At 42.6% G+C, this 72,089-nt stretch overlaps 3 protein-coding genes across 9 annotated transcripts in view; all 3 read right to left on the bottom strand.

Moving 5' to 3' along the window:
• The window catches only part of LOC111978424 (storkhead-box protein 1-like), a 52,079-nt gene extending 40,779 nt beyond the window's left edge, over positions 1 to 11,300 (bottom strand). The window contains exon 1 of the mRNA XM_024008489.1: positions 10,780 to 11,300. Within this exon, the coding sequence (XP_023864257.1) occupies positions 10,780 to 11,155 (376 nt within the window). The 5' untranslated portion in view covers positions 11,156 to 11,300. The remainder of the gene's footprint in view (positions 1 to 10,779) is intronic.
• Positions 11,301 to 32,904: 21,604 nt separating this feature from the next.
• LOC111978725 (cell division cycle and apoptosis regulator protein 1) lies at positions 32,905 to 64,020 on the bottom strand. Of its 7 annotated transcripts, none has more exons than XM_070448570.1 (29): positions 63,953 to 64,020; positions 62,133 to 62,296; positions 59,543 to 59,721; positions 57,479 to 57,628; positions 54,815 to 54,844; positions 54,638 to 54,667; positions 54,452 to 54,481; positions 54,262 to 54,294; positions 53,943 to 53,969; positions 53,391 to 53,599; positions 52,997 to 53,123; positions 51,252 to 51,374; positions 49,922 to 50,114; positions 49,462 to 49,753; positions 47,473 to 47,698; positions 47,202 to 47,315; positions 46,901 to 47,067; positions 45,925 to 46,135; positions 44,540 to 44,623; positions 42,748 to 42,936; positions 42,325 to 42,516; positions 39,234 to 39,470; positions 37,557 to 37,701; positions 37,147 to 37,353; positions 37,069 to 37,100; positions 36,434 to 36,554; positions 35,980 to 36,180; positions 35,408 to 35,613; positions 32,905 to 34,472 (listed from the first exon to the last, which is right to left on the bottom strand). In XM_070448570.1, exons 2-29 carry the CDS (start codon positions 62,242 to 62,244, stop codon positions 34,410 to 34,412), a joined length of 3,930 nt encoding a protein of 1,309 aa, XP_070304671.1. In that variant the 5' UTR covers positions 62,245 to 62,296; positions 63,953 to 64,020; the 3' UTR covers positions 32,905 to 34,409. The 7 variants fall into 7 exon arrangements, with proteins under 7 accessions (XP_070304671.1, XP_070304672.1, XP_070304669.1 ...); XM_070448571.1 differs by lacking the exon at positions 37,069 to 37,100 and adding an exon at positions 37,017 to 37,048; XM_070448568.1 differs by lacking the exon at positions 37,069 to 37,100 and adding an exon at positions 36,833 to 36,864.
• A 5,269-nt stretch (positions 64,021 to 69,289) lies between these two features.
• LOC111977945 (NFU1 iron-sulfur cluster scaffold homolog, mitochondrial-like) overlaps positions 69,290 to 72,089 on the bottom strand; it is a 7,207-nt gene continuing 4,407 nt past the window's right edge. Inside the window, exons 6-7 of the mRNA XM_070448567.1 lie at positions 69,902 to 70,076; positions 69,290 to 69,716 (exon numbers count right to left, since the gene is read on the bottom strand). Of these exons, the coding sequence (XP_070304668.1) occupies positions 69,612 to 69,716; positions 69,902 to 70,076 (280 nt within the window). The 3' untranslated portion in view covers positions 69,290 to 69,611. The remainder of the gene's footprint in view (positions 69,717 to 69,901; positions 70,077 to 72,089) is intronic.

Genomic DNA, 72,089 nt, shown 5'->3' with positions numbered 1-72,089 from the left:
TTTGTCACAGCTTTGAGCCATGATTCCAATAAACATTCGGCTTGCTAAAAAAACATTGTCGTTTCTTCCGCAGACTTTTGACTGACCAATCAGTGTCATCTTTCACTTGAACATTCTGTTATGTTTGTCAAAGCCTTTTACAAAATCTCGACACCTTAAATAGGCTTCTCTTCTCTTTATACTTCGGAAAGGCTATAATAATTTTGGGTGTTTTTGACATCCCACATAATGCTGGACATTGATCTCTGGGATATGTATAGTGTAAAAAATACTTTGTTATAGTATAGTGTAAATGACACTCTGTGTGATTTTGACCATTCATGGTATATCAGATAGGACAGAAGAAAATATCCCTGTCATACCATGGACGAAAATCCGCCAACTTTACCATGTCAAACTTTTTGCCGCCTTTCCTGTATATCTGAACTTGCATATATTGCCAGTAACAACGCTGTACTTTTTATGTTTGGCCAATGGGCATGAATGGTGAATATGTTTTAAAAGTCTCATGCCATATGCCTCAGTATAAAACTACCCCTTTCTCCACCAGCTTTGCATGCATTAATAGAGAACATTCTGTCTTGTTGGTTCCGACTTTAAACTTGGTCCTTAGTCATCTACACATAAGCTTTAAAGGAAGATGCTTTAAATGTATGTAGTTCTATTCCTTGTGCTGTTCATAAGTCTATTGTCACGGAATTACTATGGCACTAGCGCCCGGGAACGCAACTAAGAGGTCTTCACGGATCACCTGTACCCGAATATCTGGACCCGAGCAGGTCAGATGCAGAATTCTAATTAATGGTCATGGTGTCTGGTCGGATGCTGATCTGTATGATTGTCACGGTTCTCTGTATGTGTAATTTTAATGCTTGTCCGGCAAAGAAGCATAACAGAATTCGAACTGAGCTAACAGGGGTCAGAAACCTGCGGGAACAGTAAGGTGAGAGAGAGAAAGAGAAATTGGTCTCATTATTGTATGTTGCAATCTTGCTCTTTGACTTTCAACATGCTTTGTTGTCGTCCAGATCAATAAGTAATCTAAAAGGAAATTGGGCAAGTAAACAATTTCTATGAGAGAAAATAATCTTAACCTTTTATTTTAACAATAGGGCACAAGGTCATCTAAGAACATATTCTTATTTACAATGACGGCCAAACCCGGACGACGCTGGGCCAAATGTGGCCGCCCTATGGGACTCCCAATCACTGCCGGATGTAATTCAGCCTGAATTCGAACCAGGGACTGTAGTATCACCTCTTGCACTAGATGTGCACTGGGAACAGTTGTTACAGTCATAGAGCCTTCATGTGTGGCAAAAGTTAGGAAATATCTAATCAATGGAAGATGAAATTAAAATGATGGAATTAAAAAGTAAAGAGATGATAGCTCTTGGTCGTTGTAGCCTAACAGGTAGGTTGCTACTTTTATATTCTGAGTTGTTGTTTGTAGCTGTAGGCCTAGCTAGCTAGCTAACTAGCTTCTCCCGGTTTGATCGCGTCAAACACGTAGCTACTACGTATTCATATTGTTGATAAAACCTAGCTATGGCAGCTATTAGTCCTACTATGGCGCGAGTCGGGTTGGTTACTTGCTGTCTCTCCCTCCCTGTTCCCCATGTCACTGCTCACACTCACAGTGGCCTACACACACAGCACAGCCCCTGCTAAAGTGTCACCTCTCTCATACTCTTCTCTCCACTCATGCTTTATCAGCTCCGGTTAATAAAAGTAGCTTAAAATTTACTTTTCTGCTGCTTCCCTCACTTGGAACGGACCAGTCTGAATCCGATCAGGTATATATGGAACGTGTCTAGTTGTCCTTGGATCCGTTCTGAACCGGTCTCTATATAGTTTGTATACATTTATGCATATTGGGTCATTAGGGACCCGCAAAGGCCTCTAATGCACACTGCCATTTCATATTTTTTTCTTGACTTGACAGGTAAATATTAAAGGCCCTTATTTAGCTAGAAAATGATGGGTTAATATGCATGCAACTACAAATTGCTAGTAGGCTATCTGTCTTCAGCCAAAATAACTGGTGGGCGTTTTATAGGAGAGAAGGGGACCTGAGCCCTAGGACCATGCCTCAGGACTACTTGGCATGATGACTCCTTGCTGTCTCCAGTCCACCTGGCCGTGCTGCTGCTCCAGTTTCAACTGTTCTGCTGGGGCGCTATGGAACCTGACCTGTTCACCAGACGTGCTACCTTCCCAGACTGCTGACCTCGCTGAGATACTTCTTAATGATCGGTATGAAAAGCCCAACTGACATTTTACCTCCTGAGGTGCTGACCTGTTGCACCTCGACAACCACTGTGATTATTATTATTTGACCATGCTGGTCATTTATGAACATTTTAACATTTGGCCATGTTCTGTTATAATCTCCACCCGGCACAGCCAGAAGAGGACTGGCCACCCCTCATAGCCTGGTTCCCTCTAGGTTTCTTCCTAGGTTTTGGCCTTTCAGGGAGTTTTTCCGTGCTTCTACACCTACATTACTTGCTGTTTGGGGTTTTAGGCTGGTTTCTGTTACAGCACTTTGAGATATCAGTCTGATGTTAAGAAGGGCTATATAAATAAATTTGATTGATGTTTGAAACGTGCAGATATTGTGATCACATTGGCTGGTAGTGATACATTACTGCAACATTGGGCTTACTATTTAGCCAACACTGATGGGTTTGATATGAATTCGCTTCTTTAGCTACAACATAGCCTCTCTTTTCCAGATGAGCCCATAGCAGTTGTGCATGCCGCTCTTGCTATTCCTCTTCTCCCGAGTTTGCAAAACCATATAGAGATTAACACACTTTATCCGACACAATGACTACCACCGCATAACACGGTGTTGACCAGACGCCTTCTCACTCCACGGTAAGCACGGAACTTGGCTCAGGTAACCTACCCGGCTTTGCCACACTCCTCGTGTGCCCCCCCAAAAATTTTTGGGTGTTACTCACGGGCTTTTTGGCTTCCGTTGCCAGACGCGTTCCCTCATAACAGCGCCTCTCAGCCTCGCTGCTCCAACTCCGCCTTGACGGCGATATTCCCCTGGGCACCCTGGCCCAGGGTCCGTCTACCGTCAGGATTCCTCCCAAGTCCAGGAGTTCTCTGTTGCTCTATTGAGCACTTCCCTTGCCGCTGGTTTAGCGTGGTTGGTGATTTCTGTAAAGGGCTGTCTCTCTCCTCACTCGGAGCGAGGAAGAGGAAGAGAAGGGATCAATCAGCAACCAACAATGACAGCAGTTCGGGAAATAAGCCATCTTTTTATTTAACACGCGGGCACACGAAACCAAAAACACTTTCAAATAAACAAAACAAAGAAACACGTTCGACGAAACTGACATTAAACTTACAGAACTAAATCGTACAAACTCAACGACAGAACAGACGACCATCACAAACTAAAACGAACACCAAACAGTCCGCGTATGGTACATACAATATCGACGACACAGGACGACCAATCACACCAAAAACAAACATTGAGAACAAACCCTACCTAAATATGACTCTTAATTAGTAGGGAGAACGCAAAACACCTGCCTCTAATTAAGAGCCATACCAGGCAACCACAACCAACATAGAAACGGATAACATAGACTGCCACCCAAAACACAGCCCTGACCTAAACACATACAAAAACAACATAAAACAGTCAGGACCGTATACCACATATCCAGGTAAGATACGCTTAATACATGTGACTGTACATATGTGAAAATTATTGCATGGACGTTGTAATTATATGCCTCATATAAATGTGATCTGGCATCCCAGTAAGAGGATGGGGGCCTATGTCCAAAGCATTGGCTGCACAGATGTTACAGTACACATTTGGCAGCCTTCATGTTCCTGTTCAATACTAATAGAAAAGCTTATTTTATTCAAAGATTCTTCTGGCTTTAATGACGCCAAGAAGATCTACAACTATCACCATTCAATAGCCAGAAGAATTTCAGAGAACTGCTTTGGGATCCTTGCTGCAAGATGGAGGATCCTGAGACGAGCCCTTGAGGTTGCCCCAGCTGGTCAAGTGCCTTTCCAGGATGCTGCGATCACGTGTGGCAGCCTACAGTAAATGTTGGAGTGTGGTTTGGAAAACGTGCACACATACACTAAGTGTACAAAACATTAGGAACACCTTCAGAACAGTCTCTATTCGTCGGGGCATGGACTWCAAGGTGTTGAAAGCGTTCCACAGGGATGCTGTCCCATGTTTATTCTAATGCTTCCCACAGTTATGTCAAGTTGGCTGKATGTCCTTTGGGTGGTGGACCATTCTTGATACACATGGGAAACTGTTGAGCATGAAAACCACAGCAGTGTTGCAGTTCTTGACACAAACCGGTGCGCCTGGCACCTACTACCATACCCCATTCAAAGGCACTTGAATATTTTGTCTTCCCAATTTACCCTCTGAAGGGCACACATACACAATACATGTCTCAATTGTCTCAAGTCTYAAAAMTCATTTTTTTACCTGTCTCCTCCCCTTTATCGACACTGTTTGAAAAGTTGTGTCTGGACTACGAGGGACCTCCGCCGACGACTTAATCTGCACCTATCGCATCATCGTCCATAACAAACAGGGTAGGCAGGGGTATTGAGGGTGTCCAACATTTATTTTCTGTTAAATAAATAAAAAGAATTAGCAAAGATTTTTTAAGCAAAGATCTTTACCGAAAACATGTGTTGCGATTGGAGCTCTGGATTTTCTACACTGCATTTTTTAAACAAAAATAGCAGAGATGTGCTTTAGAAATAGCAACTTGGATTAAATATGACGATGTTTGCCTTTCCGTGCTTTGTATAGCCTACTACTGAATATGGTGCAAATGTATGCTCAGATATGTCAACTTCATGTGAAGAAGCACAATGATTTTCAACACCTGAACAGGTAAAATAATTTGTCTGCTGGACATTTCATGAGTCGAATTTAGCCCATTTTCTATCAGACATACGAGGATGAATATTACATATCATGTAAGGATATCTATTGAAATTATGAAAAAATAAATGAATACGGATGCATAAATGATTAGGTGATGACTACAGATATGATACATTTCTGAAACTATATGGAAAATATATGGATCTGCCTAATTATAAAAGCTTAGATATGTCAGCATGTTGACACATACCCTTTCCAGAGTTAGAATATTAGACAAATATGTAAGTGGGTGCACACGCATCAGATGTGTGTCTTGAAAATATCTCACCCCAGATATCTCCCTGGACTCATATGGTTTTGCAACTCCGGGAGAAGAGGAATAGCAGAGCGGCATGCACAACTGCRTATGGGCTCATCTGGAAAAGAGAGGCTATGTGTAGCTAAAGAAGCGAAWTCATATCAACCCATCATGTGTTGGCTAAATAGTAAGCCCAATGTTGCAGTAATGTATCATCACCAGCCAATGTGATCACAATATYGCACGCTTTCAAATCAAATCWAATTTATTTATATAGCCCTTCTTACATCAGCTGATATCTCAAAGTGCTGTACAGAAACCCAGCCTAAAACCCCAAACAGCAAGTAATGTAGGTGTAGAAGCACGGAAAAACTCCCTAGAAAGGCCAAAACCTAGGAAGAAACCTAGAGAGGAACCAGGCTATGAGGGGTGGCCAGTCCTCTTCTGGCTGTGCCGGGTGGAGATTATAACAGAACATGGCCAASATGTTAAAATGTTCATAAATGACCAGCATGGTCAAATAATAATAATCACAGTGGTTGTCGAGGGTGCAACAGGTCAGCACCTCAGGAGTAAATGTCAGTTGGCTTTTCATAGCCGATCATTAAGAGTATCTCTACAGCTCCTGCTGTCTCTAGAGAGTTGAAAACAGCAGGTCTGGGACAGGTAGCACGTCTGGTGAACAGGTCAGGGTTCCATAGCCCCAGGCAGAACAGTTGAAACTGGAGCAGCAGCACGGCCAGGTGGACTGGAGACAGCAAGGAGTCATCATGCCAAGTAGTCCTGAGGCATGGTCCTAGGGCTCAGGTCCCCCTTCTCTCCTATCAAACGCCCACCAGTTATTTTGGCTGAAGACAGATAGCCTACTAGCAATTTGTAGTTGCATGCATATTAACCCATCATTTTCTTAGCTAAATAAGGGCCTTTAAATATTTACCTGTCAAGTCAAGAAAAAAATATGAAATGGCAGTGTGCATTAGAGGCCTTTGCGGGTCCCATATGGACCCAATATGCATAAATGTATACAAACTATATAGAGACCGGTTCAGAACGGATCCAAGGACAACTAGACACGTTCCATATATACCTGATCGGATTCAGACTGGTCCGTTCCAAGTGAGGGAAGCAGCAGAAAAGTAAATTTTTAAGCTACTTTATTAACCGGAGCTGATAAAGCATGAGTGGAGAAGAGGTAGAGAGAGGTGACACTTTAGCAGGGGCTGTGCTGTGTGTGTAGGCCACTGTGAGTGTGAGCAAGTGACATGGGGAACAGGGAGGGAGAGACAGCAAGTAACCAACCCGACTCGCGCCATAGTAGACTAATAGCTGCCATAGCTAGGTTATTTATCATCCAATATGAATACGTAGTAGCTACGTGTCTTGACCGCATCAAACCGGGAGAAGCTAGTTAAGCTAGCTAGCTAGGCCTACAGCTACAAACAACAACTCAGAATATAAAGTAGCAACCTACCTGTTAGGCTACAACGACCAAGAGCTATCATTCTTCTTTAACTTTTAATTCCATCATTTTAATTTCATCTTCCATTGATTAGATATTTCCTAACTTTTGCCACACATGAAGGCTCTATGACTGTAACAACTGTTCCCAAGTGGCACATCTCAGTGCAAGAGGTGATACTACAGTCCCTGGTTCGAATTCAGGCTGAATTACATCCGGCAGTGATTGGGAGTCCCATAGGGCGGCRCACATTTGGCCCAGCGTCGTCCGGGTTTGGCCGTCATTGTAAATAAGAATATGTTCTTAAGTGACTTGCCTAGTTAAATAAAGGTTAAATTATTTTAAAAATTCAATTCCTCTTTGATTACTTATGATTGGACGACAACAACACYGTGAAAAGCAAAGAGCAGCAACATAAATGACAATTTCTCTTTCTCTCTCCATCTCTACTGTTAGCAGTCACGTTCGGATCTGTATGGGTCTTTCCGGACAAGTCAGTTAAAATTACACATACAGAGAACCGTGACAATCATATCAGATCAGATCCGACCCAGACCCATGACATTAATTAGAATTCTGCATCTGGACCTGCTCGGGTCCCAGATATTCGGGTACAGGTGGATCCGTGAAGACCTCTAGTGTGCGTTCCCCCGGGCTAAGTGCCATAGAATTTCTGTGACAATAGACTAGAACAGCACAAGGACAGAACTACATACATTTTAAGCATTTCCTTTAAGCTTTGTGAGTGATAAGGACAAGTTTAAWGTCGGACAACAACAGAATGTTCATTTATTTAATGCGTGCCAAAGCTGGTGAGATGAAAGGGGTAGTTTTATACTGAGGCATTGGCAGGACTTTTAAACATATTACCACATTCATGCCTCAGTTGGCCAAAATAAAAGTACAGGCGTTGTTACTGGCAATACCATTCAGATATACAGGAAAAGGCGGCAAAAAGTTTGACATGGTAAAGTTGGCGGATTTTCGTCATGGTATGACAGGGATATTTCTCTGTATTTCTGTCCTATAACCTGATCATACCATAATTGGGTCCAAAATCCACACAGAGGTGTCATTTACACTTACTATAACAAGTATTTTCTTACACTATACATCCCATGAGATCATGTCATGCATATGTGGATGTTCAAAACACCCTGAAAATTATTATAGCTTTCCGAAAGTAATAAGAGAGAGAGAAGCCTATTTAAGGTTGTACAGAGATTTGTAAACAGGCTTTGACAAACATACAGAATGTTTCAACGTGAAAGATGACACTGATTGGTCAGTCAAAAGTCTGCGGAAGACTACCAGACAATGTTTTTTTAGCAAGCCGATGTTTATTGGACATCATGGCTCAAGCTTTGTGACAAATACAATAGATAGTTTACCAATCACATGAATGAAACGTCTTTTCAACGCCATAGCCGCGTGAAGTAGGGGTGCTGAGGGTGCTGCAACACCCCCTAAAAAATAAGAATAAAAAATATATATAAACACTTTTCTTCTTTTTTTTATCAATATTTTTCCACAAAAGTAGTGCACTGGGCCTTTACTAGTATTAGCGGACCAATATAGACATTTGTAGTGGAGGCAAAAAAAAATGACATAGGTGCAAAATCATTGGCAAAGCCACAAAATATCCACATCAAATTAAACGTTTTTTCTTGATCAAATAACATGGAAAACAACCACTTTTTGTGAAGTATTAATTTCCTATCATTACAAACCACTTAATTACTATATTGTACATAGGCTGGTCATCTAGGTTTGTACCTGTAGACTTTCCATTACCATGTAGAAAAACAATGCGCAATACAGTAATTGAGACATCAAGTGGTTTGTGATGAAGTGGCTCATTTGGTAGAGCACGGCCGGCCCGCTCATTAGGCGTCCGCCTATGGTGGCAGATTGACGAGGGCGGTATTTTCTGAGCTAAACTGACCAAGACGCGCCTCCAACAACAACACATAAAACCTCACATAATTCTGTCCCAAAACAATGACAATTTCTCAACCAGTGGCATAAGGGCTTTTTAGGTGAGCGTAGATCCGCCCTGTGATAAGCAGTGCCCACTTTGTAAAAGGAAGTGCAAAATATTGTCCATTCTCAGCATGCCTCTTCAGGGTGCTGATGGAGAGACGCACCGCTGTGGCGCTCCACCAACGTTCCGTCAAAAAGATAATCCAACAAAAATCATGTAGCAGATATAGGATATGGTAGAAAGAGTATGTGGCCTTTTCTGTAGCCTACAGGCTGGAGATAAAATGTATGACAATGTTATGAGATGGACACATCAAATAGCCTAACCTAAATGGTGCCCAATCAACAACAAAAAATGCGCTGTCATGTTCCCACTGTGGAAACACATTGCAAATAGACTCACGATAACTCCTGATAAAGTTGGGTATCAACATCCGAAAAATAAGTATTTTCAACTTTCATTCAGAACCAAAATTGAACCTAACTTCAACGTCTGGAAAATATGTTTTTTACACGTCTTTTCAACGTCATTTTGCTTACTGGGGATATTTTTGTTTTGCGAGGCAGCATTCTTTGGTCTCGTTTAAGGAGGCAGAACAGCAAGGACCAGCCCTGGTTGTGGGTTCAATTCTCACAGGGGACCAATACGAAAAAGGAATGAATAGACCATTTCAGTTTTCACATAGAAATAAGTTCCATTTGCAAAGTATTTTAAGAAACTGGAAAGCATATATCATGCAAGTATTTTTATATTCCACAATTATTATCAGATTAACTCTTTTGTACAGATAATTATCAGAGTCAAGTTACAAATGCTGATAAACACTCAAATACATTTAGTTTTTTTTAAAGTCACAACAGTGGTGCACTGGGCCTTTATTAGTCCTGTATTAGAAACCAATATATATATCTGCAAGGCGGACACATTTTTTATGCATCCCCCAGTCGGAAAAAAAATCGCAGCATCCCCACCCCCAAACTTCATGCAGCAATGAGGGTACCCATTCAATAGGCGCTAACTACCTTCAGCGCCTATTGATGAATGCATCTACTTCCTGGGAAATTGTATTAAGACCCCTGACGCTTGYTGTAAACATGAACACGCAACGCTTGCTGTACAGTTTTTTAAACATACGAACATATCTTTCATATCAGGCAGAAATAATTTTCACACAAACAATTACGAGTTCGTCTACCATTATGAAAGCAGAATAATTAACTTGCGCCAAACACCTGTGTGTAAGCTAACTCGGGAAGTGTAGTTTGGTCAAATGGAGGCACCCATAGCTGTATGGAACTGTGCAAAACTGCTACAGTAAGTGTATTTTGCGTGATGTATTGTTGTCTCTACCTTCTTGCCCTTTGTTCTGTTGTTTGTGCCATGTTGTGCTGCTGCCATGTTGTGTTGCTACCATGCTGTGTTATGTCTTAGGTCTCTCTTTATGTAGTATTGTAGTGTCTCTCTTGTCGTGATGTGTGTTGTCCTATATTTTTATTTTTAATCCCAGACCCGTCCCCGCAGGAGGCTTTTTGCCTTTTGGTAGGCCATCATTGTAAATAAGAATTTGTTCTTCACTGACCTGTCTAGTTAAATAAAGCTTAAATAAAAAACATGTTTCTTTATTTTAAGGATTCTTTCTCGTTGATGAAAGTGCCACATACTGTATGCTTCGAAAGCCGTATCGCAAGCGATGATTATTGACGTTTCGAAACATTAAAACACAGCTTCGGGATTGTAGTTCACATGAGCCAATCGTGGGAGAAACTACTCGCTGAAAYTGTAGGGAGAGGGCAGAATGCCGCCTGTTGATCACTTGCCCATTGACAGTTTCTCGGGCTTTTATTTTCATTAGCCTATATCCAACACATTTTCTCTCTCGAGGCTAAGTGCTGTGTCAACAATGTATTTCCCAAAGAGTCCCTATATAAATTATGGAGAGTGGGGACTCAAGTCAATACTTATCAATGGGGTTAGATCATTTTCTTATGGAAGAAAATCATCATTTATTGTGCGCCATGATGGCAATGGCCATTCATATATATTTTGTTGCACAGGCAACATGTTCTCATATGTCATATAAAAATAATCAAACAAAGTATAAATAGTAATGGTAGAATAATAATTCCGGCACATACCCACTGCTTTGATGACAAACCCTTTGGGTGACCTCAGCGCTCTGCGCATCCAAGCTTCCCTCAACACCTCTAGGTTGTTGGCATTCCCATGGACGAACAGGACCAAATTCTCCATCCATCCGTGGAAATAAACTTCAGCTACCGCTTTCACAAGTCTTTTGTTCCAAAAACTGCGCAGATTTTGCGCTTTGAAATCCGTAAAAATCTCCTGACCACTCGCACTGTTCACGTTGTATTTCCCTCCACCGGTGATTCTCGAGCTCTCCTCTTCCTTGCAGAAGACCAGCGCGAGCGAGGCGGTCGACAGTTGGACGATCCGCTGTTGTTGTGACATTTTTGTTATCGCCGATTCGCTCGATTCTAGGAGAAATATCATGCTACAGACATCATCACACAACGAAGCACGTATTTCCCACCCAAAAAATCCTTGGAACGCTAGAATTTGTAAAACATTCCGACAGTGTCAGTCGGAGCTGTGCCAAGTGATCGGAGCGGAGCGCAGACTGTGGTAGTTTCTCCTGCTTCCAAGGTAACCAGTGGTGAATCTGGCAGAGGAGGCGGAGGGATCAGCTAGTTGTGACAGGGCCAATAAAAGTAGTCTCAGGTTGGCTATTGAAATGCAATTCAACTGGAACTTGACAGACAGGTGCGAATCTCGACTTTTACCTATATACGGTCTATGGCTTTTACGCATTGGCATAATAATAATGCGCATATTATGTCGGCTAAGGCTGTCCTTATACAAGAGAGCACTCTAAACCCAAATACACTTGCCATGTTGCCTATAATACACCTCTTACAATGTAATTATTTAACACATGTTAAATAATAGCACATTAATGTCTAATAAGGGCTGGTATCAAAATTATATTCTGGATGACATTGAAATTGGGCCTACCAAGGGGGTTTTCTGAAGTCAATAATATTCAACAGTTCTTAGTCATTTAATTGTGTAGGTCCCATAATAATATCATGAATGCAAGACTTTATGCAAGAAAAGATATGTACAAATGCCCCTGCTCACAGAACACACAACACAGATCTGGTTTGTTCAGAATACATCAGTAGCGCAGGGTAAGGTTTGGCATCAGACCAGCTCCAATGCTTCCTTGTAAAACACTTGGTTCCTGTTCAAGTTTTTCTTATAAATGGTTGCTACATCAGAAAGAACATGGGATAACTCAGAGCCAGGCTTGAAAGCAACTTTTGTTGAGGGCTAGGTCCTTTACATAAGAATAAACTCACTAGACTGTGCTGCTCTGGGTTACTTGCTTCCAACAGACAAATAATTTGATTCCGATAAGAAAATTTTTGCAAAATGGTGCCATAGTTCTTTAGTTTTTCTACATGGAACATACATGCAATGCCACAGGTTACAAGAAAAACTCACTCAGTGGCTCTAATAAAAGTTTGGTAACCACTGCCCTATATAGATACTGTAGCTACAATGAGAACCATTCCCTCCCAAATGCTTTTACTACAGACACCCCCATTMGGCCAGGCTTTTTCTCCAACTTTAAGCAGGCCCAGTCAGAGCCACAGATAGACAGATATTATATCCGTCTGTCTATAGTTTCAGGGGCACTCAGAGCCCTGTAGAAGTAAAAGGGCCACCCTGACTCGCTGTGGTATTAAGCTCAGTGCTGGAACAGGATATTGTGTTTCCTCTGTACATGAAAAGGATACATCACCCAAGCTACACATGATGAATTATGTGCTGTGTTTTACCCAAGGAGGAGGAAGGGGATGTGAGGGGAGGGGAGAGGAGTGCAGTTACAAGGCAAAGGCATATGGGGGTGGCAGAGATATATTTTGTGGTGGCCTATACCAGAAAACAAATGCCTACTTTTGCTAACACTTTATTTTACTGTCTGTTGTTCACCTAGTATCCGGCATTCGACAACTTCTTTACTACCTGAAAATATAGACACTCCATATCATTCCTTCCKCAGCCTTGGGGGCAGTGTGGTCGCTTGGTTCCTTGATCTGATCTACGCTATATAGGCTACTCATCAAAGTAGCGTATTTTGCATTAATAACCAAATATAATCTCAGCGACTGTTCAAACAGTAAACCAAACAACAAGAATCCACCCAAACATATTTTGTTTACAAGTAATACCTAGAGATTCCAGGCTATAGTGGAATGGTAGAACCTGCTATAGCCAACTAGCTAGACATGTGTTTTTTTTCTCCATAACCAAAACATGAWGACATTCTATTTTTTAGCTGATATGGGAATGAAGCATATMAAACTGGGATAATGTTTTAGGTTACACCGGCAAGTATACAAATACTTGCCAGGGCATATTTTTTTATTATAAATCTGATGATTTCAAATGGACATGTTGGAAGCTAAAAAGGTCAGCTAGCTTGCTATGTTTTTAGCCAGGCTAAAGCCAGCTATCCAGGCTCATTGCTATCTCCTACGAGCAAGGGAAGGAGACTCTTCCTTCTGTTCACAAAATGAAAAGGGAAAAAAAGTTGCTGTCGCCCTCTTGTGAGTGGGACCAGCAATGGTATCATGTTCCAAAAAGGGGTCCACTAATCCCACTCCACCACCCAATTTCACGCATACTGCTCATTGGGGTGAAGCTTGTAGTAACCTTGCAGTTTCTTATCAACAGATAGTTTGTTGATAGTATGAGCATCTGTAGAGCATCTACAGATGGACTATCCAAATAAAGTGTGACTGATATTTATTGTCCCTGAAGGACAATTCTTGTCCAGCATAGAAAAATCATATTGTTGTTGAATTCCCTGATGAAGACACAGTGCCTCTGGAAAGTATTCATACCYCTTGACTTATTCCACATGTTTGTTGTGTTACAGCCTGAATTCAAAATTGATTTAAAAAACTTCCCTCACCCATCTAATGACAAAGTGAAAATATGTTTTTAGGAATGTTTGCAAATTTATTGAAAATTAAATACAGAAATATCTAATTTACAGTATTCACACCCCTGAGTCAATACATGTTAGAACAACCTTTGGCAGTGATTACAGCTGTGAGTCTTTCTGGGTAAGTCTCTAAGAGCTTTGCACACCTGGATTGTACAATATTTGCACATTCTTTTTCAAATTAAATTCTTCAAGCTCTGTCAAGTTGGTTGTTGATCATAACTAGACAGCCATTTTCAAGTCTAGCCATAGTTCTTCAAGCGGATTTAAGTCAAAACTGTAACTAGGCCACTCAGGAACATTCAATGTCATTTTGGTAAGCAACTCCAGTGTATATTTGGCTTTGTGTTTTAGGCTATTGTCCTGCTGAAATGTGAATTTGTCTCCCAGTGTCTGTTGGAAAGCAGACAGACAACCAGGTTTTCCTCTAAGATTTTGCCTGTGCTTAGCTCTATTCCGTTTATTTTTATCATAAAATAAAATATGCTTGAAAATATGAAGAGTGGTTCTCAGCGACGTGTTGTTGGATTTTCCCTAAACGTAGCACTTTGTATTCAGTACATAAAGTTAATTTCTTTGCCACATCTTTTGCAGTTTTACTTTAGTGCCTTATTGCAAACAGAATGCCCTTTTTTGCGAGGCATGGAAAACCTCCCTGGTCTTTGTGGTTGAATCTGTTTGAAATTCACTTCACTGCTCGAGTGAGGGACCTTACAATTATCTGTATGTGTGGGGTACAGAGATGAGGTAGTCATGTTAAACACTATTATTGCACACAGTGTGAGTCCACGCAACTTACTATGACACTTGTTAAGCACAWTTTTACTCCTGAACTTATTTAGGCKTGCCATAACAAAGGGATTGAATACTTATTGACTCAAGACATTTCAGCTTTTCATTTTAAATATATTTGTAAACATTTCAAAAACATAATTAAACTTTGACATTATGGGGTATTGTTTGTTGGCCAGTGACACAATCTCAATTTAATCAATTTTAAATTCAGGCTGTAACAACATGTGGAAAAAGTCAAGGGGTGTGAATACTTTGAAGGCACTGTAGTTGGCAGACTGTGGGTAACTTCGTGGGAAGGCAACAATGGTAGTTGGGAGCCCCTCCAGACTAGTATTTAGAATATGAGGGGCCTTTGCCCCTAGATGTTTAGTCTACTGGTGTAACTGATTACCACAACGCATACTTCAGCAAGTTACTATAATTATATGAAATTCTGCACTCCTCTCCCATGATTTAATTTTGTCTGCATGCTCGTTTGTGTGTGTGTGTGTGTGTGTGTGCGCACGTGCGTGCGTGCACACGTGTAGCTTTGAAACAATTTCACCTGAGGCAGTATCAGATGTCTCTCTAGGTTTGTGTATGTCAGATATCCCAGATTTTATTATACTTTATGTTTCCAATCAGATATGTCAATGAAGTRAATGTTTAAACAAGACGACTGGATTTCCCACTGCATGCCAATACATCGGTTACTACTACAGCAGCTCTGGCTTTGGGACAGATTCGGACTAAACCCCAGAAATACCTACCCGAATTCCCTATTCCTCCCTGGCCAAGAATAGCATGATTCATTCTAAAACCACTGTAGGACTCAACACATATGGAACACCCTCCCACAAAACCATAGCCATACTGAGACACTCAAGTGTGAGCCAAGCCAAAATGGTACCCAGTGCATTCATTTTGGCCAGAGCCTACTACACACTACTTTAGTCCAGAGTAAAGTAGTGCACTACATCGGAAATAKGGAGTCTACTGTCAGCCTATTGTTGATTGGAATCCTTTATTCCAAATCTCTCCAAGCTGTTTGGGTTGTCTCAGGAATCAGGATGTTACCATAGTGACCCAGCCCTTGTCAGGGGCAGTGACCTGGATGGAAGGGAGCTGTCAGAATTGGAGTCTTGGAGTTGGAATCAGCCATAGAAGAGAAGGGGTCAGGCCAAATGAGGTCAGGGTGATCATTAGAATGTCTGGTGTGAGCAATTCATTCTCCTGCCTGCCAATACTGCTGTCAAAGACCACGATATATATCTGGATATGTCTGTCTGAGGGGCTTGAGTTTTTCCTGGTCAGCTCCCATGGTCAGGAAAGACTCCTGGCCCTATACTCTGTCTTTCCATTCCTAACCAGTCAGAACAGAGATTCCTAATGTCTTTAATACATCTATGTACACCGAAGAAGAAAAAACCCGCAACAATTTCTAAGATTTTACTGAGTTACAGTTCATATAAGGAAATCAGTCAATTTAAATAAATCTATAGATTAAGGCCTAATGAATTTCACACGACTGGGAATACAGATATGCATCTGACGGTCACAGATACCTTAAAAAAAAAGGAAGTGGCTCAGAAAACCAGTCAGTATCAGGTGTGACCACCATTTGCCTCATGCAGCGCGACACATATCCTTCACATAGTTTGATTCAGGCTGTTGATTGTTGCCTGTGGAATGTTGTCCCACTTCCCTTCAATAGCGGTGCATAGTTGCTGGATATTGGCAGGAACTGGAACACGTTATCATACACGTCGATMCAGAGCATCCCACACATGCTCAGTGGGTGACATGTCTGGTGAGGATGCAGGCCAAGGATGAACTGAGACATTTTCAGCTTCCAGTAATTGTGTACAGATCCTTGCGACATGCGGCCGTGCATTATCATGCTGAAACATGGCATGACAATGATCCTCAGGATCTCGTTACGGTACCGCTGTGCATTCAAAGTAATAAAATACAATTGTGTTCGCTATCCATAGCTTATGACTGCCCATACCATAACCCCACTGTCACCATGTTGCACTCTGGTCACAACTTTGACATCACAACCACTTGCCATGTGCCCGATACAGTTGAAACCGGGATTCATCCGTGAAGGGCCCACTTCTCCAGTGCCAGTGGCTATCGAAGGTTAGCATTTGCCCACTGAAGTCGGTTATAAACGTCAAACAGCAGTCAGATTAAGACCCTGGTGAGGACGACGAGCACGCAGATGAGCTTCCCTGAGACGGTTTCTGACATTTTGAGCAGAAAGTCTTTGGTTATGCAAACTGGTTGGCACAAACGCCTCACAAGTCCTCAACTGGCAGCTTCATTAAATAGTACCCGCAAAACACCAGTCTCAACGTCAACAGTGAAGAGACRACTCCGTGATGCTGACCTTCTAGGCAGAGTTCCTCTATCCAGTGTCTGTGTTCTTTTGCCCATCTTAATCTTTTCTTTTTATTGGCCAGTCTGAGATATGGCTTTTTCTTTGCAACTCTGCCTAGAAGGCCAGTATCCCAGAGTCGCCTCTTCACTGTTGATGTTTGTTTCTCAAACTAGACACTCTAATGTACTTGTCCTCTTGCTCAGTTGTGCACCGGGGTCTCCCACTCCTCTTTTTGTTCTGGTTAGAGCCAGTTTGTGCTGTTCTTTGAAGGGAGTAGTACCCAGCGTTGTACGAGATCTTCAGTTTCTTGGCAATTTCTCACATGGAATTGCCTTCATTTCTCAGAACAAGAATAGACTGACGAGTTTCAGAAGAAAGTTCTTTGTTTCTGGCCATTTTGAGCCTGTAATCAAACCCACAAATGCTGATGCTCCAGATACTCAACTAGTTTAAAGAAGGCCAGTTTTATTGCTTCTTTAATCAGAACAACAGTTTTCAGCTGTGCTAACATAATTGGAAAAGGGTTTTCTAATGATCAATTAGCCTTTTAATATGATAAACTTGGATTAGCTAACATAACGTGCCATTGGAACACAGAAGTGATGGTTGCTGAAAATGGGCCTTTGTACGCCTATGTAGATATTCCATAAAAAATCTGCCGTTTCCAGCTACAATAGTTGTTTACAACATTAACAATGTCTACACTGTATTTCTGATCAATTTTATGTTATTTTAATGGACAAAAAATGAGCTTTTCTTTCAAAAACAAGGACATTTCTAAGTGACCGCAAACCTTTGAACGTTAGTGTACATGTGGAGACTGACTGCCTGTGGATAAAATGACCTGTAATTCATCGTCTTTACAGCGTGGAAGCAATACTGGGAGGCTGGTGGGGGATCAATAATGTTGACAGTTTATTGTTTAACGTAAGAAAGAACGTCACCATCATGTAGGGTAGAAATCAAACATGATTGAATGGATTAATACGTACAGTTGAAGTCGGAAGTTTACATACACCTTAGCCAAATACATTTAAACTCAGTTTTTCACAATTCCTGACATTTAATCCTGGTAAAAATGCTCTGTCTTGGGTCAGTTAGGATCACCACTTTATTYTAAGAATGTGAAATGTCAGAATAATAGTAGAGTGATTTTATTTCAGCTTTTTATTTCTTTCATCACATTGCCAGTGGTTCAGAAGTTTACATACACTCACTTAGTATTTGGTAGCATTGCCTTTAAATTGTTTAACTTGGGTCATACGTTTCGGGTAGCCTTCCACAAGCTTTCCACAATATTGGGAATTTTGGCCCATTCCTCCTGACAGAGCTGATGTAACTGAGTCAGGTTTGTAGGCCTCCTTGCTCGCACACGCATTTTCAGTTCTGCCCATAAATTTTCTATAGGATTGAGGTCGGGGCTTTGTGATGGCCACTCCAATACCTTGACTTTGTCCATACTCCAAAGTTTTTGCCACAACTTTGGATGTATGCTTGGGGTCATTGTCCATTTGGAAGATCCATTTGCGACCAAGCTTTAACTTCCTGACTGATGTCTTGAGATGTTGCTTCAATATATCCACATAATTTTCCTACCTCATTATGCCATCTATTTGTGAAGTGCACCAGTCCGTCCTGCAGCAAAGCACCCACACAACATGATGCTGCCACCCCGTGCTTCATGGTTGGATGGTGTTCTTTGGCTTACGAGCATCCCCCTTTTTCCTCCAACTATAACGACGGTCATTATGGCCTAACAGTATATTTTTTGTTTCATCAGACCAGAGGAACATATCTCCAAAAAGTACGATCTTTATCCCCATGTGAGGTTGCAAACCATAGTTGGCTTTTTTATGGTGGTTTTGGAGCAGTGGCTTTTCCTTTCTGAGCGGTCTTTCAGGTTATGTCGATATAGGACTCGTTTTACTGTGGATATACAGTCGTGGCCAAAAGTTTTGGAGATTACACAAATATTATTTCCACAAAGTTTTCTGCTTCTTTGTCTTTAGATATTTTTGTCAGATGTTACTATGGAATACTGAAGTATAATTACAAGCATTTCATAAGTGTCAAAGGCTTTTATTGACAATTACATGAAGTTGATGCAAAGAGTCAATATTTGCAGTGTTGACCCTTCTTTTTCAAGACCTCTGCATTCCGCCCTGGCATGCTTTCAATTAACTTCTGGGCCACATCCTGACTGATGGCAGCCCATTATTGCATAATCAATGCTTGGAGTTTGTCAGAATTTGTGGGTTTTTGTTTGTCCACCCGCCTCTTGAGGATTGACCACAAATTCTCAATGGGATTAAGGTCTGGGGAGTTTCCTGGCCATGGACCCAAAATATTGTGTTTTTGTTCCCCGAGCCACTTAGTTCACCTTTGCCTTATGGCAAGGTGCTCATTCATGCTGGAAAAGGCATTGTTCGTCACCAACTGTTCCTGGATGGATGGGAGAAGTTGCTCTCGGAGGATGTGTTGTACCATTCTTTATTCATGGCTGTGTTCTTAGGCAAAATTGTGAGTGAGCCCACTCCCTTGGCTGAGAAAGCAACCCCACACATGAATGGTCTTAGGATGCTTTACTGTTGGCATGACACAGGACTGATGGTAGCGCTCGCCTTGTCTTCTCCGAACAAGCTTATTTCCGGATGCCCCAAAACAATCGGAAAGGGATTCATCAGAGAAATGATTTACCCAGTCCTCAGCAGTCCAATCCCTGTACCTTTTGCAGAATATCAGTCTGTCCCTGATGTTTTCCTGAGAGAAGTGGCTTCTTTGCTGCCCTTCTTGACTCCAGGCGATCCTCCAAAAGTCTTCGCCTCACTGTGCGTGCAGATGCACTCACACCTGACTGCTGCCATTCCTGAGCAAGCTCTGTACTGGTGGTGCCCCGATCCTGCAGCTGAATCAACTTTAGGAGACGGTCCTGGCGCTTGCTGGACTTTCTTGGGCGCCCTGAAGCCTTCTTCACAACAATTGAACCGCTCTCCTTGAGTTCTTGATGGACTTCAGGAAACAGCAGAGGGAGCACCCCCCTATCCACATCGACGGGACAGTAGTGGAGAGGGTAGTAAGTTTTAAGTTCCTCGGCGTACACATCAGGACAAACTGAATCTGTCCACCCACACAGACAGCGTGGTGAAGAAGGCGCAGCAGCGCCTCTTCACCTCAGGAGGCTGAAGAAATTCGACTTGTCACCAAAAGCACTCACAAACTTCTACAGACACACAATCGAGAGCATCCTGTTGGGCTGTATCACCGCCTGGTACGGCAACTGCTCCGCCCACAACCGTAAGGCTCTCCAGAGGGTGTGAGGTCTGCACAACGCATCACTGGGGGAAAACTACCTGCCCTCCAGGACACCTACACCACCCGATGTCACAGGAAGGCCATAAAGATCATCAAGGACAACAACCACCGAGCCACTGCCTGTTCACCCCGCTATCATCCAGAAGGCGAGGTCAGTACAGGTGCATCAAGCAGGGACCGAGTGACTGAAAAACAGCTTCTATCCCAAGGCCATAAGACTGTTAAACAGCCACCACTAACATTGAGTGGCTGCTGCGAACATACTGACTCAACTCCAGCCCACTTTAATAATAGAAATTGATGGAAATTGATCAAAAATGTATCACTAGCAACTTTAAACAATGCCACTTAATATTAATTAATTGTATATGTATATACTGTACTCTATATCATCTACTGCATCTTGCCATCTTTATGTAATACATGTATCACTAGCCACTTTAAACTATGCACTTTTATGTTTGCATACCCTACATTACTCATCTCATATGTATATACTGTACTCGATACCATCTACTGCATCTTGCCTATGCCGTTCTGTACCATCACTCATTCATATTATCTTTATGTACATACTCTTTATCCCTTTACACTTGTGTGTATAAGGTAGTTGTTGTGGAATTGTTAGGTTAGATTACTCGTTGGTTATTACTGCATTGTCGGAACTAGAAGCACAAGCATTTCGCTACACTCGCATTAACATCTGCTAACCATGTGTATGTGACAAATAAACATTTATTTTATTTGATCCGATCCGATAAATGGTTGATTTAGGTGCAATCTTACTGGCAGCAATATCCTTGCCTGTGAAGCCCTTTTTGTGCAAAGCAATGACGACGGCACGTGTTTTCTTGCAGATAACCATGGTTGACAGAGGAAGAACAATGATTCCAAGCACCACCCTCCTTTTGTAGCTTCCAGTCTGTTATTCGAACTCAATCAGCATGACAGAGTGATCTCCAGCCTTGTCCTCGTCAACACTCACACCTGTGTTACCGAGAGAATCATTGACATGATGTCAGCTGGTCATTTTGTGGCAGGGCTGAAATGCAGGGGAAATGTTATTTGGGGATTCAGTTCATTCACATGGCAAAGAGGGACTTTGCAATTAATTGCAGTTCATCTGATCACTCTTCATAACATTCTGGAGTATTTGCAAATTGCCATCATACAAACTGAGGCAGCAGACTTTGTGAAAATTCATATTTGTGTCATTCTCAAAACTTTTGGCCACTACTGTAGATACATTTTGTACCTGTTTCCTCCAGCATCTTCACAAGGTCCTTTGCTGTTGTTCTGGGATTGATTTGCACTTTTCGCACCAAAGTACGTTAATCTCTAGGAGACAGAACGCGTCTCCTTCCTGAGCGGTGTGACGGCTGCGTGGTCCCATGGTGTTTATACATCCGTACTATTGTTTGTAGAGATGAACGTGGTACCTTCAGGCATTTGGAAATTGCTCCCAAGGATGAACCAGACAAAACATTTTCCTGAGGTCTTGGCTGATTTCTTTTGATTTTCCCATGATGTCAAGCAAAGAGGCACTGAGTTTGAAGGTAGGCCTTGATATACATCCACAGGTACACCTCCAATTGACTCAAATTATGTCAATTAGCCTATCAGAAGCTTCTAAAGCCATGACATAATGTTCTGGAATTTTCCAAGCTGTTTAAAGGCACAGTCAACTTAGTGTATGCAAACTTCTGACCCACTGCAATTGTTATACAGTGAATTATAAGTGAAATAATCTGTCTGTAAACAATTGTTGGAAGAATTACTTGTGTCATGCACAAAGTAGATGCCCTAACCACCTTGCCAAAACTATAGTTTGTTAACAAGAAATTTGTGGAGTGGTTGAAAAACGAGTTTTAATGACTCCAACCTAAGTGTATGTAAACTTCCGACTTCAACTGTACATTTATACATTGAATTGCCCCTCAAATAGTATAGAAAAGTATTTCACGTTCACTTCATACCAAGGTTGTTTCATTAGGCCTTCACATTTTCACCAGGCTTCTTCAATTAGAATATTGTTTTCCATATTTCATAGTGTTTCGGTTTTTGTATGATGTATCAGCCTGAGAGGAGAGATGATATGTCTCCCAACGCCAAGTTGCCAACTCAGGCACTCTTTAATTCCTATTTTATTATGACAGGCTACTCCCCCAGCCCACTCCCTCTGCTATTAACATCAAAGCCGCCTGGACCTGGTTCCTGTTCAAGCCTAATAGTGTGTTTTGATGTTTATAAGACAGAAACAAGCGAATGCCCGGGTGCTTTAGTGGATAAATCAACATGCATGCAGGCACAGGCACACACACACACACACACACACACACACACAGTGTGCAGACAGCCACCGACTAAGGTACTGAGAGCCGTCTCGGTCGTATAACTTGATTGCTGAAGTCAGATCCTAAATTGGGTCGTCTTGTTTTAATAACTTGTGGATGGGAGGAGAAGGTTTCCAAAACAGCACTTAACTCTCAGAGCATTATGTGAAAGTGCTCCCTGCTTTTAGATTGTCCAGGGTGGTTTTTACACATCAAAGAAAATACATGGGGATATATGGCCCATTGAGCAAATCAATCTCATTGAAAAATCAGCCTAAACTCAATAAGAAGTCGTGCATTTCTATTTTCATAGATCCATGATGTGTGTTGAGGGATGTGTGTGTGCTGTGCGTACAGTACCAGTCAAAAGTTCAGACACACCTACTCATTCCAGGGTTTTTCTTTATTTTTATTTTTTTCATGACTACCTCATGAAGCTGGTTGAGAGAATTCCATGAGTGTGCAAAGCTGTGATCAAGGCAAAGGGTGGCTACTTTGAAGAATCTCAAATATAAAATATATTTTGATTTGTTTAACTCCTTTATTGGTTAGTACATGATTCCGTATGTGTTATTTCATAGTTTTGATATCTTCACTATTATTCTACAATGTAGAAAATAGTAAAAAATCAAGAAAAACCCTTGAATGAGTATGTGTGTCCAAACTTTTGACTGGTACTGTACGTGGGAAAGGAACGTTCAGAAAGGTCCATACTGAGCAGGAAGCAGTAGCCAGGCATTCTCTCAGAGAACTGTTGAGTTGACAACTGGCAATCTGCTCAGTCTTTCACACAAAGAAAAAATTAACCGGGCATGCAAGATGTGGAATCACAGTGCATATGGTAACATTCGCATGTGGTTCTTCTGCCAATGTATACTTATAGGAAATGTTTTACAAATATACATCCCTCCCATCCTTCTCAGTATGACTGAAACATGAAGACATTGGAGTGATTGGCTAACTACACAAACATGAGATGTGATTCAGCCCTGTGTAGATCTGTTCTTCATCACCTGTCACCAAGTTAACATAGGGCCTAATGCAGAAGCTTAACTACATTACAGCCCAGGTCTAAATGACCAGAGCTTTGAACTGAACAACCAAAGCCTGAAAACTGCTGTGGCGGAGCGACATCAAACATCCACCACATATGCGGTTCATTAGGGGACAAATACACACACATCCGGACACACTCATGCACACACACTGGCATAGAAGAGAACCCTCCCACTGTTCCTAGTGACCCCTGTACCAAGGTGACTTGAAGCATGCAGGAAATACCTCAATGTGACTTCCTGGACTGGGGGGGGGGGGGGTTCATTTGTGAATGACTCATTGTAACAACTGGTACGAACGGAAATGTGAAGGGCTGTGTATTTTTCTGCTTTTGTTCTCATAAATGTTGCTTGTTGGATGTGTTGGCCCGTTTGCATGCACCACTACGACAAAGCCAACTATGTAATTTCACAATGGAGATGTTTGTTTTTTCAAATTGCAGGCTGGTACCGGTAACCGCTGGCTCCAACTGGATAACTGTATGATTATCCTATTGAGTGACACGCTTTCCTTCAGGGCAGCTTACTGGAGCTTACTGCAATTAAGCTAAAATGGGCTTTTAACCCATTTGTAAACGCCAAGCGCAGATGAATGCTAAGATTTATGTGCATATTGTCTGTGAAATCTGAAACATGCTATTAAATGTGATATTAGTGTGTGGAGTTCGACTTTTTGAAAATCCTTTCAATTTCTTTGCAAGGAGATTATAACATGCAGAGTTGTGGATGAGAGATGTTGCTACCTGACTGCCTATATTTATGTTTTGGAAAGGGTCAATAACTTTACAGTTTTACTTTAGTCAATTATATTGTAAATTACAATGTTTTATAGCAATGGGTTAAGTAGATGGGTGCATGCACACACAAAATAAAGCCACTCCTGTATATACAGTTTGTTAGTTGGGTAAAGTGCCTTGCAAAAGTACTCATCCCCCTTGGTGTTTTTCTTATTTTGTTGCATTACAACCTGTAATTTAAATTGATTTTTATTTGGATTTCATGCAATGGACATATACAAAAGAGTCCAAATTGGTGAAGTGAAATGAAAAAAATTATAAAAAATACAAATTGAAAAAGTGGTGCATGCTTATGTATTTACCCCCTTTGCTATGAAGCCCCTAAATAAGATCTGGTGCAACCAATTACCTTCAGAAGTCACATAATTTGTTAGATTGCACACAGGTGGACTTTATTTAAGTGTCACRTGATCTCAGTATATACAGTTGAAGTCGGAAGTTTATATACACCTTACACATTTAAACTCAGTTTTTCACAATTCCTGACATTTAATCCTAGTAAAATGTCCCTGTCTTGGGTCAGTTAGGATCACCACTTTACTTTATGAATGTGAAATGTCAGAATAATAGTACAGAGAATGATTTATTCAGCTTTTATTTCTTTCATCACATTACCAGTGGGTCAGAAGTTTACATACACTCAATTAGTATTTGGTAGCATTGCCTTTAAATAGTTTAACTTGGGTCAAACGTTTCAGGTAGCCTTCCACAAGGAATTTTGGCCCATTCCTCCTGACAGAGCTGGTGTAACTGAGTCAGGTTTGTAGGCCTCCTTGCTCGCACACGCATTTTCAGTTCTGCCCACAAATTTTCTATAGGATTGAGGTCGGGGCTTTGTGATGGCCACTCCAATACTTTGACTTTGTTGTCCTTAAGCTATTTGCCAAACTTGATGTATGCTTGGGTCATTGTCCATTTGGAAGATCCATTTGTGACCAAGCTTTAACTTCCTGACTGATGTCTTGAGATGTTGCTTCAATATATCCACATAATTTTCCTACCTCATGATGCCATCTATTTTGTGAAGTGCACCAGTCCCTCCTGCAGCAAAGCACCCACACAACATGATGCTGCCACCCCCGTGCTTCACGGTTGGGATGGTGTTCTCGGCTTACGAGCTTCCCCCTTTTTCCTCCAAACATAACGATGGTCATTATGGCCAAACAGTATTATTTTTGTTTCATCAGACCAGAGGACATTTCTCCAAAAAGTACGATCTTTGTTCCCATGTGCAGTTGCAAACCGTAGTCTGGCTTTTTATGTGGTTTTGCAGCAGTGGCTTCTTTCTGAGCGGTCTTTCTGGTTATGTCGATATAGGACTCATTTTACTGTGGATATAGATACTTTTGTATTCACTGCTGCTCGATCATCCTATTTTTCCAACTTAATTGAGGAAAATAAGAACAATCCGAAATGTATTTTTGATACTGTCGCAAAGCTAACTAAAAAGCAGCATTCCCCAAGTGACAATGGCTTTCACTTCAGCAGTCATAAATTCATGAACTTCTTTGAGGAAAAGATCATGATCATTAGAAAGCAAATTACGGACTCCTCTTTAAATCTGCGTATTCCTCCAAAGCTCAGCTGTCCTGACCTAGGACTCTCCAGGACCTAGGATCAAGAGAGACACTTAAGTGTTTTAGTACTATATTCTTTTGGAGAGATTGGAAACCCAAATTGGTCTACACGGACAAGTTCTGGCCTGGTTTAGATCTTATCTGTCGGAAAGATATCAGTTTGTCTCTGTGAATGGTTTGTCCTCTGACAAATCAACTGTACATTTCGGGTTCCTCAAGGTTCCGTTTTGGGACCACTATTGTTTTCACTATATATTTTACCTCTTGGGGATGTCATTCGAAAACATAATGTTAACTTTCACTGCTATGCAGATGACACACAGCTGTACATTTCAATGAAACATGGTGAAGCCCCAAAATTGCCCTCGCAGAAGCCTGTGTTTCAGACATAAGGAAGTGGATGGCTGCAAACTTTCTACTTTTAAACTCGGACAAAACAGAGATGCTTGTTCTAGGTCCCAAAACAAAGAGATCTTCTGTTGAATCTGACAATTAATCTTGATGGTTGTACAGTTGTCTCAAATAAAACTGTGAAGGACCTCGGCGTTACTCTGGACCCTGATCTCTCTTTTGACGAACATATCAAGACTGTTTCAAGGACAGCTTTTTTCCATCTACGTAACATTGCAAAAATCAGAAACTTTCTGTCCAAAAATTATGCAGAAAAATGAATCCATGCTTTTGTTACTTCTAGCTTAGACTACTGCAATGCTCTACTTTCCGGCTACCCGGATAAAGCACTAAATAAACTAAAGTTAGTGCTAAATACGGCTGCTAGAATCCTGACTAGAACCCCAAAAATGTACATATTACTCCAGTGCTAGCCTCCCTACACTGGCTTCCTGTTAAGGCAAGATTTTTTTATATTTTTTTTTCAAGGTTTTACTGCTAACCTACAATGCATTACATGGGCTTGCTCCTACCTATCTTTCCTATTTGGTCCTGCCGTACATACCTACACGTACGCTACGGTCACAAGACGCAGGCCTCCTAATGTCCCTAGAATTTCTAAGCAAACAGCTGGAGGCAGGGCTTTCTCCTATAGAGCTCAATTTTATGGAATGGTCTGCCTACCCTTTGAGAGACGCAGACTCGGTCTCAACCTTTAAGTCTTTACTGAAGACTCATCTCTTCAGTGGTCATATGATTGAGTGTAGTCTGGCCCAGGAGTGTGAGAGTGAACGGAAAGGCTCTGGAGCAACGAACCGCCCTTGCTGTCTCTGCCTGGCCGGTTATCCTCTCTCCACTGGGATTCTCTGCCTCTAACCCTATTACAGGGGCAGAGTCACTGGCTTACTGGTGCTCTTTCATGCCGTCCCTAGGAGGGGTGCGTCACTTGAGTGGGTTGAGTCACTGACGTGATCTTCCTGTCTGGGTTGGCGCCCTCCCTTGGGTTTGCCGTGGCGGAGATCTTGTGGGCTATACTCGGCCTTGTCTCAGGATGGTAAGTTGGTTGTTGAAGTTATCCCTCTAGTGGTGTGGGGGCTGTGCTTTGGCAAAGTGGGTGGGTTATATCCTTCCTGTTTGGCCTTGTCCGGGGGTATCATCGGATGGGCCACAGTGTCTTCCTGACCCCTCCTGTCTCAGCCTTCAGTATTTATGCTGCAGTAGTTTATGTGTCGGGGGGTAGGTTCAGTTTGTCATATCTGGAGTACTTCTCCTGTCTTATCCGGTGTCCTGTGTGAATTTAAGTATGCTCTCTCTAATTCTCTCTTTCGGAGGACCTGAGCCTAGGACCATGCCTCAGACTACCTGGCATGATGACTCCTTTGCTGTCCCAGTCCACCTGGCCGTCTGCTGCTGCTCCAGTTTCAACTGTTCTGCCTGCGGCTATGGACCCTGACCTGTTCACCGGACGTGCTACCTGTCCCAGACCTGCTGTTTTCAACTCTCTAGAGACTGCAGGAGCGTAGAGATACTCCAACTGACATTAAACTAAAGCCAACTAAAGCCAACTGACATTTACTCCTGAGGTGCTGACTTGCTGCACCCTCGACAACTACTGTGATTATTATTATTTGACCATGCTGGTAATTTATGAACATTTGAACATCTTGGCCATGTTCTGTTATAATCTCCACCCGGCACAGCCAGAAGAGGACTGGCCACCCCTCATAGCCTGGTTCCTCTCAGGTTTCTTCCTAGGTTTTGGCCTTTCTAGGGAGTTTTCCTAACCACCGCGCTTCTATACCTACATTGCTTGCTGTTTGGGGTTTTAGGCTGGTTTCTGTACAGCACTTTGAGATATCAGCTGATGTAAGAAGGCTATATAAATACATTTGATTTGATTTGATTTTGTACCTGTTTCCTCCAGCATCTTCACAAGGTCCTTTGCTGCTGTTCTGGGGTTGATTTGAACTTTTCGCACCAAAGTACGTTCCTTCCTGAGCGGTGTGACGGCTGTGTGGTCCCATGGTGTTTATACTTGCGTACTATTGTTTGTACAGATGAACGGGTACCTTCAGGCATTTGGAAATTTCTCCCAAGGATGAACCAGACTTGTGGAGTCTACAATTTATTTTCCTGAGGTCTTGGCTGATTTCTTTTGATTTTCCAATGATGATTTCCAAACTCAGGCACTGAGTTTGAAGGTAGGCCTTGAAATACATCCACAGGTACACCTCCCATTGACTCAAATATGTCAATTAGCCTATCAGAAGCTTCTAAAGCCATGACATAATGTTCTGGAATTTTCCAAGCTGTTTAAAGGCACAGTCAACTTCGTGTATGTAAACTTCTGACCCACTGGAATTGTTATACAGTGAATTATAAGTGAAAATCTGTCTGTAAACAATTGTTGGAAGAATTACTTGTGTCATGCACAAAGTAGATGTCCTAACCAACTTGCCAAAACTATAATTTAACAAGAAATTTGTGAGTGGTGAAAAACGAGTTTTAATGATCCAACCTAAGTGTATGTAAACTTCCGACTTCAACTTATATACTTGTTCTGAAAGGCCCCAGAGTCTGCAATACCGTTAAGCAAGGGGCACCACCAAGCAAGCGGCACCATGAAGACCAAGGAGCTCTCCAGACAGGCCAGCGACAAAGTTGTGGAGAAGTACAGATCAGGTTGGTAATAAATATCCATTATTAAAAAATTTAAGAATATTGCATCACAACAAACCTGCAAGAGAGGGCCGCCACAAAATTCACGAACCAGGCAATGAGGGCATTAATCAGAGAGACAAGAAAGAAACCAAAGATAACCCTAAAGATTGGAGTATCTGTCCATAGGACCACTTTAAGCCGTACACTCCACAGAGCTGGGCTTTATAGAAAGAGTGTCCAAAAAAAGCCATTGCTTGAAGAAAAAAATAAGCAAACACGTTTGGTGTTCGCCAAGAGGCATGTGGGAGAGTCCCAAACATATGGAAGAGGATACTCTGGTCAGAGATTTTTGGCCATCAAGGAGAACGCTCTGTCTCTCTGTGTCCGTGTTCGTGTCCGTGTGTGTGTGTGTGTGTGTGTGTGTGTGTGTGTGTGTGTGTGTGTGTGTGTGTGTGTGTGTGTGTGTGTGTGTGTGTGTGTGTGTGTGTGTGTGTTGTGTGTTGTTGTGTGTGTGTGTGTGTGTGTGTGTGTGTGTACACAGGGGGCCGAGGGTGTGGATAGGCCCAGGAGAGGATAAAATCAATAGGACCACTCATGTATCAATTAACTAAAGTATCAAACAGCACTGAAGTGGGCAGTTTGCCTGTTTGACTACGGTTGACAGTCTTCTGTTGAAATTCAAGTAGAGAGAGAGAGAGAGAGGGTGATGGAGAGGTGGACAGAGGGAGAGGGTGAGAGATTCCATAACAGTGCGTTACCTTAGTTCCCACTAGACTAGAGGAAACATGCTCCAAATTCTATGTGAATATTTCATAAAGCAGGTAATACAAACTGTATATATGGTGTGAAATTGAACTATACAGGGTAGGGCTGTTAAAAGCAATCTTCTGAGGCACACCAAACCAATTTTGTTCCTCCTAATCTCGTATGCCAGATTTAAGACAAGCTTCTGACTCGGCAAGATTACTTCCCTAACCCACATATCATAACTACTGGCACTTGCAGGAAATCAAGACAACAACCCAAAGCAAACAGACAGGAAGTTGGGGCAAGTTATGAAAAGCAGACACATCAGGCCACTAAAGGCTGTGAGGGAAGTTGGGGGAACAGGCTGTGTCATGATAATCACAACACTGAACTTTCGACACACAGAAAATGGGAAGCTTTGGTTCTTAGGGAGAAGGATCAAGTGTTGAGCAAGGGAAACAACTCCTACAACTGTTGAATGATTGTGTGTGTGTGTGTGTGTGTGTGTCTCTTCTTGAGATGGGGGAGGTGTTGATGGTGATGGTAGACAGGGGATGTGTTTGACTCCCAGACAGACACATGAGAGAATGAGGAGAGAACGGCCCCACTGCCACAGGACAATGGACTGCCATCAGACCATACAACTCTACACAGCTACACTACAAGAGGATGGCCATCAACCCCTATAGATAGTTACTATACACATCTATAGGAACTCAGACTGAGCTGAACAGAAGAGACAATAGAGAGGGTAATGATAAGCAGATCAGAGATCAACACCTGCAAGTAAGAGGTCTAACTTTTTAAAAGCCCGTTCTGACTATATCCAACCATTAATGGAACCAGCGTAACACCATAACCTGATAAAGGGAGAAAGAATTGCAACTTGATCAGTTACTTCCCAAAACTCTCCCTTTATAAACACAACCCAACCCCACCCTAAAAACACCAACCCTGTCTAGCTTTTTTTTGTGTGTGTGTGTGTGTGTGTGTGTGTGTGTGTGTGTGTGTGTGTGTGTGTGTGTGTGTGTGTGTGTGTGTGTGTGTGTGTGTGAGAGAGAGACCATTTGATTCACTGGGTTAAAAAGGAGAGAGGGGAGGAGGCCACAAAGGCCCTGTCTCAGTCTGGGAGTGAGGTTACCTGCATCAATCTCTCTGTCAGGGGTCTGATTTCACAACACACACAGACGAACGCAGGATTTAGGATAGTCATACTGTAGTTCCTCTGACTGTTCCCTAGGAAATTAGCTGTCGACTAAATGTCAACAAAATGTAAAGTCAGAATTTCACACAAACTTGTCTTTCTTCTTGTGACCCACCATGTAAGAAATACAACTATTTCTAGCCATGATTCAGTCTTGATCTGTGACTCAAAAGGAGTCAGCTGCAACCTACCACCAGTGATCCCTTCCCACTGTTACAAAACTATGTTACTAACCTGCTGATTTTGCTGCACTCGTTAGGTCTAGGAGTCGTATGCCTAGCAAACGATGTACAACGTTTTTTAGTTAACTTACATGGTCTGTAATCTGATTTAATGTGTGCATAAATGTGGGAAGTAAGCACGTGCAACTAGATGTTGAATGTCTGTAATCAGGAGACAGCCACCTTACCATTTGTCCAGGGCAAGGTCCTTCTTGACCTCTTATTCGGCCAGCCTTATATGATGTGTGCATAAATGTGGGAAGTAAGCACGTGCAACTAGATGTTGAATGTCTGTAATCAGGAGACAGCCACCTTACCATTTGTCCAGGGCAAGGTCCTTCTTGACCTCTTATTCGGCCAGCCTTATATGATGTGTGCATAAATGTGGGAAGTAAGCATGTGCGACTAGGTGTTGAAATATGTTTACAGGAGACAGCCATCTTACCTTAGGTCCAGGGCTGGCTGCTTCTTACCTCTTGGTCAGCCAGTACAAGCAGTTTATTATTTGTTCAGTTGGTAACAAAACATAAATATATATATACAAATTTAAAAAATACACAAAGGCATGCCCAAAATAAAGACAAAAAACAACGAAAGGCCTCATGGCCACCAAACGAAACCAGAAGTCTCACGGCTATGCCCGCTGGGACACTGAATGAAGATCACCACCTGTGTGTCAATAAAGGTCTGGCTCAGCAGCTAGAACCGGTTGCTGCTGCCACCTGGGGATAGAGTGTGTAAGTGTATCATGGTAGTGTGTTTGTCTATCTCATAACACTAACCTTCCCTCCCATATAACACCACCATTAGGGAAACACCGGGTAAAATTCCTTATACAATGAGCTTTTACAGTACAAATATACTTTTTTGAAATAATGACCATCTGAAAAGGTTTTCTGAATGCGTAAATGAGACGAAAGTGAACCATGGACCCCTGAAATGTAAAATACCTAAGTAGTTTGAGGTGACCTTTTGTGAAAGGTAAACAGAGAAGTTTAGAAATGTCACACTGGCTCCCCAGTGAGCTGACCTCTGGCCACAACCTTTGATCTGTACCCTCTTTAATGTCACCTCTAGTTCATTTTCTCTGAAGCAAACTCACCCACATTCATAGGGAGTAAGAGGCACAATGTGAACGAGAACAAGCTCAATACACAGAGACATKAATGTTTTGTTTTATCACCTTTAGGGAACATACAATAATTTGTCTGAGTTATGTTTTGGAATGTGGAAGGAAAGGAGACCTTCCCATCACACCCATTATTAAGGCTTCCATCTGTGTGTGTGTGTGTGCGCGCAGTGGAGGGTAAACATAGTTTACCCATCTTTTGCAGAAAACTGCATTGCAGTATAGTGAGCATTAGCTTTTCCACCACCACCAATTTTCTTACCACTACAACACTGTTTGTGTGATGGGACTGGTGTGAAGCTGCCGGGGACAAAAACTGACTAGTGACAATACATCACCAGGAGGAACACACACCAAAACAATGCACAGATGTCAGATGTGTTGAAACCATTTAAAAAAAACTACAATGCCCCCTGGTGGTTGTCATTTTATTACATCTTTTTAAATTCTACTTCCCGTAACACAGATTTTTACACATAAGAATATTTTTTATAAATTACTCTCCAATAAGCATTTTCCATATCTTTCATTGCAATAAGCATTTCAATGTCAATGTTAACCAAAATATACTGTCCACATTTTATTTTACATACAAAATGGCTCTAAAATACAGGACAAAAAAACKAATCAGACAAAATGTTAAAATGGACTCCTTTAATTCTGCACAGGACAGCCATACAGTACATTTTCAATAGAAAAATTATATGCTTTGGGCTCATGTCTCAAGTTAGGCTCTCATCCAGAAATGCATACATACACCATCACACCTGGTGCCCACCATTGAGGGACAGAATCATAACTCCTCACACAGTTCTACAACAACCCCAGAACAGAAAACATCACTTCTAGAACATCCATAATTCTACAACAGAACTCCAGTAGTATTCTCATGTTGTTTTAGTCTAGAATCACAACCATTCTATCTGTGGTCAAAAGGCAGGACGATACCTAGGGCTCCAGTTCCTATGATGTTAGTTGAGACATTCARCTTATGGTTTGGCTTTGCATTTACTTCGCTTTCAATAAACAAACAACTCAATGCTAAACAATCCCACCCTGGATAGATGTAACATAGACCACACGACTGACTGACTACCATGGTCGAACAACTCCTGGGATCAAACAAGCTTGCTTGCTACTGGAAGAGGCCTCAAGAGACTGAGGTTTCTCATAAGGAGATGCATGCAATACTACTGTCGTATTCATTGGGCACCAAACGGAAGCAAACTGGCCAAAATGGGGAGGTACTATCTGAACGTGTTCAATAAGAATCACTCATTTTCATGTGCCGTTACTTTGTTAGTGTTCCCTAATGAATACAACCCATGTCTCAAAACAGTGGCAGCCAGTCTAGTCAGGATGAGGAAATACAAAATGATCAATTACTTTATTGATCAGGGAGAAGAGTCATTCTGTTGACTCATCAAAAACATATCTTCTTCAAGGTCCTCATCCCTCCCCTCTAAATATCATTGTTTATTTATTTTAAATATATATTTTTTTAATGAATTCACTTGAACATAAATAACACCATTATTGCTAATTAGAATGATCTGATATAAAGTACTACTCACACATACTGGCATCAATGTTGTGTTACTATTTGGGTAGGGCTATGAACGAGTAAACCAATGCAGACTAAAACAAAACATTTCAATTATCATGAGCAATTGAGGCAGCTACAAAAATGAAAAATGTATACCGTAAGCAAAGAAGCACTTCTCAATGAAACAAACACAATTTTGAACAAAATATCAGTTATTAATAGTTTCACAATTAGAACGCATCATAATAACCCGAGAATCAAACTAACTGATTTCAAACCAATGAAATTAACATGTTATTTTCAGGTGGAAACAGTGAGGTCACTTAAAAACATTAGAACTAATTAAGTGAACGCTTATGTCCCAAATGCCACCCTATTCCCTACATAGTGCACTACATTTGACCAGAGCCCAATGTGTCCTGTTCAAAAGTAGTGCACTATATAGGGAATAGGGTGCCCTTTGGGATTCAAAAACACAATGCCAATCTATTTATGGCCATGAGAGAGAAAACAACTACTATAGACCCAAATGAAACTTGTTTTTAGTGCATATGTACAGGATTTGTAAGAAGTGTGTCCGATTACACAACTCATTCTTTCATTCGTCTGAACCATTAGTTGTTTGGGATTTTTGGTCAGCTGCGGCTTCTGAGGGAACCTCCTGGAATTGGAGAAACAAGACAGGAATTCTTCAGTTCATTTCAACATACAAAAATAGAACAATGTTTGGCGGTATTCTGCAAACTAATGAGCTCTTTATGAACAGTATTTACCCTTTTCATACATAGGACACCACTACAGTAACAGGTAGATAGCAGAAAAAAAAAATAATAATAAAAAAAAAAATTGAAGTGCCGCATCAGAAGTGTCTGTACCTTTTCAGCCAGTAGAATTCAGCTCCGGCATAGAATGTTCGGGTATTGTTTCCCTGACAACAATAAACGTTGCTGATTGATGGGTTGTTGTGTTGTTTTTCTGCTGTTTCTTTATGGCAAGGTAGATAGATGTGTTTTCTTTAGACTAAATGTATTGGTAAGCCATTGTATTTAACAAACTTCAAAGTACTTTTTTTAGGAGGGAGGAGTCTGTGTGCAGGCAGGCTGCGCGCAGGCAGCTCGAGGTCATTTGAATGACAGATCTGTTTGCCTAGATGGACGTTAGTCCCGCTACAGAGGCAGCCTTTAGAGACAAGTTAAATGCCTGTTCAGTGGAGCTTCTTAACTATCTCCAGAGAAGGTTTCGTGGCGGCATTTAAAAAGTAATTGTGCACCTTTTCARACAAACAAACATGCCGTAGYCGAGGTGCTTTCAAGGCGCCACATTCCATTTGTCTGAAAGGGGCAATAGTGAAACTTTGACGGTTGTACGACAAGTACATTTCTTTCTTATCACAGTTGGTTTGGGTTGATTATTGTACAAATCTTAAACTTTAAGATTATTAAACATAACTTAAAGTTTCATGCAAATCTCCCATTAACAACTAACCCAATCCACCAGCAATTGTAAGGTGCTTTCTTCGAGACCTAATGGAAATCCATGAATATCACCATTTAAAACCAACTCATGTCTACCAATAAATCAATCAATCAATTCTACCTTCTTGAGGACTCCCTGAAGTTCCTTAATGGTGTTGCCCAGGTTGTTGAGTGTCTTGCTGAGCTGGTCGTGGTAGACGGTCTTCTCTTCCACCGTAGCTCTGAAGTTGTTCTCCGTCTGGCCCAGAGTTCCCTTCACCTCCTCCAGATCTTTAGACAGGGCTCGGTTAGCTGATACCAGCTGGAGGATTTGCTTGGTGTCCTCGGCTGGAACACAAAAACGCACACATACAGGTTTAGACACTCAGGAATACATTCTATTAAATTAGACTTTTTTCCGGTTGAAGTTCATTCACCAATTGCAGGTATTAAAAATACATATGATATTTTTTTCCTCCCACAAGGGGCAATTCCAATGCCATCAGGCCGTAGAATTAGGATAACATTGCGTCAAAGCCATCTGAGCTTAAAAGACCTTTGAAGACCTAAAAAAGCCAGTCTGAGTTTAACAATGATCAGAAGCGAGGCACAGAATGATGCCAAGGATAGTAAGTAGAGGGGGCTTGTAGTGGCCTATGTCCCAATGGCCATGAATAGAACTGAGTAAATCTGTTGAGGTGACTTGTCTCTTACCCATCTTGGAGTCCTGCACCATGAGTTTCTGCTCAATCTCCTCCCTGGCCTTCTCACTCTTGTCCAGTTTCTGCATGATGCTGCCCACGTCCACCATGGCGCCATTATACACTATTAGACTGCTGCCGCCTCCGGACTCACTAGCCTCCACTGGCGCTGCCTGGGCACGAGACACAAGCATGGGCAGCAAGGCACGGTTACCTGAGGAGGGAGGAGAAAGGAGGTGATCGAGGAGGAAAGGCAGAGGGAGGGAAAGAGAGCAGAGAGAGAGTGTCAGACTAAAAAATAAACCACACTAGGTCAGTTCTAACTAGGATGTTGGGTATTCACAGAAAGCATTGGTGAAGGAATGGATCATTCCGATCCACCTTAGTGAAGCTTTAAAAAATGCTTTGAGACAAGTCAAAGAGAGAAAATGAATAACCCATTCCAGTGTCAGGTCTCCTTCCCTCACCTAGCAGGTTGTCTAGCAGGGGTTCACTGAAGGAAGGAGCAGACTCATCTTTAGCTGCGTCCGTCAGTTTACGGTAGTAACACGACTCTCTCACCACCGGCTTGTTCAACAACTTCTTTACCTGCAAATGAATTATGAAAAGTACTAACAAATGAACAATCACATATATTGTGACGAATATAAAAATAGCAGGGCAGGCGTGTGTAACCTTGAGCTCAAGCCCCAGTGTATGTGTGTGTATACCCTGGGCTCTGGACAGTGTAACCCAGTGTGTGTGTGTGTATATACCTGGGCTCTGGACAGATGTAACCCAGTGTGGTGTGTCGTGTGTGGTGTGTGTGTGTGTGTGTGTGTGGTGTGGGTGTGTGGGTGTGTGTGTGGTGTGGTGTGTGTATATACCTGGGCTCTGGACAGATGTAACCCCAGTGTGTGTGTATTATATATACCTGGGCTCTGGACAGATGTAACCCCAGTGTGTGTGTGTGTGTGTATACCTGGGCACTAGACAGATGTAACCATGTTGTGTGTGTATATACCTGGGCTCTAGACAGATGTAACCCCAGTGTTGTGTGTGTGGTATTACCTGGGCTCTAGACAGATGTAACCCCAGTGTGTGTGTGTGTGTGTGTGTATACCTGGGCTCTAGACAGATGTAACCCCAGTGTGTGTGTGTGTGTGTATACCTGGGCTCTAGAAGATGTAACCCAGTGTGTACATGATGTCACTTCCCAGGTCTTTTTCCAGCAGGTAGCCACAGTGGCTCTGGTCAAAGTAGACAAAGGCCATAAGCAGGTCCTTGTTGTAGGTCACCATCTGCTTCTTCTCCTTGTCTTTAGAGGACCGCTCTTTGGACTTCCTGTCGTCTCTGCTGCTGCGGTCGTCTCTCCTGTCCCTGCCGTTAGAGTCCTCATCGTCTTTATCTGAGAAAGAATCGACAGAAGTCCGTCAGTCAAATCTGTACTGGTGAAATTGTGTGAAACCTACAGGGAATAATTTTTGAACACTTCTAGGGTTTGTTATAGAGATTCTCTTGAGCATGCTTTTTAGTCCAGAACTAGTGCTAATCTGTGCCCGGGACACAGGCCCATAATGAATCAGGACAGGCGCATTGCATTGCATGTACCATCTTCATCATCGTCATCAGCATCTTCGGCCTCCAGAGGGTCGTACTCCTCAGCATTAGTGTTGCTGCTCTCATCCTCCTCCTTCTCTTCCGCGTCTATAGAATCCTCCTTCAGCACTTTCTCCTCCTCCTTCTCACCCTCCTCCTGGGTTTGGAAAATACATGGCATAGGCACAACTTAGAACTAGCAGGCTGTTTGAAAAACCGAGCACTTCCTTTACATCATGGAGCAAACTTTGTATGTACAGTGCCTTCAGAAAATATTCACACCACCCATTGACTTTTTCCAAATTTTGTTGTGTTACAGCCCGGTTAAAAATGGTGTCCCTGGTCTACACAAAATACCCCATAATGTCAAAGTGGAATTAAGTTTTTCAAAATAAAAAAATAAAAACAAATGTCTTGAGCTCAAATGTCTTGAGTCAATACATATTCAAACCCTTTGTTATGGCACGCCTAAATAAGTTCAGGAGTTAAAATGTGCTTAACAAACCACATAATAAGTTGCATGGACTCACTCTGTGTGCAATAATAGTGTTTAACATGATTTTTTAATAACTACCTCATCTCTGTAACCCACACTTTAAATTATCTGTAAGGTCTCTCAGTCGAGCAGTGAATTTCAAACACAGATTCAATCAAAGACCAGGGAGGTTTTCCAATTCCTCGCAAATAAGGGCACCTTATTGGTCATTAAAAAAAAAGCCGACATCGAATATCTCTTTGAGCATGGTGAAGTTATCAATTACACTTTGGATGGTRTATCAATATACCCAGTCACTACAAAGATACAGGCATCCTTCATAACTCAGTTGCCGGAAGGAAGGAAACCTCTCAGGGATTTCACCATGAGGCCATTGGTGACTTTAAAACAGTTACAGAGTTTAATTTGTAAGTCGCTCTGGATAAGAGCGTCTGCTAAATGACTTAAATGTAAATGGCAGTGATAGGAGAAAACTGAGGATGGATCAAGTGAAAAAAAGGAAGCCTATACAGAAACTGTGGCAAAGCAATTTACTTTTTGTCCTGAATACAAAATCTTATGGTTGGGGTAAATCCAATACAACACATTACCGACTACCATGCCCCATATTTTCAAACATAGTGTTGGCTGCATCATGTTATGGGTATGCTTGTAATCGTTAAGGACTGGGGAGTTTTTCACAATACAAAAGAACCAGAATGGACCAAGCACAAGGAAAATCCCAGAGGAAAACCTGGTTCAGTCTGCTTCCCACCAGATACTGGGATATTAACAAGGCCAAATCTACACGAGTTGCTTACCAAGAAGACTGTGAATGTTCCCGTGTGGCTCAGTTACAGTTTTGACTTAAATCTGCTTGAAAATCTATGGCAAGACCTGAAAATGGTTGTCTAGCAATGAATAATGGGAAAATGTTGCACAATCCAGGTGTGGAAAGCTCTTAAGAGACTTACCCAGAAAGACACAGCTGTAATCAAACATTTCTAAAAACATGTTTTCACTTTGTCATTATGGGGTATTGTGTGTAGATGGGTGAGGAAAAATTWATTAAATTCAGGCTGTAACAACAAAATGGGGAATAAGTCAAGGAAGGGGTATGAATACCTTCTGAAAGCACTGTAAATACAATTCACTCAAGAGCCATGAACCTCCCACCTACTTTTTCTCAATATAAATACAATTGAACCACCTACCTTCTTCTCCGGTTCCTCCTCTTTTGCCTTCTTTGTCACCGGCTCTCCGTTCTCCTCTTCTTTTACTTTCTTCACATCTGCTTTCTTCTCTGCCTCCTTCTTTTCTGCCTCTTTCTTGGCTTTATCCTTCTTGTCTTTCTTGTCGTCCTTGCAAGGCACAGAGGCCAGGGCCTTGAAAATCCTGTAGCCAAAGTCTCTCTGTAGCATCTCGTTAAACAGCTCCGCAAACAGAGAAACCTGGAGAGAAGAGGAGACAGAGACATGATACCTTTTGATGCAACTCTTATTGCAACTCTTACGGCTAGGGATGGCTGTTCAACTGATGGCATGGTAATCAAAGCTGTTTTTTWGTCTCGTTCTTGGTACTGATGCACCTGTACTGTCTCCGTCTGCCAGAAGGTAGCCCAGTGACGTCCTTAGTAAGAGTAGACAGTACAGGTGCATCAGTACCAAGAACGAGACTAAAAAACAGCTTTGATTACCATGCCATCAGTTGAACAGCCATCCCTAGCCGTATATCAGGTGATACACACACACACACACCTAATACTCAAACACACACTCTGTACTTTGTATTTTAGAGTACACTGTTTGTACACACCACATATTTATTTATATACTGGATTCTTGTACATACGTATACACTCAGTGGCCAGTTGATCAGGTACACCCATCTAGTACCGGGTCGGACACCCGGACACCCCCGGACACCCCTGTAGCCGATGCGAGTAAGACCTTTAAACATGTCAACATTTAAGGCCGCAGGGCCAGATGGATTACCAGGACGTGTACTCAGAGCATGCAAAGACCAACTGGCAAGTGTCTTCACTGACATTTTCAACCTCTCCCTGATGTTTCAAGCAGACCACCATAGTCCCTGTGACCAAGAAAGTGAAGGTAACCTGTCTAAATGACTACCGCCCTGTAGCACTCACGTCGGTAGTCATGAAATTTTGGATAGGTCATTACTCACATCAACACCGTTATCTGGAAACCCTGGACCCACTCCAATTTGCATACAGCCCCAACAGATCCACAGATGACGCAATCTCAAATCGCACTCCACACTGCCCTTTCTCACCTGGACAAAAGGAACACCTATGTGAGAATGCTGTTCATTGACTACAGCTCAGCGTTCAACACCATAGTGCCCTCAAAGCTCATCAATAAGCTAAGGACCCTGGGACTAAACACCTCCCTCTGCAACTGGATCCTGGACTTCCTGATAGGAAGCACCCAGGTGGTAAGGGTAGGCAACAACACATCTGCCACGCTGATCCACAACACTTGGGACCCTTACGGGTGCGTGCTTAGTCCCCTCCTGTACTCCGTGTTCACCCATGACTGCGTGGCCAAGCACGACTCCAACACCATAATTAAGTTTGCTGACGACACAAAAAAGTGGTAGGCCTGATCACCGACAATGATGAAACAGCCTACAGGAAAGAGGTCAGAGCCCTGGCAGTGTGGTGCCAGGATACCTCCTCTCCCTCATTGTGAGCAAGACAAAGGAGCTGATCGTGGACTACAGGAAAAGGAGGGCCGAATAGGCCCCCATTAACATAGACGGGGCTGAAGTGGAGCGGGTCGAGAGTTTTAAGTTCCTTGGTGTCTATATCACCAACAAACTATCATGTTCTAAACAGACCAAGACAGTCGTGAAGAGGGCCGAACAACACCTTTATCCCCACAGGAGACTGAAAAGATTTGGCATGGGTCCCCAGATACTCCAAAAGTTCTACAGCTGCACCATCGAGAGCATCCTGACCGGTTGCATCACCGGCTTGTATGGCAACTGCTCGGCATCAGACCGCAAGGAGCTACAGAGGGTAGTGCGTACGGCACAGTACATCACTGGGGCCAAGCTTCCTGCCATTCAGGACCTAAATGCTAGGTGGTGTCAGAGGAAGACCCCAAAAATTGTCAAAGACTCCAGTCATCCAAGTCGTAGACTGTTCTCTGTGCTATCGCACGGCAAGCGGTACCGGAGCGCCAAGTCTAAGTCCAAAAGGCTCCTTAACAGCTTCTACCCCCAAGCCATAAGACTGCTGAACAATTAATCAAATGGCCACCCAGACTATTTACATTGACACCTATCCCCCCCCCCCTTTGTTTTTACACTGCTGCTACTCGCTGTTTATTATCTATGCATAGTTACTTTACCCCTACTTACATGCACAAATTACCTCGACTAACCTGTACCCCCACACATTGACTCGGTACCGGTACCCCCTGTATATAGCCTCGTTATTGTTTTTTTTTGGTTTGTTGTTTATTTAGTAAATATTTTAACTAAATTTTTTTAACTGCATTGTTGGTTAAGGTAAGTAAGCATTTCACGGTAAGGTCTACTACACCTGTTGAATTCGGCGGATGTGACAAATACAATTTGAGAACAGCCTGGATTCTGCGGGGCATGGATTCTACAAGGTGTGGCGTTCAAACGTTGCTCAATTGGTATCAAGGGACCTAACGTGTGCTAGGAAAACATTCCCTACGCCATTACACCACAAGGACCAACGAGTGGTGCTTTCCGAGATGCCGTTCTTGATAGTGTTAACTAAAGGGGAAAACTCTAGAAAGTTGAGTGAAGTTCAATCTCGTGCTTCTCTGGGGAAGGTGGTATTTCTTCTGTGCGGCAGTCCGAGGGGAGCTGTGCACCTGTGCATGAACGCAGCTTAGAGGGAACAGTATCATTGACTGGATGTTTTTTGTTTGTAGTACCATTCTCTTTAAACCCTAGATAATGTCGTGCGTGAAAATCCCAGGAGGCAGACAGTTTCTGAGATACTGAAATGGTGTGACTAGGTCACTCGTTTTGTCCATTCTAACCAATCAAACAGTAACTGAATGCCTCGATGCCTGCTTTATATAGCAAGCCACAGCCAGTGACTCAACGTCTGTAGGAGCAAACCATTTTCGTGAACGGGGTGTCAAATTCAGTGTATGACTGGGAGATACCAATACTCAGTGCAGCTGCTGCTAATACATGTGTGTTTGTTCGTGTTCACTGAGTGTCCTGAGACTTTGTGTGTGTGTCCTGAATGTCCTCTGAAAGTGTGAGTGTTTGTGTGTGTGACTGTTGTCTCACCTCGAAGGAGTGTTCCTTGTTGTCCTCCACCCTGTAGTCCAGTAGCACGCTCAGAGACATGACGCTGCAGTCAAACTTGCCGTTCTTGGCCGCCCAGTTGGGGTGAACTATGATAGTGGGCTCGTCTGGCAGGACGTAGCGCTTCTCTCTGCGCTGGCGCTCCAACTCCTCCTGCTTCTTCCTCTCCTCCTCCTGACGGACAGACAGTCAGAGAGATGGGATGAAGAGATGGATAATCAGAAACAAGAAATCAGTGGACCCATTCAAGTAAGCCATCCCTGGTGATGCTGTTTGTCATTGTGCTAACTGTAGCTAAATGCACTAAAAGCATACCTCTGTCCAGCTTTGGTGTTAGTACAGTAGACACAAGTGTCCTAGCAGTAAGTGTCTTAGTCGTCAGTAGCCTAGTCTCCTGTACTGTACCTCTCTGTCTTCCTCCATGTGTTGAGGCTCCTCCTCATCAGGGACCTGGCTCTCTGGTTTCTCAGGCTCCTTGGCCTCCTCTACCTGCTCCTCCACTTTCAACTGCTTGGTGAGGCGTGCGATCAGCTGGGATTTTAACCCCTTAGAGCTCAGGGAGCGTGACTCTAGCTCTTTGCGCAGGTCATTCACCTACAGGAGAGGTGGTCAGTTCATCATTTATAATTATTTTGTTACACATTTAGGATGGATTGGATATACAATGTGATTCAAAATAGGAAGCTCCCACGTATTGTTTATAAAAAAAAATATATGTATTTTGTGCTGAACAAATGGATTGCGTCAGCTGCTTTTTTTGTACCACTTTACTACACATCAATACAGGAATGCTGGAATGAGACACACAATACATAACAAAATATAAGTGCACTAGTAAACTACCAAAATGCTAGCCCTGCTGAGGTGCTACAGACAAGAATGCATTGACATGACTTGTGATCAGGGCTCTAAAGTGTGACAATTTTGGTCGAGCCTAGATATTTTGCTGTGTGACCTGACATTTTATTTTGGGAGCATCAGTGCGACCCCCACAAAAATATAAATAAATCACCCAGAGAACAATTGTAACGCTAGGTTTAACTGTGCTATTCTTTCCGAGTGCCCTAGAGATGGCCTACACAATTTCTAAAAGCCTTTCCCATAAAACTTTCCAAATTAAATGTTAACGGCAAAATAAACTTAACCTACCCGGCATAATGATATGATGATTTGTATCAATTGGCTATAACGTTATGCCTGGTCCAGGGGTCGCATTAGCTTTCAGAAACCTGTATTTTCAAAACCATTTAACCTGAGTGTTATATTGAAAGTCAACAATGGAGTGATAAGGGGTGTGCGACTATAGTTTTTCTTCACACAAAATACATTAGTGTGTTTGTTTTGCAAAAACGATGCAAGGCCATCATATTTCTAATGTTTATCATAGAAAGAATCTACCCAGCTACATTTCCTAATGTTTCGCTTGAAGTCAATCTTGCATTTTAACTTGCTACCAGAGAAAAAAACTACACAGAAGGAAAGTACCGGAGAAAAGTAGTCTACACAGCAGTCAGAGCGCTGTCTGGTGATCCAATGAAGAGAGCAAAGATATTTCATCTGAGTTGAGAAGTGCAACTGAAGCACAAAATTTGTAATTTTACATTCTGATTTGGAGCGAACGCTGACTGAAGCCGAGCATAATGTACAATAAGAAGTATTTTAGATCTGCGTTTATAAGATATTTTTTCTGTGTTTTATGTTTAAATAATTTTACCATTATGTTATTGGGCTCATTTCTGGAGGTGGAAATTATATTTTAGATTCTTTCAGTATAATTTTCTAGTAGAATGTCCTTTAAAAAGCCAGAACTGAGCTTCTCAGTCCTAAATAAAATTATCCAGGGAGACCCTGAATCCTCCCCTATCCCGGACCATTTCACCCCATGCAATTTTTTGGTTAGGATTGTTGTTAAGTTGCACAGTTCCAGATGACGCCAGGTATAGATGTGGGGAACCACCTGAACCAAAACAACTAATAGCACATCAGATGAACAGTATCCTGACTCGCTAGCAATGCCAAGGTTGTGGGTTCAAATCCTGCATTACATACTAAAAATGTAGGCTATGCACTCACTGTACTCTAAATAAAAGTATATCTGCTAAGTGGCTTTAAAAGTCGAAGTAACTAACTTTGTACTGAGTAATATTCAGACATTTCTCAAGTATAGGCTATTCAACTATCAACTATCGAATACTACCTTCATTGATTTCGGATCAAGCTTAGTCCAGTGTGTCGGGGTGGTCACCTCCTTTGAATCTTCTTCATCCTTCTCCTCTTCCTCCTTTGAGAAAGAAACGTCCAACCGAGATAGAGAGATAGAGAAAGAAAAAGAAAGAGGGACAGAAAACCATTAAAACAGTCGTTCTCCTGTCGTTTTAAATAGTGAAAAAACAAAAGGTGATCCTTCACATCATGTGTCTGATAGTTTCTCTGGTCCTAGTGAGTTGCTCTGGGATGATAAAGTAGTCCTCTGCTACTGCAGGGTGGGTAGTAGGTAACACAGGGACGCCCTCTAGCTCTTTAATATAAAACCTTTATCACGGAAAACCAATGCCCCTCCCCCCATCCCCAGCGGCCAATCAATCACGTTCTGTGGAACACAAAAAGGTAAATCAATGACAGTGGGTTCCAAAGGGGGTGTGGTCTGTATCTGTGTAGTGGTAGGTACATCAGGTTCAACTCAAAGCTTGTGTTGCCAAACTCAGTGTGTATGCCAACTGTCTGTATGTGGGTTCCCTAGCTAGCCATCCTAGTCTGGCAGAGATTCTGATTTGGATAGTTCAGGATTCTGCATTATTTTGGTTCTGTTTAGGTTCTAAAAGATCATAGAAAACCATCTGTCCAAACAACTGCCCTGGAACAAACCAAGCTCTAGATACAGTCCAATCAAAACAGGAACAGACGACAGACAGAACTTAGGGAAGGGTTTTTTCTCTCTTTTCAAGTTCAGCAGATATTGAACTGAAGAAAAACTATAACAAAATCTAGAACAAACACATGCCAATGCAACTAGCTCTGCAGGTTCCAGCATTCTCTTTTAGAATCCTCAGCGGTCCCAAGCAAATAATCAAATAATGTCATTTTATCCTCCCCTCATGCAAGCAGCCAAAATTGCAAGCGGGTTCATTTTTTATTCATTGTGATTTTGGCACAAGCAAATAAAGCCAATTAAAATGAGGCTATATCCAGTTTAGTACCCAATTATGAGTAATTTATAAAGCTGGAAGCTGATTGGCCAGTCGCGGCATTGTCATTCAGATAAGACCTAGTCTCCGTCCACTGTGTCTGCTGAGTGTGAGGGAAGGTGGGGGTGTAGGGAGGGGACAGTGGGGTTAGGACCAGGTAGCAGGACGGTAGGAGAGGGGGGGACCAGTGAGAGGAACTGAACCTAAAGGGGACCAGGTAGTTCAATATCCTGCCTGCAATGATGGTGATAACTGGTTTGCCCTCTGTGTGTGTTTAGATTTGTATAACATAATGTACTGTGTGTATCTGGGGTGGTTATGTCTAGTGAATATCCTGTGGCTGTGTTCTTCCTGTGAGAAGCGGGGGAAATGAGAAGAGGGATTAGCGGTTCAGTGCCTGTTCTCCGTCAGCCTCCTTCCGCTCCGCGGACAGCTTCTCAGCCAGCTGCTCCCGAAGTCCCCGCGACAGCCCTTCCCACTCTGAGCGGGTAGGAAGACAATGCCAAACATCCGGAAGAAACAAAACCACTGTCTCCACATGTGCGGGCACTGTCCGCCCCTTGTGAGTCTCCTCAGGGCGATGATAGCGAATCTCTGCAAAACGATACCTGTCGCAAAGGAAGAAGGCGCATTGGAAAGAAACATTGGGGTCAGAGACAACTCTCAAAAACAGGGCTAGGGCTAGCCTAGGCTACATTACCCCCCCAATGACTTTTGAACTTGTTACAGTTTCCCCCCCAACACACAACATTAGCATGGAACCCAGTCTGCAGCTCTCCTAGTGGTTGTCCATTGGTTTTCAGGGATAACAGCGGCCATTTTTTGTTTTGACAAAACATCAAGCCTGGTAACACCCCAAACCCGTCTCAACCCTCGCCATCAGTCAATCAAAGCTCAGAATTTCTGTGTTTGTGTAGCTTACGACCTCACGGACGGGAGAGTTTGTGAGAGAAGACACAGAATCAGAGGACAGGACAGTGAAAGCAAGAAGTTAAATATGTAAGATATTTAACAGAATGAAAAGAAAACATTTAAAACACGAAAAGTAATGGTGGTGTCTTCTGGTCCGGGAGACTGCGCTTCGAGCCACAAAAATCAATGCATTCAATCATCCACAACATAGATATACAAAGATAGATAGAAGCAGGACGGCGTCATATGGTAGCCAAAGACATTGGAAAACAAAAAATAATTAAGAGGCAAATCAAATGACAGAATCAGTCATTAATGTCCAAAAACCAACAAAAAAAAGCTATATAGTAATCGTTGGGAGTTAACAAAACCTTATAATACTACCACTGGCCTAGTTATAGACAGAGAAAAGACAGCGATAGAAAAGAGAGAAAGGAGGTTGAGAAAAGAGCAGGACTTACCACTGAGTGCAGAGACTCAGGTCTATGCCTGTGAGGGCCTTACAACAGCGTATGGCTGTCTTTATGAGCACGGCCGGGTCCTTCTCAGGCTCCGCTCCATCCAGGGAGGGGGACCAGTGGCCCCCGATGGCCATGGCCTCGTCCTTACCCCGCATCCCCACCAGGAACTGAGCGACAGAGAGAGACCGAAAGAGAGACAAACAAGAGGTCAAAAACAAGCCTAAGCCATGCGACTCTATAACTTAGACATACCGTACGCCAGGCTAGGGAAAAACACCTGATTGGTTGACACCTAACTGACCTTGATGAGGCGGGCGGGGTGCTGGAAGGAGTCTCTGAGTTCTTGAGGGTCCTCAGCCAGAGCACAGGACTTATGGTAGAGCTCTTCTAGACTGGGGTTGGCCAGCAACATCACCTATTCAATGCATTACAACAGACAGGACAGGTGAGGGTGTGTGTGGAATACCTTAGCACTGTAAGTGGTATTAGTAGGTGTGTGTGTGTATGTATGTATCACAACATAGCGCTGTACAGGTGTATGCGCATGCAACCTGTCTGTGTGTATACCCTACCTTAGCACTGTATGTGTGGTTGGCATCGGGAGGGTCCAGCACCGCAGTGTTCTTGACCAGAGAGTCCACCTCCTTGTGCATGATGTGGAAGTTACAGTAGTTGCCGAACTGGAAGGGCCGTTGCAGGGGGAAGCCATCCACCCAGGTGAACACAGCATCAAAGAAGTCACTGGGGATGTACAGGCTCTGATAGCGTCTCCTCAGCTCCATCATGTCACAGTTAGAACTGGAGGGGAAAGAAAATAGTACAGTTCTACCAAATGTAGTCACTACAAACGGTTCTAGCAAAGCACCTAGAACCTGCTTCAATGCAGCCACATAGCATTGTTTTATCAATTACAAAACATCTTTAATACAACCTCAATTTACCTCCTCACATGCACTTCTTTATAACAATCAGAAACAGGGACACACGAGAAACAGCGAGCAGACCGAAGACTCTATGTACACTGTAAGAAAGGCCCCGAGAGGCTCCGAGTTGGTGCCGAAACCCGGGAATATATACAGTTCACCTAGTCCTCCACTACACACACACACTTCTTATTTTTTACCCCTTTTTCTCCCAAATTACGTGATATCCAAATTGGTAGCTACAGTCTTGTCCCATCACTGCAACTCCAGTACGGATAGAGGTGAATATCGCGAGCCATGTGTCCTCCGAAACATGACCCTACCAAAACGCACTGCTTCTCGACACACTGCTCGCTTAACCCGGAAGCCAGCCGCACCAATATGTTGGAGGAAACACCGTACTACTGGCGACCGTGTCAGCGTGCATGCGCCCGGCCTGCCACAGCAGTCGCTAGAGCGCGAAGGGACAAGGACATCCCTGCCGGCCAAACCCTCCCCTAAYGATGCTGGGCCAATGGTGCGCCGCGTCATGGGTCTCCCGGTCACGGCCGGATGTGACACAGCCCGGGATCGAATCSGAATCTGTAGAGACGCCTCTAGCACTTAGACCAATGCGCCACTCGGGAGGCCCCTACACACACACAGTTCTAAAGTCAACTGCTGCACCCCTGAGTAGTGACAAAAGCCCGACCCTAGGCAACACAGTGACTAGGGTCAGAGCCCTATACTACGAATCAGGTTTGAGGAGTTACTGAGGTAACTTTGGTCAACTCTCGAGTTCAACTCGGGATAACCAGTACCACGAAAGTGGCTCACCTTTTAGCCAGGTTGATTTCTATGGCAACGAACGCTTCAAAACTAACCTGCTCCGAGGCAGGCTAACTCAGGGCTAACTCCATTTATCCCGAATGAAGTGTCTGAACCGCGAGTTGAGGATAAATTAAATCAGATTTCCTCCCTTTCGCAAAGATCGCGTCATCCTCCCCTTCATTTGAGGAAGTGTTCATTTATTATGTGTTAAAAACTAGTCATGTTAAAATACCTATCACATTACACATTTAATAATGACAGAATGCATTTGAAACTTCAAGCACAGTAAAACTTTTGTAAGGAGGAAGCCTGTGCTGGAATGTGAAGCTAACTGAAGCTGGCTAGCTTTAGAAAACCCTGAGTAGATCTAGCTTCCTTCGTAGTATACCCCTCTGGTTTCAATTGACTCTTTTGGCATAGAGAAACTATGTCACTGTCTATGAAGGGAAAAAAACTAATTCAGGGGACTCTCCCCCAAAATTAAAAGGAAGACAAGCCAGAACGTCACAATTGAAAACCAAAGTGTGCAGGAAAAACCTTTTCAGTGGTTTTAGTTAAGGTAGTTGATGCAAACTAGCCACTTGTGAAATGCACTCATTAAAGATGACCTCCGTGATCTCCATCTTGCTAGCTACTATTTAGCATTTTATTCAAACGGATAAACTAGTGATGTAGGCAGTGGTGTAGTTCCTCTATGCCAAGAGTCCATCATTTAAATCAGACCCTAGTCACTGTGTTGCCAATGGTCGGGTTTTCGAGATTACACCCAGATATAGTAGCAATGAAAATCTGAAACTGACCAATCATTATAATGATTGGTCGACCCACCCGTCCAGGCTGAACTTGGAGAACTGGACGGTGTAGCGAGGCACCACCCTACGAGGTCGGCGTGGGGAGCGATCACGTCTCGGAGAACGGTCCCTGGAGCGTTTACGTATGGGAGAGCGCTCTCTGGACCTCCTGCGCTCACGGTCTCTTTCACGACTGCGTTCATCCTTGGTCCTGAGGATGAGTTCAGGGCGGTCATTACGGTTGGGGAAGCGGGGGGAGGGGTCCAGACGCCGGACGGGCTGAGGCATCATCCTCACTGGGGGCTGAAGCAGACCTCCTGAGAACACATCTAGAGGAAAGGGGAAACACGCAAAGTGAGAAAGAGAAACAGACACAGACAGACAAATACATAAACACAGACAGATATATTACAAATCATTTCTTTATTTTCTGCAAAAGTAGCAACTAAATCTAAAAGCATAAGAAAAACACAAATCGACATCATAGTGCCCCCTACCTTTGGGTGGTGGCTGTGATAGCAGGGGCGGAGGGGGGTTATGGAGGAGCGGGGCCAAGGAGGCAGCAGAGAGCTGGGCCTGGAGCAGGGGAGGAGGAGGACCCTGGGCCTGTACATTGAAATTGGTGGGGGGAGGCAGAGACTGGAGCATGTTGGGACCCGGCTTCATCATATTAGGGCCTGGAGGCTGGCTCTGGGGTGGGGTATGGGAGAAAAGAGGTTAGCATTACCCCAGAGCTGTCCCATGAGGTATCTTACCAGAGTAAGTGATTTATTTTGATTTCTTGTCCCATATATGAGCTTAAGTTAAAGAAATGTGCTTCATGGATATCATTATGCAAAGAGGACATACACCAAATGAGGTTTGTGCCGCTGCCAACAGGTAACCATGTGCTAAAGCAAAACAGACCTAAAGGAGTGAGGTTTGGAAGGCGTCCATTTCTTTCACCCAAAATGTTTTTTTTTGGCAAGTCAGTTGTTTCAATCAGGTACAGTGACTAAATTCTGTCAACAAACGAGAAAACTACTGCCAAAGTAGCATATATTCGGTCTGCATTATCTGCAAAGACAGGACAGGTTCCACGAAAAAAAAACGACAAAAAGGTGAAGTTGTAAAACTCTGCAAACCATGGAATGATAGGTGTATGACTTTCTGTTTGATGTATGGAGAACTTTGATAGTAGTTTGATAGTAGTTCCTAACCTGTTTGTGAGGTGAAAAGGTGATAATCATGTGTGAAAATCATAACATTGAAGAAGGGTCAGAGAAGTGAAGAAAAAGTGTGTCAAAAGTGCATTCTGAAAGATATCCTAGAAATCCTAGTATTTGTTGATTTAACTTCTTTAATGTCTGTAAAAATGTAAGCGAAAAACACAAAAAACATTACCATCAATGGGACTCGCATGGTTAGCCTAAATCAACAATGAAAGGAAATCTTATGGATTGCACCTTCAAAATTGCAAATTTCCCCGGTTGAGAAAATCTTCATTGATTTCACTGTTAGAAAAGCCCCAAATATATGCGTAGACATTTAGATTGCATTCAGAAACATTTTCTGACAGACCTTAAGGCCCTGAGATAAAATGTATTCAATGCATTATATGTGCTTTTATAGATCAGGAAACCATCTGGGTCTGAAACACAAATAAATGCTCAGCTTGAAGAAGGAAAAGAGAGAGAAGACAGAAAGTTGAGGAGAGAGAATAGAAGAGAATATAAGAGAGGAGGGAGAAGCACACATTGTGTGAAAGAAGTAGGAATATGTATAAAGAAAAAAGAAAGAGAATAAGAGGGCCATAGAGGTGTGTATGTGGGGGGGGGGGGGGGTTACATTTTGTCTGTTGTCCATGCCGACGGAGTGCATGTCTGAGTAGCGCTGCTGCATTCCCTGGTCAGCATAGAAGCTGCTCAACTGTGGGGGAACTGGAGGTAAGGACTGGGGCTGCTGCTGAAGCTAGGGGAGGAGGGGTGGAGATCAGAGTGGTTAATAACAGACACACACAGGGCTGGGTTCCAATCTGATCACTCTCAAACTTCACCTCTGCACTGAGATCGGAGGGTGAATATGGCAATGGCTCCATCTATACTGCTTGAAGGCTACAAGTAGGCTACATGTAGGCTTACATTACATTTAAAATCAGAGAGTGAGTCAAGCAGGGCAGACGGGAAGAGCGAGCCAATGATCAGGTTGGAATTAAACCCTGGAAGCATTCAAATTGAGGTGGAAGGTGTCACTGGCGTATGCCTCGATCAGAACGACAGTGTCATTTAAAAAAAAAAATATTTAACCTTTATTTAACTAGGCAAGTCAGTTAAGAACAAATTCTTATTTACAATGACAGCCTAGGAACAGTGCCTTGTTCAGGGGCAGAACGACAGATTTTTACCTTGTCAGCTCGGGGATTCGATCTAGCAATCTTTCGGTTACTGGCTCTAACCATTAGGCTACCTGCCGCCTTCATCATTGCATCAATACTGAGTAATAAATTCTGCAGTTGTAACCTTCTTCATTATGTAAGCCAAGATTTTTTGTAGATACGTGTGCAACAAAAGTTCAACATTCACCTTTAGCTACTATACTGAACAAAAATATAAACGCAACATGTAAAGTGTTGGTCAAATTTTGTGCACAAATTTGTTTAAATTCCTGTTAGTGAGCATTTCTCCTTTGCCAAGACAATTCATCCACCTGAGAGGTGTGGCATATAAAGAAGCATGATCTTTACGCAGGTGCACCTTGTGCTGGCAACAATAAAATTGCACTAAAATGTGCAGTTGTCACACAACGCTACAGATGTCTCATGTTGAGGGAGCATGCAGACTGCACGAATGTCCACCAGGACCTCCACATCCTGCTTCTTCACCTGCGGGATCGTCTGAGACCAGTCACCCGGACAGCTGATAAAACTGTGGGTTTGCACAACTGAAGAATTTCTGCACAAACTGTCAGAAACCGTATCAGGGAAGCTCATCTGAGTGCTCACCTTACTCACCAGGGTCTTGACCTGACTGCAGTTCAGCATTGTAACAGACTTCAGTGGGCAAATGCCCACCTTCGATGGCCACTGACACGCGGGAAAAGTGTCCCAGTTTCAACTGTACCGGGCAGATGGCAGACGGCGTGTATGGCGTTGTGTGGGCAAGCGGTTTGCTGATGATGCCAACGTTGTGAACAGAGTTCCCCATGGTAGCGGGAGGGGGGGGTTATGGCATGGGCAGACATAAGCTAGGCCCATTGTCGTGCCATTCATCCGCCACCATCACCTCATGTTTCAGCATGATAATGCACGGCCCCATGTCGAAAGGATCTGTACACAATTGTACACAACGCACTGCAAATGCCTCTGCAACCCAATGCTGCAAGGCAAATGCAGAGTTCCATTGGAAATGAATGTACTTCTGGTGTACCAAAACGAAATGACGCTGTCAATCTGATCAAGGCGTAAGGCTTTGGTTTTAGCTGTTGACAGGGTCACCAGGATCATATTCAGTAGGGAGACAAAAGTTATTCAGTTTTACTTCAGGACTGTCTACTGAATGTGTCCCATGTGTGTGTAGGGGCTAGGTGAGGCTCACCGATTGGTTGGCCAGCTGAGGTAAGGTCTGAATGCGCTGGGCGTTCCATTTGAAAGGCATGTTGGGGTTGTACACGGCCTCCACTAGGACCCTGTCACCCACCTGGGGGGTCTTCCCCTTCACCGCACTGTGGAGACATCACCCATTATTTACCCACTTGAAATTGCTTTAGAAACTGCAATATACGGAGACTTCACACTTGAAATTAAACAAAACATTACTGCTTTAGAATAAAAGGTACACAAATTAGGAATGCAATCAGCAAAATATAGAAAACCCATGGGAAAAAAGACAATTGGTCCGATGTCTTCTGTGGCCCAATCCTAAAAGGACTCCTAAACTCTATGCACTTGTGGAGATCTGAGAGGACTTGGGCCAGAGTCTGAACACTCACCTGAGCTGGAAGAAGACGTCCTCATCCACAAAGCCGAATGTGTCATGCAGCTTGTTGACAACGCCGGTGAAGACGCGCTGTTTCTGGGGCTGGCTCTGCTGCTGGCTCTGCTGCTGGTGGCTGGAGCGAGGCGTGGGGTAGGACACGGTGATCTGGGCTGTCTGCTGGGGGTTGGACAGAGAGAGGCTGGTGGGGAGAGCCACGGGGGGCTGGGGAGGAGGAAAGTTATAGGTCAGTGTTCAGGGACAACTTCATCCTACTACTACCTTCTGTATAAGTTCTAAATGGATGAATTGTATGAAGTCCCACTAAATTCTAAATCTGTGTATTTAATAATGGAACTGTTTGAAGTGTCTACTGTATATGGAACCTATCATGTTATTTGCGATTTAATTGAATCAAATGTCCCTTAGCGGTTCTCATTTATTAAAAGGTGTTGATAATTACACTCATTGTGGCCATACATGTCCTGTTATTGTATTTGGCTATGAAGAAGGTTAAAACATGTAACCTGGATTTAAAACTGAAAAGTGATAAGGTGGGGATGCCTACCGGGAATTTGTTTTCACCACTCCAGTTCTTTCAACATCCGCGCAGATGGCAGAAAAAGAGACACGGTCACGTTAGACTATTATGATGCATTCACAATTCCTTCCCCAATAGCTTTGGTTTTGTACCGCATGCTTCCAAAATCACAGCCTACTTATAACAAGGGCGCGTTTGGAATTTTCATGACAAAATGGCACCTTTTTAGGCCTATTATATTTGACTAAATAATTCTACTCAAGACAAGATGACTTAAGTGGCAATACTTTTTCTGAAAGGTGCATTAAATTTACAAGAAAGACAAGTTTGTTCCTAATCAGCCTACCTGTGAAAGCAGCGCTTGCTGGGGCTGGGGGAGCTGTAGAGAGAATGATAGATAGAGATAGATAGAAAGAGAACAGTTACTACTGTGTGTATATAGAATAGAGTACATTCCACACCCCAGCACCAAGAATGAAGTGCCTTGTGATTTGACTGATTTGACTGTGCTGCGGCTGGGAACCGCTGCTGCTTACCCCGTATAAGTCTGTATGCTGTTGATGTTGCTAAAGAGACAGGGCACACAAACACGCAGAAATAGCAATAAGTCTTTCATTGAGTCAACTATACATTTGTTGATTGATAGATATCATGAGTATGGCTTTTCTCAAATCAAGGCGATTCAAAGTTGTCTGTGCGAGTTGCAAACATCAATCATTTACCCCGTAGGAGTCTGTATGTTGTTGATGTTGCTGAAGAGACGGGATACACACACGCAGAAATTGCAATAAGTATTTCATTGAGTAAATAATACATTTGTTGATTGATACATATGAGTATAGCCTTTTTCAAATCAAGGCGATTCAGTTGTCTGTGTGAGTTGAACATCAATCATTTACCCCGTATGAGTCTGTATGTTGTTGATGTTGCTGAAGAGACGGGGTACACACACAAATGCAGAAATTGCAATAAGTATTTCATTGAGTAAACATTACATTGTTTGATTGACACATATCAAGTGACCAGCATTAGTGAGGTATTTTTCAAGTTGGTTGAACATCAATAATTTGCACAAAAAAAAAATAACATTCCTAGGGAATGCAGCACAGGAGGCTGCAGAGGGGAGGACGGCTCATAATGATGTCTGGAACGATGCAAACGGAATGGCATCAAACACCTGGAAACCATGTCTGATGTACAGTTGAAGTAGCAAGTTTACATACACTTAGGTTGGAGTCATAAAAACTCGTTTTCAACCAATCCACAAATTTCTTGTTAACAAACTATAGTTTTAGCAAGTCAGTTAGGACATCTACTTTGTGCATGACACAATTCATTTTTCCAACAACTGTTTACAGACAGATTATTTCACTGTATCACAATTCGGGTGGGTCAGAAGTTTACATACACTAAGTTGACTGTGCCTTTAAACAGCTTGGAAAATTCCAGAAAATTATGTCATGGCTTTAGAAGCTTCTGATAGGCTAATTGACATAATTTGAGTCAATTGGAGGTGTACCTGTGGATGTATTTCAAGGCCTACCTTCAAACTCAGTGCCTCTTTGCTTGACATCATGGGAAAATCAAAAGATTTTGAGCCAAGACCTCAGAAAAATAATTGTAGACCTCCACAAGTCTGGTTCATCCTTTGGAGCATTTTCAAAATGCCTGAAGGTACCACGTTCATCTCTACAAACAATAGTACGCAAGTATAAACACCATGGGACCACACAGCCGTCACACCGCTCAGGAAGGAGACGTGTTCTGTCTCCTAGAGATTAATGTACTTTGGTGCGAAAAGTGCAAATCAATCCCAGAACAGCAGCAAAGGACCTTGTGAAGATGCTGGAGGAAACAGGTACAAAAGTATCTATATCCACAGTAAAACGAGTCCTATAATTGACATAACCTGAAAGGCCGTTCAGCAAGTAAGAAGCCACTGCTCCAAAACTGCCATAAAAAAGCCAGACTATGTTTGCAACTGCACATGGGGACAAAGATTGTACTTTTTGGAGAAATGTCCTCTGATCTGATGAAACAAAAATACAACTGTTTGGCCATAATGACCATCGTTATGTTAGGAGGAAAAAGGGGGAGGCTTGCAAGCCGAAGAACACCATCCCAACCGTGAAGCACGGGGGTGGCAGCATCATGTTGTGGGGGTGCTTTGCTGCAGGAGGGACTGGTGCACTTCACAAAATAGATGGCATCATGAGGTAGGAAAATTATGTGGATAAATTGAAGCAAAATCTCAAGACAACAGTCAGGAAGTTAAAACTTGGTCGCAAATGGGTCTTCCAAATGGACAATGACCCCAAGCATACTTCCAAAGTTGTGGCAAAATGGCTTAAAGACAACAAAGTCAAGGTATTGGAGTGGCCATCACAAAGCAATGACCTCAATCCTATAGAAAATTTGTTGGCAGAACTGAAAATGCATGTGCGAGCAAGGAGGCCTACAAACCTGACTCAGTTACACCAGCTCTGTCAGGAGGAATGGGACAAAATTCACCCAACTTACTGTGGGAAACTTGTGGAAGGCTACCCAAAACATTTGACCCAAGTTAAACAATTTAAAGGCAACGCTACCAAATACTAATTGAGTGCATGTAAACTTCTGACCCACTGGGAATGTGATGAAAGAAATAAAAGCTGAAAGAAATAATTATCCTATTATTCTGACATTTCACATTCTTAAAATAAAGTGGTGATCCTAACTGACCTAAGACAGGAAATGTTTACTAGGATTAAATGTCAGGAATTGTGAAAACTGAGTTAATGTATTTGGCTAAGGTGTATGTAAACTTCCGACTTCAACTGTATTTGATATCATTCCACTGATTCCGCTCCAGTCATTACCACAAGCCCGTTATCCCCAATTAAGGTACCACCAACCTCCTGTGGAATGTAATATAAGACAACTACTACATAGGTCAAAGAGAACAAAAGGGGAAACTATGCTGCAGAGTCTAGCCTCTAAAAAATCTGATTTGACAAACACGGATGCCATTTTCTTTTATCTAAGTGAAACCCATTTGTCAATGAAATCCTGTGACTCAGTGAGTGAGAGGTCTAACTGACGTGATATGAACTGGCTGCTCTGGGTTAGAACACTCAAGTGTTCTTAAAGTGGGTTAAAGTTCTGGAACTCTGCCCAGTTCGACAGTTTTGCTGACAAGCTCTAATTCGTTTACAAACCAAGCAGCAAAAACATGTATCAAACCCCCAACAACAGAGCACTACTCCAGATATTCTCAAAGCCTTTATAACTGTACCAAGGTCCACCACAGAATGTCATATTACTGACTCCATGACAGGAAAACAGAATATTTTGTATAACTAAAAAGGAAAGATATGTGCTCATTAGGAGAGATTGAAGACATTAGGAATTCCAGATTGATCGTCATATGAACTAACATTATATGACATACTAAACATATTCTCCAATCATAGCCATCAGGGGCAAAACTCAAAACACATAAGGTCAATAGCTTCTAAGAGAAACGTCATCCTACTCAACCTAGAACAGGGTATTTCACTTGGTGTAATGACCATGTGTCTCACCTGATGGGGTACATTGTAGAGCTGCTGAGGAGGAGGCTGCTGAGGAGGAGGCTGTTGTTGCTGCTGCTGCTGCTGTTGCTGTTGTTGCTGTTGTTGTTGCTGCTGCTGCTGCTGTTGCTGATACTGCTGCAAGGCCGAGTTGATTTGAGACTAAAACAATAAGCGAGATGAGACAGAGAAAAAGTTHAAATGACTTGATGTTGCTTTGAAGGGAAGACCATTTACTAAACAGTTAGTGACTTCATACTCAACCACAGCGATGAGAAGAAAAAAAGGGTTATTTTTCTCAGACTTTCACTCAGAATCTAAAGAATATGTTGTTCACACTGATCTGTCTCATGGTGTGGGGGTGTTTATCAGTTCATCACCCACAAATCAGAACACGAGAACAGGTTTTCCAACATCACAGCTCCTTCAAGTCTAGTGAGGTTTGGCTGCTTACCAATCTCTGTACCTCGGTGGTTCCCAAACCAGTTTGTCTGACCAAAATAATGCTCATCATTGGAAATGTTTCTTCAGTAAACAAAATCCAGAAAGTTCAGGTGAAATTAGACGTGATCAACCAATGGGGTATCTCCCTACCATTTTGGGGACTTTTGGGTTGTGTTCATTTGGCACAAAACCAAAGTTACTACCTGAGCTTATCCAGCAACAACAACAATAACAGTGACCCGAATCAGGAAACTAGGCATATGTCKCAAGTCACAGAAGGGCCGTTTGAATTATTTCTGTATTTTTATCAAAGTGTCTTTTTTTGGCAGAAATGCCTTCTCGAAAATGTGAACTTTCATGTGCCTTAATAACAAACTTGTATGCCATCTGTAAATACGAATAAAATTGTTAAATTAAGAGCCTTGTTGGTTAAGCCACAGAAAAATATAGTAACCTTTCCACTAGCCATGATTGACTGAGATAACGAGTGAGCTGGACATGCCGAGAGAGGAGTTCGGATTGGTCTGCCATATTCAAGGCTTCTGTCAATTTGAGCTCGTCAGTCTATGTTGGTAATCCTGTCGAAATCGTTTTTTCTTTTTTCTTTATGTATTGTGTAGTGGAGCTGCATAAGTGTTGCTCTCCACTTTCTGGAGGATGAAGTTTTGCAATCAGTGGAATTAGAGTATGATAGGTAAAGAGACGGAGAAAACCCCTGTCTCCGGATTACATCTTCAAACTAAGGGCAACCGTGGTATGGCATTCCTGACAGGGAGACGCGTCCATAATTTCTGTCAAAATTAGAAACGTGTAATATCTGAAAATGTAAGATAGCTAGCTACATTTTCAGATATGACACGTTTCTAATTTTGACAGAAGATGCTTTCATTTCAAGCTAAAGTGTACTGTTAGCTAGCTAGCTAACGTTAGCTGGCTGGCTCCCTAGCTGACGTTATTCTTTGTTTCCTAGTACCGTTTGCTTTTCTAGTTAAAGCCTAATGTTAGCTAGCTAACATTGAACCTGGTTGGTTAGCTCCTAGTACTGTGACATTGTTGGAACTTTGTTCATTGTTGTTTAACTAGCTAACGTTAGCTGGCTGGCTCGTTAGCTAATGTTACGTGGCGTGTGTACAAAACCTGCTGAATATTGCCGGTGTCAGTAAACGTTTGCAAAAAAATAATTAAAGTAATTAAATTGTTGCCAGCAGTGCTGGTTAGGCTGTTTTCATGTTATCCAGAGGTAAACAAATCATCGGCCAGTGCGTCAAGTGTGCGCTCTGAGAGCAAAACAAGATGGGTGGGGCTAAAGCTTAAGAGGGTGTGAACGATGCTGAATGGGTGTAGACAAAGAAGAGCTAGATACCAAAACATTCAAAGGTGATTTTCTCAAAAGTGAGTTTACAAGTTCAGAGCAGAATTACTTTCCCATTGTTCCTCAAATGCAGTGTATAATATACCATTTTGTAGCTCTGAGTCTCTACTTTTATCCAATGTAAAAAACACAATTTCACATTTTGCTACATAAGACCGAATCCAGGGGGTGAGTCACAAATATTATCATATTCTGTTAAAGAACATGTAGCTTCATTGTGCCTAGCGGAACACTGCCAAGCTGAGCCTAGCGTAGCTCACCTGTTGCAGTGCTGCAGCGGCGGCGGCTGCGGCTTGCTGCTGCAGGGCTGCAGTCTGTTGGGAAAGCTGGTAGTTGGAGGCGGACGACTGGGAGTTGAGGGAGGCTGCAGACAGGGCCGATTGCTGGGAGTACATAGAGGGAGACGCACCCAGGAGAGATGGCTGCTGCACACCTAGAGCTGCAGGGGAGAGATGGGTGTGGGAATAGAAGAATGCAGAAAGAGTGGTGTTAGGATGTATGGCAAGTGAGAGGAATGGAGTGATAGACCGGCAGAACAAGAAAGAGAAAAGAAATGACGGGAGAGAGAGAAAGAAAAAAGTATAGTACTTTGAATATCCAGCGGACTAATCTGAACCCCCTCCATCACAAACTTTGCCAAAGAGATCAGTGAGATTCAGTTTCCTTCAAGCACTGTACCCTCAACCCAGCGTTACCGTTATCCGGTAATAGCAAGCTTTTGTCCCAAAAAATAATAATAGAAAAACTGACAAATAAAATTGTCACCGGCCAATTTGCGAAATAATGCTTTTTAGCCTATTTATTATTGGAAATATGTTTATCGGTCAATAGGTACATTTGCACAATTTAGTGGAATTAAATTGGCGCACAGTATATTCTTTATGCATCTTATTAATCACACATGTAGGCCTACAGCATACAAATACAAAGCCTTTGAGCAGAAAATCAGTCAGCAGCAAAAGCTGCTGCTACTGCATCTCAAACAGCAAACATAGGCAACAAAAGTCAGGCTTCATCAGCGCATCACACACCACTTTGCAATGAGCTGGAGGCAGTATGCATTTTGAAAACATATACTTAATTGTTTGAAACCTGAACATTTTAATACATATTATGAGGCATGTCTTACCTGCTTCAAAATGTGTAGCCTAGACAACTTTCTTTCATTGCCCAGTAACCAAATTATTTTCTCTGTCACATGAAACCACTTGCATGAGCGGTGTCCTTTTGACAATGGTGTTTTCCTGCTAATTGCATTACGGAACGAACAATAGTGCGTAGTCTAATGCCTTGTGCGCATTGCTGCGCTTATAATGTTAAGAACATTATACATTTTAAGATAAACGTTCTGATCTATTGCATCAGACTCATTGCTTAGATGTGGATGTCGATTAAGGCAGCCCTCCACACCTCTCTGATTCAGAGGGGTTGGGTTAAATGCGGAAGACACATTTCAGTTGAATGCATTCAGTTGTACAACTGACTAGGTATCCCCCTTTCCATWAAAAAAAACTTTTTTATGTAGCCTAGGCCTACTGGTTGTATGAATTTGGGATCGATCGTCCGACCACTATCCCAAAGTCTGTTTGGAATAGGCCATTTCTTTCTCCACCAGCTGACCAATAAAACGTGTCAACTTTTTTTACTATGGGGGATAGTAGATTGACATAGAATAACTGTCCACATTTACTAGCCTAACATCTTCAGTGCACATCAAAATATTGTAGGAAAGACCGCACATCGCCCTCGACATTCATGTTCTGTTAATCCTTAAGTCCTTAAGAGTCTAAGCTGGGGGTTCGGTGTACTAAGCTAACATATGGAATTCTTAAGATAGCTAAATGATCCTTGGTATGACTATGTGACATAGAATATTAGGACCCCTTAAGGTATGTATATGATGAAACAGAATTTGCTTTACTGCTATTATCCCATAGAAACACAATGAATAACAGCTTCATACATGGATAAATATAGAGTAAAAAAAAAAACTATTCAAAAAATGAAGTTATGAAAGATTGACATGCTTTTAACCCCTTATTTTAGGCACCCCTATTTTAGGCACAGAACTATCTCCATATATACTGTACTTCCATTTATTTTTTAAGCTGGTACCGGGCTACTTTCAGACAAGTCTTGTGAGGCTTCTGGGTGTCCTAGAGCAAAACAACCAACCTGTTCGTGAGAGACTCACCTTTCCTTAGAGGGAGCATATTAGTGTGTTGCCCAAACTATTCGGACACTACTGACAGAAGTTGGCACATCGGCTGTACCGACTTCAGACAAGTCCTGTGACGTTTGTGGGGGTCGTAGAGCAAAACGGAGAACACCATCGTGTTCGTGGGAGTCATCTTTAGTTTGTAGGTCAAACCGTTCGTACGTTATAGACGTTTTCATGAGAAGACCGATTTTCGGAATGTCTCATGATCTGACAAACACTGCTCCAGCTCTGCCACCTTCACCACAGATGCGGAAGGGCGACATCGGCAGATGCTGTGGATTGAGACGCAGCCCWTGCCAAAAAAAAACTGGCGGATTTTGATGGGAAATGTTTTATTGTGTTAATTAATTTAGACTCTAGGGTGTGAAAATGAATTACCATAATCTAAATGTGATTTCTGTCAGTCATTCTGAGCACCGTGGGTGGACACCCTAATCAGGTTATGCACCCAATGTATATGGGTCCGGTAAATTTCACAAATGTTTGGTAAATTAAAATACTGCCAGTCAAATGTCCGGCGTCACATTTTCCTAACTGAAACCCTGCCTCAACCTCACATTAATTGTATCCCACAGATGAGTACAGATTATAGAAGGAAAGGCAGTCATCCAGCAAAATGTCATACTCACAGTGTAGGCTGTTGAGGTCCATGGACTGTCCTGAGTGGCTGGGTTGGGACACCCCCGTGGCAGTGAACTGAGCCGCCCACGGTGGGTTCTTCTGTCCCCCAAACTGGGCCATGAGTTACGGCTCGAGCTTAAGTGTATTGCCGGAACTGATTTAGGTTTATATCCTGTCAAAACAACAACCCGGAAATGGGTCTATTTGTATAAGGATTCTTCATTTGACATTTACCTTGCTTTCATTGAACACAAACACTGGCATCTAGCAACAAAAACAAACAATACAGGAGGAGATTGTTACAGATTTACTTACAGCTAATACAATACCTAGCTAGCTAAATCATATCAGCTAACGTTAGCTTGGATAATATATCGTTAAGTTACCACCTTAGCTAAAACGACAACAACGTTAGGCCTCCTGACAGCTGCCTCTACTAGGCGGGATAGTGAGACTAGCAACAACAGAATTAATGGGCAGGGTAGACAAATTTTCACTGCTGGAAAATGTCGCTTAGTTGGCCAGCTAGCTATCCCTTGATCATGACTCTCAGTTTTATTACATTACACATACGAGTCATTGGATGAAGGTGTCTTCTGTATGGGACTTTTTGTTAATAATAGAAAGCCTTAGAATTAGAAAATTTTGAATTAATAAATGTGGCATACTATTTATAGCTAGCCTCTTCAACTCTGATGCCCCCTGGTGGCATTTTCTAAACTACGCATAATATTGTATACTACCCTCAAAGTACATTTTGGTTTCAGAACTAAGTCCGACAAACACAAGCTTAGTACTGTTAGAAAGGTGGGAAACAATGTGTTTACTACAGAGCCTGAGATACAACAGATTCCCAGTTCGTCCACTAGACAGCAGTAGATCACATGTCTCTTGGCCATTTCAAAATCAAATCAAATCAAATTGTATTTGTCACATACACATGGTTAGCAATGTTAATGCGAGGGTAGCGAAATGCTTGTGCTTCTAGTTCCGACCATGCCGTAAAACCAGTTGATTCACTGTGCCAAAAAGGCTGAATGGATTTTCAAGCCTGACATATGAAAATGACCCTAGCAATCAGGCCTTTCAAGTTATCGAGGTGAGAAAACGTATTTTCATCATTCACGTTTCCTATTGTAAACAAGTGAGAAATCAACGGTGCATGTGGAGGATGCATACAAGGTAATGTGGATGGAGAAGAAAATGCATTGCTTTACAATGACAATCAGTGTGTATCCTTTCCTACTAAATGTTTGCACTATTAGTGACTTGACCTACATTGCACACTATGAATATGGCCATTGCGCATGATTTATGGCCTTTATGGGGGGGGGGGGGTCTTACAAAAGACAAGAGCTGTAGCTGTCAAATGATTTGTACTTTCTATTTTCTGAACAAATATTTGTTTGGGGGTACCTGTACAGGGCCCAAAACAACCAAGTTTAACAGGCCATCTAGCTAATGCACATGCTAGACAATTACAGATATCATCTACCTGGTTAGCCTTTAACTATAAATAGCCATAGGCTAACTAACAACATTTACTGGGTTAGCTTGCTAACGGAGATAAATAACTAGATAGCTAGCTATGATGATGACTCGTGGGTTTTGTTATCAAAGCAAAGACGACTAGTAACGTAGCTAACGTTAGCTATAACGAGGCCTAAACAAGGCAACACACGACGCAGCTCTATAAGAGACTGATGGACAGCAAGGCTGATGGACATTCCAATTTTGCGACAATAATTGCGTTCTGCAGTAAGGAAAGCATCCAAAATGTTTATTACATTAACAGATAGAGGAAAAAATATTGTCCTCACGCCTTTACCTCTGTCCTCTGTTCATTCACCGGCGGAGATGGATCAAAAACTGTCGCCGCGCATGCGTAGATCAGGGGGCGCGCACGCGTACTACATACTTTTCTTTGACGACAAAATTACAAGGTCGGTCAGGCAATCTGTGTAATCTTCAAAAAGTATTCATATGCCTTGATTTATTCCATATTTTGCTGTGTTACGGCCTGAATTCAAAATGGATTAAAAAATAATAATAATAATTTTCGACCATCTACACAAATACCCCATAATGACCAAGTGAAAACGTTTTTAGAAATGTTAGCAAATTTATTGAAAATTAAATACAGAAATATCTCATTTACATAAGCATTCACACCCCCGAGCCAACAAATGTCAGTCACATTTGGCAGCGATTACAGCCGTGACTCTTTCTGGGTATGTCTAACATCTTTGCACATCTCGATTGTACAATATTTCCACATTCTTAAAAGAAATATTAATAATCTGTCAAATTGGTTGTTGATTATTGTTAGACAGCCATTTTCAAGTCTTGCCATAGATTTTCAAGCCGATGTAAGTCCAAACGGTAACTAGGAATGTTCAATGTTGTCTTGGTAAGCAACTCCAGTGTATATTTGGCCTTGTGTTTAAGTTTTTTTTTTCCTGATGAAAGATTAATGTGTCTCTGTGTCTGTTGAATAGCAGATTGAACTAGGTTTTCCTCTAGGATTTTGCCTGTGCTTTAGCTCTATTCTGTTTATTTTTATCCTAAAAAACACCCTAGTCCTTGCCAATGACAAGCATACCCATAACATGATGCAGCCACCACCATGCTTGAAAATACACTGAACAAAAATATAAACGCAATATATTACTGAGTTACAGTTCATATAAGGAAATCAGTCAATTCAAAAAAATTCATTAGACCCTAATTTATGGATTTCACATTACTGGGAATACAGATATGCATCTGTTGATTACATATAACTTTTTTTTTAAGTAGGGGCGTGGATCAGAAAACCAGTCAGTATCTGGTGTGTTCACCATTTGCCTCATGCAGCGCGACATCTCCTTTGCATAAAGTTGATCAGACTGTTGATTATGGCCTGTAGAATGTTGTCCCACTGCTCTTCAATGGCTGTGCAAAGTTACTGGATATTGGCGGTAACTGGAACACGCTGTCGTACATGTCGATCCAGAGCTCAATAGGTGACATGTCTGGTGAGTATGCAGGCCATGGAAGAACTGGCACATTTTCAGCTTCTGGGAATTGTGTACAGATCCTTGCGACAAGGGGCCGTGCACTATCATGCTGAAACATGAGGTGATGGTGGCGGATGAATGGCTCAACAATGGGCCTCAGGATCTCGTTACGGTGTCTCTGTGCATTCAAATTGAAATTGATTAAAAAAAGCAATTGTGTTCATTGTCCCTAGCTTATGCCTCCCCATACCATAACCCCACCTCCACCATAAGGCACTCTGTTCACAACGCTGACATAAACAAACTGCTCACCCACACAAAGCCATACCTGCCATCTGCCCAGTACAGTTGAAACCGGGACTCATCCGTGAAGAGCACACTTCTCCCCCATGCCAGTGGCCATCGAAGGTGAGCATTAGTCCACTGAAGTCGGTTATGACGCCGACCTGCAGTCAGGTAATGACCCCGGTGAGGAAGATGAGCACATAGCTGAGCTTCCCTGAGACGGTTTCTGACAGTTTGTGCAGCTATCCGCGAGGCTGGTCTCAGACGATCCCGCAGGTGAAGAAGCCAGGTGTGGAGGTCCTGGGCTGGCGTGGTTACACGTGGTCGGCATTTGTGATGCTGGTTGGACGTACTGCCAAATTCTCTAAAACGACATTGGAGGCGGCTTATGGTTGATAAATTAACATTACATTCTCTGGCCACAGCTCTGGTGGACATCCCTGCAGTCAGCATGCCCTTTCTGCAGTCAGCATGCCAATTGCACGCTCCCTCAAAAACTGTGGCATTGTGTTATGTGACAAAACGGAACATTTTAGTTGCCTTCGGAGGCCGAGCAGTTGCCATACCAGGCGGTGATGCAATCAGTCAGGATGCTCTCGATGGGGCAGCTGTAGAACATTTTGAGAATCTGAGGACCCATGCCAAATCTTTTCAGTCTTCTGAGGGGGAATAGGTGTTGTCGTACCCTCTTCACGACTGTCTTGGTGTGTTTGGACCATGATAGTTTGTTGGTGATGTGGACACCAAGGCACTTGCCAAGACATTTCACAACCAGTCAGGGAGCAGGGAGTTTAAAGAGATTTCTCTGCTCATGGAAAGTAAGTAAAGCACAGCTATATTTATCTCAATTCACATTATTACCTTGAATACCAGAAACATCTAACAAATGGCATGCACCACCTACTATTGAGTCAATAAAGCTCTGCATCTATCTGCACTACAGTACTTAGTGAGTATCCACTCCATCAGTTTCACCAGCTCTGGCTGGGTGAGGTATTTGTAAAGACACCCAGCGATGGCTGCAGGCAGCTCCTCTTGATACCTGGCCGGAGACAAGTCTCAGACTCAATTTCCCATGTTAACTTACATCAATCAAAAGCATGGTGAATAGTGCTCCACTCATTGCTGTACAGGGTTAATGGTGGGCTGAAACTACCTCAGACCTGGGGAGACAGCACACACAAGGGAATGTTATTACCCAAAACTTCTGACAGGGTGCCTTTTCCCCTGACACACACTGTGGACGTAAAGGAGGAAATTGAGAAAGTTGGTGAAGCAACAGCAGTGCTGGAATGCGAACAATATGGGTGTCAGTTCTGATTATATGGAGCGGGAGGATGAGGGTCAAGGACCGGAATGGTCGGTAGTGGAAAGACATGGGTAGAAGAGAGATCATGATACAGAAAGCAGTGAAGCATCTAATAAAGAAAGCATAAGGAGGGCCAAGGTAGGAAGCAAGAGTAGTGATGTTGGAGTGGAAAGTGGTGATAGGGTGTGAGGCCCTGTGTTCTCATCAAACACTATCTGACTAACTAATGCAGTAGAGAAAGAGGTAGGTGAAGTAAAATTAGTTTGGTTCATTGGAAATGGTAGATTGTTCATATTTTGTGGTAGCCAGGCTCAGCAAGAGAAGATTCTGAAAATGGAAAAGCTTAATGGGAAGAAGATTAAAGAAGATTAAAAATGTCCCTGGTGCTTATACTAGATTGAGGGGAGTCATCACTGGGGCCTGAATATTTATGTCTATAGATGATATTTAAGAACATGTGAAGGGAGGCAAAGTGATTGAGGACAAAAGGTTGATCAGTAGGAAAGAAGGTCAAAGAAGTGAAAGCCTATCAGTGCTTCTGAGGTTTGACAAGGTTATGCCAGGGAAAGTACACATAGGATTCCCTAGTTTCAATGTCAGAGAATTTGTCCCATCCCCATTGCGGTGTTTAAAATGCCTAAGAATGGGACATGTAGCTGTTCAATGTAAAGGAAGGAAAGTTGTGCCAACTGTGGGGGGGAACATGATTACGGTGAATGTGGGAGCAATGTGAAGGTTAAGTGTTGTAATTGTGTGGGGGAACATAGTGCAGCATTTGGTGGATGCCAGGTTCAGAGAGAGGCTCAGAGATATAGAATCAGTCATGCTGTATCGTATGCAGAAGCTGTAAAACAGATTGGTGGAATTTCCATGGCTGCTCCTGTACTAAGTGGACCTAATTTCGGGACTGGGTTATTCCTAGTAAGCGGTGTCTTTTYTTTTACCCCTTTTTTCTCCCCTGTGTGTGGCCAATTGTGCGCCGCCTCATGGGTCTCCCGGTCACGGCCGTCTGTGACACAGCCCGGGATCGAACCTGGGTCTGTAGTGACGCCTCAAGCACTGTGATGCAGTGCCTTAGACCGCTGCACCACTCAGGAGGCCTAGCGGTGCCTTTTCTGTCCCCAGAAAATAGAAGTTCTTATTTAGTGTAAAATGTGGATTCCAAAAGGCTTTAAATATAATCTCAGGTGTCCTTTACCTTAAACACCAAATATGGATCTTGAAAGGGAATTTTATGCATTTTAAACACTTTTTGTCAGTGGATGTAAGCGTTTTTGCCATGTCCCAAGGTGTTATCAACTTCCACAAGAAATATAAGTCTTAAAATAATAACATGTTTAACATTTTTCTTCATTATTTTATAGTCCTAGTTAAAGTATCTTTCATCAATATTTTTTTTCTTCATGATTATTGTATTTATTATTATTTTATTTAAGATTTTCTGTGTGTCCCTGATACCACTTTCCACCCTGTTAGTTTGCTGTAATTCTCTATTTAAGAAATCAACCCCTTCCTACAATATTCAGGAAATGTCATTTCTTATGGGTAAAAAAAATAGGTGTGAAGCTAAATAAATAAACACTCAGTTTATCTATTTGTCCATGTTTCATGTTGTTATTGTTGTTGTATGTCCCACTCGTAAATTTCCACCGTTAGGCTAAATTACAGAGAAAAAAAATTATACGATAGCTCAAACTTGCTCACTCACAGAGCTATGGCTAATAACATTTCCATCCTGTTAGGTTCCACCTTGTTAGGATTATGCACCTAACAAATTGGAAAATGCACCCCAATGTTTACGTGCCTGAGCTTGATCAATATGTTTTTCTGAAAGTCAAACATGTCCTTTTTCTGAGCGAATACATTATTTTATTTTATTTTATATATATATATATATATATATATATATATATATATATATATATATATATATGTGTGCCAGGGAGAGGTGAGGGGAGTGGTAATTGAAGTGAGATACCTTGCAGCCCGCTGGCTCCACCCCCGAGCCTTATATGGACTTCCTGTCCCAACAAGGTGAGCCTGTGTATCATTAAGCCAGGGCATGCTTGGGGATAAAAGAGGATGCGGCAGAGAATGGAGAGGGAAGCGAGTGTTATGAAGCGAGGGAAATGTCTGTGTGGTTACCCCCACTGTGTACCGAACCGGTTTGGCTGAGGACCTGAGTTTTATGATTACCCCTGGAACGGACAATGAGAATGGATTGTGGACTGTGAAATGGTTGGTGAATTCACCCTTTCCCCAGTGTGCAAAACTCCCTAATAAACACCCCATTTGGATTCTAGTTGTGCTCCTTGTGTGTGTTTGGTTATTGAACTTGGTGACATGGAAACCCCACACCCTTGAACCTGCTACAATATACAAACATTTTCCCAAAAGATTTGAGGTACAAATGGCACCGCATTGTAGGAATAACCCGGCTGGTGTTTCTGCTGGTCCTGGCATGGTTTGGATGCCTGTTCAGAAATCTTGCGCTCATGAATGTGCACTGTCAAAGGACACTTTGATAATGAAGTTGACTTCATAGCTTTTATTGGTAAGGTTATCAATACGACTCAGGTTGTGGAAAGCAGAAATGCCAGGTTGAAGTTTTTTGTGGAGATGGCAAAAGAGATTTGGGGGGTATGAGATGTTAATGTTGAAATGGTTGTTAACATGCTGAACAAGGGTGGAGTGTTCAGCATGATATAGATCAGGGGGATTGGGGAGTTTTTTGGGGGAGGGGAAGGGTGTGATAGAAGTTAATAGGAATTTATTTGGATTTTATTTTCATGGTAATACTGAATTGGTCAGATCATGATTGATCGTATATTCCAGCACAAACGATTGTTTGCGGACCGCCATGATATTGGAGAAAAATTTGGAATTAATTCCTTTTAGAGCATGTACTTCCATTTTGTAATGGAATGTTTTATGTCTCCAAACTTGCGTTCCAACTCGGTGAAAACGTTTGCGTTGACATGATCCACTTCATCTTCCACCTACAGAAACAAAAATAACAGCTATAACTGACAGACATAAAAGCTTAATGCTGTTCCCCTCCTCGCTCACTTTATCCATTTATCCTCATTCTGCCTCTCTATGGGTTTCTCCCTCCTTCTCACTCTCCTCTCCTCCTCCTCCTCCTCCTCCTCCTCCCTGTCCCTCCCTCCTCTCTGCCTCTCACCTGTTCCACGTCATCCACCTCCGGGATGTAGAACTGCAGCATGTTCTGGATGCCATTCTTCAGGGTGACAGTGGAGCTGGGGCAGCCGGTGCACGAGCCAACCAGCTTCAGCTTTACCGTGCCATTCTCAAAGCCCTTAAAGATGATATCACCGCCATCCTCCATCACTGTGGGCCTGTGTGAAACGGGAGGGTTTATTAGTTGAGTTTATTTGTCACTGAACAACATAACAGGTAATATTACAATTGTTATTAAAAACTAGGAGGAAGAGAAGAATGGAGGGGAGGTTTAAGAGGGGGGAGGGGATGGGAGAATTTGTACCGAGCTGTCCTTGAAGATAACATCACTATAGTCTTTATTTCATATCAACATAATTTCTATAATTTGTTTGGGAACAACTTCAGTGCCCAAACAATCTGCCTGAGGGTGGTCTACAGAGATAGGTGGAATGGGCTGAGAGTAGCTGAGGGGTGGGATTAAAAGCGCATGATCTGTAATGATTATGACCGAAAACACTACATACATTCAGGTCTGAAATTATTGGCACCCTTGATAAAGATGAGCAAGAAAGACTATAAAATAAATAATTATAATTGTCTCGCTGGAATATCCACTTCTGGTCATGTTTCAGGCTCCTGGCAGAGGCAACAAGGTTTTTGTTTAAAATGTCCTGGTCCTGGGTAAAGTTCATGATGCGGTTGACTTTAAAGGTTGACAGCGAAATTACGTTGCCACGAGCAGCACTGCAGATATTGAGATGAGCAAGATGCAAGACTTCGCTCTCACAGTCACACACAGTATATGCGTGTAACAGTATAACTTTAAACCGTCCCCTCGCCCCGACACGGGCGCGAACCAGGGACCCTCTGCACACATCAACAACGGTCGCCCACGAAGCATCGTTACCCATCGCTCCACAAAGGCCGCGGCCCTTGCAGAGCAAGGTGCAACACTACTTCTAGGTTTCAGAGCAAGTGACGTAACTGATTGAAACGCTACTAGCGCGTACCCGCTAACTAGCTAGCCATTTCACATCCGTTACACTCACCCCCCTTTCAACCTCCTCCTTTTCCGCAGCAACCAGTGATCCGGGTCAGGGCACCAATGTAACAGTATAACTTTAAACCGTCCCCTCGCCCCGACACGGGCGCGAACCAGGGACCCTCTGCACACATCAACAACGGTCGCCCACGAAGCATCGTTACCCATCGCTCCACAAAGGCCGCAGCCCTTGCAGAGCAAGGTGTAACACTACTTCTAGGTTTCAGAGCAAGTGACGTAACTGATTGAAACGCTACTAGCGCGTACCCGCTAACTAGCTAGCCATTTCACATCCGTTACATGCGCATGTGCACAGATTCACTTCACGCTGTTCACAGCATGACCCACTATGCTGTTTATGTTCTTCATCTATGTTATAGTCGCTGAATCTACCTTTAACAAGGGCCCAGGACCAGTGGAAGCAAAATAGCCCCATAACATTAAAGATCCACCACCATATTTTAGGTTAGGTATGTTTTTTTCTTCTGCATATGCATCTTTCTTTCAACACCAAATCCACTACTGGTGTGCATGGCCAAATAGCTCTATTTTCATGTTATCTGACCAATGCACCAGTTCCAATCCAAGTGCCAATGTCGTTTAGCAAACTCCAGGCATTTGCATTGGTTGGATGACATGAAAATAAAGCTCTTTGGCTACGCACACCAGTCGTGGGTTTTGCGTCGGAAGAAAGATGTATATGGTGGTGGATCTTTGATGTTATGGGGTTATTTTCTTCCAATAGTCCTGATCCTAAATAATATATATATWTTTTTTTTATCCCCAATTTCGTGACTACGATCTTGTCTCATAGCTGCAACTCCCCAACGGGCTCGGGAGAGGTGAAGGTCGAGTCATGCGTCCTCAGAAACATGACCCGCCAAACCACGCTTCTTAACACCAGCCCGCTTAACCCAGAAGCCAGCTGCACCAATGTGTCGGAGGAAACACCAAGTGGCGCAGCGGTCTAAGGCACTGCATCTCAGTGCGAGAGGCGTCACTACAGACCCTGTTTCGATCCTGGGGTGTATCAGAACCGTCCTTGATCGGGAGTACCATAGGGCGGCGCACAATTGGCCCAGCATCGTCCGGGTTAGGGGAGGGTTTGGCTGGGGTAGCCCGTCATTGTAAATAAGAATTTGTTCTT

Source organism: Salvelinus sp. IW2-2015, linkage group LG18, assembly GCF_002910315.2.
Source record: "Salvelinus sp. IW2-2015 linkage group LG18, ASM291031v2, whole genome shotgun sequence".
NCBI classification, from domain to species: Eukaryota; Metazoa; Chordata; class Actinopteri; order Salmoniformes; family Salmonidae; genus Salvelinus; species Salvelinus sp. IW2-2015.
Note: the sequence above shows the minus strand (reverse complement) of the source record. Positions and strands in the feature narration are given on the sequence as shown.

Bases quoted from the DNA above. Each gene is read 5' to 3' on its own strand.
- LOC111978725 (XM_070448570.1), bottom strand. From the start codon at position 62,244: ATGGCCCAGTTTGGGGGACAGAAGAACCCACCGTGGGCGGCTCAGTTC. The intron at 54,295-54,451 runs GTAAGCAGCAGC...TTCTCTCTACAG, and splicing joins AGCATACAGACTTATACGGG to CTCCCCCAGCCCCAGCAAGC. The intron at 36,555-37,068 runs GTATACACACAC...ATTCATTTGCAG, and splicing joins TACATCTGTCTAGAGCCCAG to GTAAAGAAGTTGTTGAACAA.